The sequence below is a fragment of the Clarias gariepinus genome, chromosome 20 (assembly GCF_024256425.1).
Source record: "Clarias gariepinus isolate MV-2021 ecotype Netherlands chromosome 20, CGAR_prim_01v2, whole genome shotgun sequence".
NCBI lineage: Eukaryota > Metazoa > Chordata > Actinopteri > Siluriformes > Clariidae > Clarias > Clarias gariepinus.
In genome coordinates, this window is record NC_071119.1 from 3,202,724 (window position 1) to 3,274,812 (window position 72,089).

Below are 72,089 nucleotides of genomic sequence, written 5' to 3' on the forward strand. Positions count from 1 at the left end.
TAAAATTTTTGAGCTGGATTGAAATTGAGGTGTAGTTTCCCATTTTGGTCGATTTGACCTTGGCAGAGAAGCCAGCACAGAAGTAGGAGGCCTTGTCGTGGAAAATATTTACCAAAGTTTGTTTTTTCTTTGAGATCCTTCATGTTTTCAAAGACACTCCAGCTGTAGACACCGACACATAGTGCACACAGAGCAAGGCAAAAAAGCAGTCCTTTAGTCACCATTTTTAACCCTGGAGGAAGGAACAAATAAATGTTTAATTTTAATAATAATAATGATACTGTATTTAATTGTTTGTAACTTGACTTTACAGCACAGTGAATAGATTTTTTTTTTCTCTTATAGGAAGCTGGGGTCAGAGTGCAAAGTCAGCCCACCAGGTTGCCACTGTTAAGCCTGAGAACAAGGCCCTTAACCCTATTAATTTTTTTTAACTAAAGTAAATTGTACATTTAGATAAAAAAATAAATTGTAAATGGAGATAATCTGTTCCGGTCCCCCAAAATATTACCAATGTTATTAATTTCCAACACTATAATCATATTTCTGCAGATAAAAACAATTAAAAAAATTAGAAAATTAAGTAAAATATGAAATAAATAGACATTAAACCTCACTTAACCTTAATTTATGATTACTCTCTGCATCGGCTGGTTTGAAAACCAAACTGAAAGCGGCTCCCTTTTCTTCTTGCTACCATCCTTGATAACATTCTTAGGTCTCGTGATGCTCTCTACACTAAATCTTGCACAAAATGCAAAAAAAAAAAAAAAACACAAATAAACATTCCACGTTCAAAAACAAGTTTTGAATGGCTTACGGACGTACGTGCAACTTAACTGCTGTTTTGTTCGGCTTGGTCTTGCACAAAACTCTTTGTATGCTGAGGCAAATTTCTTGCAAAATTTCTTTTTTTTATGGTGAAAATTTGCACCATAAGTAAAATTAAAATGTTGAGTAGAATGGAAGTTATGAGCAGTTTTACTGAGATTAGTGTATCGTCGCGGGTATTGCGACAGGCAAACCCACAGACAACTACTCCACAGGTTTCCAGTCAGGCAGGCCCACGGCCACTCTCAGGTGCAGTTGCTAGGCAACGCCGCCATGATGGACCTGCCAGGGTACTACACAGGAGAGGCTTCAACCGCGAGATGTGGAAGGTAGGGTTTATCCTCATTGAGCGGGGAAGCGCAAGCCGGTATGCCACCGGATTAAATTTCCAACCACCTTCCCCAGTCTCTCCCAAACCGGTGGATCTGTCCACAGTTCCCAAAGATTACTGGGACCTTAAAGAGGTGTTCTCCAAGAGGGAGGCCCAAAAACTTCCCCCTCACAGGCCTTTTGGCTGTGCAATAAATCTGCTTCCTGGCACCACTCCGCCCAGGGGCAGACTATTCTCCCTATCTTCCCCGGAGCACTCAGCCATGGAGAAGTACATTAAGGAGGCGCTCTCATTAGGGTTTATCCGGCCTTCTACTTCTCCTGCGGGGGCGGGGTTCTTTTTTGTAAAAAAGAAAGATGGGGAGCTCCGGCCGTGTATCGATTATTGTGGCCTAAATGCTGTAACCATAAAGGATCGATATCCCCTGCCTTTAATGAACTCGGCCTTCGAATGCCTTTAAAAGGCCAAAATTTTTACAAAATTGGACCTTCGCAGTGCGTATAACTTAGTTCGCATTAAAGAAGGAGACGAATGGAAAACAGCATTCATCACACCCGCAGGCCACTATGAATATTTAGTCATGCCCTTTGGTCTAACTAATGCACCCGCGGTTTTTTAGCCGTTTATAAATGAGGCGCTCCGGGAGACGATAAACCATTTTACGTTTGTTTACCTAGACGATATCCTCGTTTTTAGTGACAGTTTAGAGGAGCATACGGTTCACGTGCGGCGGGTCCTGGAGCTTCTCCTGCAGCACAACCTGTTTGTCAAGCTGGAGAAGTCCCAATTCCACGTGACCACTACCTCCTTCTTGGGCTTTGTAGTGTCCTGTGGACACCTGCGCATGGATCCGGCTAAGATAAAAGCAGTGGCACAATGGCCACAGCCTACCTCGCTTCGTGCCGTTTAGCGCTTTCTGGGGTTCGCCAACTTTTTCCGTCAGTTCGTTAGAAACTTTAGTACTTTGGCAGCCCCACTCAGCGCCCTTACCAAGAAAGATCAGGGGAGATTTAAATGGACGACCGAAGCCCATTGCGCCTTCGATACCATCAAAGCCAAGCTAACCACTGCACCAGTCCTACAGCTGACCAACAAGGAGGCGCCATTCATAGTGGAGGTAGACGCATCCGATGTAGGCATAGGGGCGGTCTTTCCCAACGATCAGAGGCAGATCAAAAGATTCACCCCTGCGCCTACTTCTCTCACCGTCTGACGTCAGCGGAGCGAAACTATGGCATTGGAGACCGTGAACTCCTGGCCATGAAATTAGCTTTAGACGAGTGGAGGCACTGGCTGGAAGGGGCCAAACACCAGGTTCTCATCTGGACAGACCACAAGAACCTGGCGTATATCCAGTCAGCGAAGCGCCTCAACCCACAACAGGCCAGATGGTCCCTCTTTTTTACCAGGTTCGATTTTGTGTTGTCATATAGACCCAGCTCTAAGAACCTGAAGCCTGATGCCTTGTCACGGCAATGGGACCCCCCTTCTCGGGAGCCAGTCTTGGAGCCAATAATACCGGCCCCCCGGATCATAGCCCTGTGCGATGGGCAGTTGAACAGGCGATCCTTCAGGCTCAGCAACAAGAGCCAGACCCTGGAGGTGGACCCCTGGGCAAACTATACGTGCCAGCCGCCGTCCGACCTCAAGCTCTTTCTTGGGGTCACACGTCCCCTTTTGCAGCCCATCCAGGAGAAGCCAGAACCCTGGAATTTCTGCGCCGTCATCTATGGTGGCCCGGCATGGACAAAGATGTCCAAGCCTATGTGACAGCATGTCCTGTGTGTGCGCAAAATAAGGAGCCCCGCACGCGTCCTCATGGGCTGCTACACCCGTTGCCCATCCCATCCAGACCATGGTCCCATCTTTCCCTTGATTTTATAACGGGGTTGCCTCCCTCCAAGGGATACACTGTAATATTAGTCGTGGTTGATCGCTTTTCTGAAGCTTGCAAGTTTATTTCCCTCCAAAAGCTCCCATTAGCGAAGGAAACCGCGCAACTAATATTACAGCATGTGGTACGCATTCACGGTCTTCCCCTTGATTTGGTGTCAGATCGCGGACCACAGTTTGCCAGCCGATTCTGGAAGGCTTTCTGTAGTTTAATCGGGGCCACAGCCAGCCTGTCCTCAGGCTTTCACCCAGAGTCAAACGGGCAGACAGAGAGGGTTGACCAGGACTTAGAGCGCTCCCTGAGGTGTGTGGCCTCTGCCAACCCCTCCTCCTGGGCTGACCATCTGATCTGGGTGGAATATGCCCACAACACCCTGTGGCACTCTTCCCTAGGCATGTCCCCCTTTGAGTGCCAATTCGGCTACCCGCCACCAATGTTCCCGGAACAGGAACCCGAAGTGGGGGTACCCGCTGCACAACACATGGTGCAACGATGCCGCCGAATATGGCGGAAAGCGAAGTCTGCCCTCCGTGCTGCAGCATGAAAGGCAACTCTTGCAGCCAACGCGAAAAGGCAGAAAGGACCCGAACGTCGTGTGGGACAGCGAGTCTGGTTATCCACCAAGGACCTTCCGCTGAAGGTAGAGGCAAAAAAGTTGGCTCCGCGGTACATAGGCCCGTTCAAGGTGGTAAGATAAATTAATCCGGTGGCATACCGGCTTGCGCTTCCCCGCTCAATGAGGATAAACCCTACCTTCCACATCTTGCGGTTGAAGCCTCTCCTGTGTAGTACCCTGGCAAGTCCATCACCCCCCGCCCCTCCCCCGCCCCGAATTATCGATGGGGCTCCTGCATATACAGTTAGGCGAATCCTGGACACACGACGTGTCCAGGGAGCCACACAGTATCTGGTGGATTGGGAGGGGTACGGCCCAGAGGAACGCTCGTGGGTCCCAGCCCGACACATACTGGACCCCGAGCTCATCAGAGAGTTCCGCAGCAATCGGGTCATGGCCATGGGAACGTCGGGGGCCGTTCGTAGAAGGGGGGGTACTGTAACGTCGTGGGTATTGCGACAGGCAAACCCACAGACAACTACTCCACAGGTTTTCAGTCAGGCAGGCCCATGGCCACCCTCAGGTGCAGTTGCTAGGCAACGCCGCCATGATGGCAATTAGGGGAATGCATGACACCTGGATCCATGCCTATAAAGACCCCCAACACAAAGCATTAGGCGTGCGGACATTTAGGAAGCACCAGGGTGTGGAGCGTTGCTCCGGTATAGGAAAAGAAAAGAAAAAGAGAAAAGAAAACTGAAAAGAAAAGAAAAAGAGAAAAGAAAACTGAAAAGAGAAAAGAAAAGAGAAAAAGAAAAGAAAGAGAAAAGAAAACTGAAAAGAAAAGAAAAAGAGAAAAGAAAACTGAAAAGAGAAGAAAAAGAGAAAAGAAAACTGAAAAGAGAAAATAAAAGAGAAAGAGAAAAGAAAACTGAAAAGAGAAAAAGAGAAAAAGAAAAAGAAAATAAAAGAGAAAAAGAAAAGAAAGAGAAAAGAAAACTGAAAAGAAAAGAAAAAGAGAAAAGAAAAGAAAGAGAAAAGAAAACTGAAAAGAAAAGAAAAAGAGAAAAGAAAACTGAAAAGAAAAGACAAAGAGAAAAGAAAAACTGAAAAGAGAAAAGAAAGAACTAAAGGTCAATAAAAAGTAACCCTGTCTGGAGGGGACAGGGGATTCAGTTATATACTTTAGGTTTGCTCTTTGTTTTAATTAATAATCCCACGTTATCTCCGAACGGGAGAAGCCTCCTGTCAGTGTGCACAATCACTCCCCACCACTCCCCGCTCACATACACAACTTTCCCTCCGAAGCCCTGCATCAGGGCTCTATAGAAAGGAAAGCCGGGCGCGCTAGCGCAACGCGCTATCCCGCCACATCATAACAATTTTTATATATATATATATATATATATATATTTTTTTTTTTTTTTTCAATTTTCTCCCCAATATTAGTCGTACACACATCCCACATTAAGGCTACTACTACCACTTCGTTTCCTCCGAACCACGTGACGTCAGCCGACCGCATCTTTTCGAACTGCTTGCTCACGCACCGTTAGGGGCGGAGTAACACACTCGGATTAAAGCGCTAGCCGCTCCTTCCACGTGCGTGAGCTCACAGACGCCCCTGATTGGCTGTAGAGCCGTGATTAATATGGGAGCGCAAGTACCTCTCATCCCTCTCCCCTGAGAGAGCTCGGCCAATCAGCTCTCTCTGTGCCTCCGGCTGTGAGAGGAAAACAGCATCACCTGGGGTTCGAACCAGCGCTCCCCGGATGATAGGGCGAGCACTAGTTTATATTTTCACTTTGACTGAAATAACAGCGCTGAAGTGGTATAAGTGAATTTTAACATGCTGGAGTCGTTTTAAGACAAAACTTCATCTTTATCCAATGTACTTTTTCCATCTCTTTGTGTATGTTTATGTGGAATGCGCCATCTGGTGAATGTAGGAAAATATGATCTTTAGGTAGAGACAGGAAGTGTGAGAGAATGGCTGCATTCCACTCCGAAGTGCACTTCACAGGGTGCTCCCTACTTCTTGCTTTGTTTGCAGTGAATGATGGTGAAGGGAACTTCCCTCAACAAAACTTCACCTTTTGGAACACACTGCGAAGTCACTTCCCCTGTGCATTACCATGGTAACATAAGCACCTCAGATACCTGTTCCTTTTCCGGTAAAGTGAAGACCTGTTGTTCACTCGTTCCCTACACCGTTTGCAGTTTCCTTTGAACTGAATATTTTCATTCTTTCATGTTCACTTAACATGGCTAAATACCCAGTGTAGTGCACTTCGAAGGGTACTTCAGGCCGATTGGAACACACCCATGGTGGGTAGCGAAAAGTCAGACTCGCGTGATTTTTACTTCTATAACTGTGCATAAGTTAATCGCTGACCATACATCCGGCTTCGTGCATATTTTAGAACAAAACTGAATCTTGTATAGGCACCAAATCTTAGGAAAAAAAACAAAACAAAGAAAACAGCAATTAGCCGGAATACAGCCTCATACAGAGACATGTACAACATTACGTTTATATCTTGTTCACACTAGATGATAGTTACAATATTAAATTAATAATAAAAACGAACCACATGGAAACTGTTTACTGAATCAAACAACTCAAGAGAATACGTTTTTTTATTATTATTATTATTATTATTATTATTTGAAAGTAATTAGCAAAACCAATCGTTTGCATTCTCTGTTACACAGCACTAAATAATACTCAAATCTAAAAATAAAACTGATTCTTTACGAAATTTATAAAACTCACCTTTGTCCCTGCACGTGCAGAGGCTGCTGCATTAAGACCCTTTGTTTTACTTTCGGTTTAACGCTGCAGCAGTATTTAAATTTAGGGGGCGGAGCTTTGAGACTTAAAGCGAGTGTGCGAGAACTCCAACACAACTGAAGCTATTTAACTGTGTAAAGAATGATTTTTTTAAAGATTGACACAGATTGAGACCACTTACATTATATCACGTGTGTAATAATGAATGTTAAAATAAAAAGAGAAAAATAAAATAAAGTCACTACAGCAAATACTATGTGTTGTACACACCCTGACAAAAGTCTTGTCACCTATCCAAGTTGACTTCTAGTTGATCATTTGGACCCAGACGTGGCTTATATGAAAGGCAAAGGCCTCTAGAGTACGCTTATTTTACCAAAATAAAATATTATCATATTATAATATTTAAACTATTTAATTAGGACAGAAAGGTTAGACTTTGCTTAGACAAAAGTCTTGTCACATCTTTAAAGGATTCAACCAATCACAGATTAGGGCATCACCTCTAATTAACACATTTCCAGGTGTAAAGAAGAAGAACCCCCGAATACCCAACCTTCACTTCAAATGCATTCTGACCTGACAGCATGGCAAAGATTCAACCACAGACCAAAGTGCTGATCATCAGGAGCCTAAAGATCCAGTCTCCTGCTGAGGTGGCAGACATCTTTAATTTATCTAAACGTCCAGTGTACAGGATAAGAAAAAGCTTTAAAGAAACTGTTGAAGTTCATGACAGGCCCAGGTCAGGCAGACCCCGTAAGACAACTGTTCGAGATGACCATTTGTTGGTTCAACAGTCTATGGTGAGCCCTTTTTCAACGGCAGCAGAGCTACATAACAACTGGAAAATCAACAACCCGAGGTATAAGGACAATCTTGCTGACCACTACATTCCAAACCACAGGAAAGGGCAAATTCTTTAGCAGGATGGCACTTCTTCTCATACTTCAGCCTGCACATCAAAATTCCTGAAGGCAAAGAAGTTCAAGGTGCTTCAGGATTGGCCAGCCCAGTCACCAAACATAAACATTATTGTACTGTACATGTCTGGGGTAAGATGAAGGAGGAGGCATTGAAGCTTAAACCAAAGAATCTTGATGAACTCTGGGAGTCCTGCAGAATGCTTTCTTTGCCATTCCAGATTACTTTATTGATAAGTTATTTGAGTAATTGCCTAGACGTATGGATGCAGTCCTCCAAGCTCATGGGAGTCATACACAATATTATAATTTATGTTCTGTACTGTACATTATTTCTGTTAAGTGACAAGACTTTTGTCTAAGCAAAATCTGACCTTTCTGTCCTAATTAAATAATTAAAAGTCACAGCATGATGAGATTTTATTTTGGTAAAATAAGCATAATCTAGAGGCCTTTGCCTTTCATATACGCCACTTCTGAATCCAAAACCAAGTCATATTTTTTTGTCCTACAGCTTGGATAGATGACAAAACTTTTGTCTCGGTGTGTATATAAACACTGAAATAATTGAGTACAGACATAGCTAATCCTATGGACACGCCCATCTTTGGCAGCCGCTAATGAATATAAATGAGTATGCAAATGAGAATGTCACATGACAAGGTGTCAAAACAAACAAGATGTCAAAAAGTGAAGATCTTTCTTGGATTATTCCATAAAAAATGTTTTTGAGTTTTTTTGCAGGTTAACTTTGTGTCCGCCATTGATGGTTGTTTTGAAGAAACTTATAATAAGCTCTCAGATCATTTGATCTCAGCGCCATGGAAAGTACTAAAAGTACAGGCAGCATAAAACAATTCTTGAATTCCACCAAGACAATGACCGTATTACTTGTCATATTTTAAGAAGACCCTCTTAGAATAGCATTTATGTCCATACTGGACTCAGTAGGAGTAAATCAGTGTGTAGTAGGACCCACTCATAAGGCAGGTCACACTTTAGATTTAATATTCTACTTCGGATTAAGTATAAAAAATATATTCCACGTATAATCACAATTCCACGGTCTGAAGTTATCTCAGATCACTATCTTGTCTCAATTAATGTGTTCATAGTAATAACATACGCATAGCCCCGCGCTACCGCACTAAACGTACATTCACATCAACTACCACATAGAGTCTTATCAGTAGTCTCCCAGAGTTACAACTTTGATTAGATCACCGTCTGACCCCACAGAACTCGATCAGGCGACTGAATATTTAGAGTCAACATTTCGTTACACCTTAGATAATGTAGCTCCAGTTAAAAGGAAAAATATTAGACATAAGAAACTCGCTCCCTGGTATAACGATCATACACGCTCTTTAAAACAGACCGCTCGAAAATTAGAACGTAAATGGCGTCAAACTAAATTGTTAGTATTTTAAATAGGATGGAAGGAGGACCGCATACAGCTAGAAGTAATATTTTAGATCACACCGTAACTTTAGATGGCCTTTTTGTTCCATCAAGTGCAACAGTAAGAGACCTTTATGGGATTATCGACTCCAGCCTTTCATTTGAAGCTCATGTAGATAATATTACCAGGATAGCATTCTTTCACCTCAGAAATATTGCCAAGATAAGAAATATATTGTCACCAAACGATGCAGAAAAACTAGTTTATACTTTTATCACCTCTAGGTTGGACTATTGTAATGCCTTACTGTCTGGTTGTTCAACTAGGTGCATAAACAAGCTTCAGCTAGTCCAGAATGCAGCAGTGAGAGTCCTCACTAGAACCAGAAGATATGAGCACATTACCCCTATCTTATCTTCACTCCATTGGCTCCCTGAGAAATTTGCATTGATTTAAAAATATTACTTTTGACATATAAAGCATTAAATGGTCTCGCGCCGCAGTATCTGAGTGAACTGCTAGTGTCTTACGATCCGCCACGCCTACTTCGATCAAAGGATGCAGGCTGCTTATTACTGTGAACTGGTATGTTTAGATGCTGTCTTCCTCACTCTCACTGATCACTCAGGTTCGTTGACGGTGAGGTGATTGTTTGCTTAACATCTCAGGGAGCCCTCATGTCTATGTTTCCTTCTGGCTCTCCCTTTTATGTCATAGTTAGTCCTGCCTGAGTCCCTCTTTAGGTGCACTCTGCACTAAATATACATTCACATTATATATTGTTAGACTGTGACCATACCTAACATGTTATACATTATGTGACTGCGACCATACATAACTACTGTATTATCTTTCCTCCCCCCCCCTCTCTCTTCCCTCTCTAGACCTTTCTTTCCCTCTCTCTGTGTCTCTTTTGGGATGAGTCTGGTGTCTGGGGACGGTTTCACTTTACCATGGAGACGGTTCTAGCCTCGACTGATGTTGACAGTTCTTTCTCTGAGGACTTAACTTGGCTGCAGTTGCTCGATAGTTTAGGACTGGAATTTCCTACAAGTCTACCTGAGTCTCCAATAACTACCTGGACTCTATATTAACATCCATTAACATTAACTGTTATATCTGAACTAGCTGCCCCCTAACACACAGTATAAATGCAGATCATTTACTGCTCTCCGTTTCACCCAGATGAGGATGGGTTCCCTGTTGAGTCTGGTTCCTCTCAAGGTTTCTTCCTATTACCATCTCAGGGAGTTTTTCTTTGCCACTGTCGCCCTCGGCTTGCTCACCAGGGACAAACTGATCATTTTGATTCATACACATTTACATTTCATACAAACTTAAATAATTCTTTTGATTGTGTAAAACTGCTTTGCAACAATGACAATTGTTAAAAGTGCTATATAAATGAAATTCAATTCAATTATACTTAACAATCAGACTCACACAGTATGATGCAGATCAATTCCTGCTATCCGTTTTCACCCAAATGAGGATGGGTTCCCTGTTGAGCCTGGTTCCTCTCAAGGTTTCTTTCTATTGCCATCTCTGATAGGTTTTCCGTCCTCAGCAGCATAATGATCGCTTACATGAGGCCATACTGTAAGTCATTACAGCCGCCAGCCAACGGTACTGTACATGTAGTGTCCTTTTCAATAAATGCATTTCGTTTTGTTTCTACCACAATTACATTTAACATTTTTGATACTTGCTTCATAAAATGTGAATAATTAAAAAGTTTTCAGAAACAAAAGTGCTGATTACACACATTCAGAAAGAGCACTTGCTTAACAACATTGATTAAGTTGGAAGGCAGTTTTCAGGATGTGCTCTAATTGGTGGAATTCTCATGCAGAAGTTAGTGTCATGGCTGGTGGTGCTTTTAAATCAGTTTAAAACAAACAAAAATGCTTTGAACAGACAGTTGGCAGTTTGCAGTTGACAGTTTCCTTCAGTGCTGGAGCTAACTAACCGAACTAAGTGATGTCACTAAAGATGTTGTGTAAATTGAGTTAATCCCAGACAGATTAGCCAGTAGCCATCAATACACCAAGTACAATTTAGGCCCATCCTTGGGCCAAAGGCTACTTTGATGGTTTTAGGGGCTGGTGGTGTTGTTAGGGGCTTTTTAAAAATTTATTTAAATGACATTGTCAAAAAATTTTATGAGGATAATTTAATTTGATCTGACATTTTGTTCTTTTATCATCATTTAGGGTAAGAACCAAAGACGTCATGGATAGATGGAGAAAAAAATGTGATAAGATAACCTGGTCATTTAGTCCATTCAGGGTGTCAGCTGACTCTATTATATGCTAGGTTCCTGAACAACTGAAGCAACCTCAAAGGCCCCATAACACTGCCCCCGGAGGCTTGTACAGTGCTCCCAGAGGCCTGTCACTATGCATAATGGTGCATTGCTTCATGAACTTCCCTTCTTATGCTGATCAGACCTGCGTCCATCCTCACATGTGGTTGCTAGTTGACGCCACTATGGGGATGCATGACACCTGGGCATGTGCCTTCGAACAGCACCTCAAGGATCTAAAATATGTTTTTCTTTGGTTAAGATCTGCAGGCTTGCCTACTAAGCTAACCAAGTGCCAGTTTTGCCACAAAGGTTTGAAATTCTTGGGATACAGAATGTGTGCAAATGGTATTCTTCATGATCAAAAAAAAGTCAACACTGTCCTGAACTTTGCAACTCCTCGAAAGTCGAAACTATTTTAGCCCTTTCGGGGTTTTACAGAAGATTCATACAGGATTACAAATGTCATGCCAAGCTTTTGTTACCACTCATTAAAAAAGAAAACGCTTTCATCTGGGCAGTGCATGCCAAAAGTCATTTAATCTTCATTTGAGTTCAATCTTCACCATATTCAACAACTACAGACCGATATCAAATCTTCCTTTTAAAGGCAAGATTATTGAAAAGTTTGTTTTTAGTCAGCTGAACAATCACTTAAACTCAAATGGATACCTGGAGAGTTTGCAATCTGGTTTCTGTGCCCATCACAGTACAGAGACAGGGCTCATAAAGATAATAAATGATATTCGATAATATATGATTACATTATATAAAAGAGTGTGTGTAAAAAGAAAAGAGTGTGTGAAAAGAAAGGAGAAAAGAGTGTGTTGAAGAAGAAAAGACTCCTCCTTAATCTCCCATCCTAAAACAGGCAATGTGCTTCCATATATAAACACACTGAACTTGGCCAAACTTTGTGGCCACAAATAACAGAATGCAGACTTCAGGCAGGTGGGAGAGATAATAGCTGGACAGGCAGGCCTGATAGGAAAGCATGAACAGGCACTATCTGTGTTGTGTATTGAAGTGCAGGAAATCTTGTGGCAAATCATTTTAGGCACAGCTTAATTCGCAGACCACTTCCGGGTCACCGCTCCTTCCCCAGTCAACTCAACTCATGAACCGAGGTTTCACAATCCACAAATAACACCCACCTTCTTTTCAAATATGAGTTATTTTTGAGAGATTTTATATTCAAATACACATGATGAACCTTAATAACAAAATATATATTTCATCTAATTACACTGTTTCAAATCAGTATAATGCAGTGGTTCTCAAACATTTTCTGTCATTCCCCACTTAAGGGGGTGGGCGAATTTTCAAGCCCCACTTGTCAACAAAATGATAACTAAAACGCCCAAGTGTACTATTTATTGAAATATCAATTTCTAAACCAATAAGATCAAATAACACCAAGTTCAAAACAGATAAAATACACGTGCAATTGTTATAAGTGTCTTCCTACTGTGTTGGGTCTCGTGCTGTCTGCTGCCAGCGGTTTAAGACACAAAACACACACGGGTCTCTCCTCTGCCCCACCATCCCCACCATGAATCCAAGTGCAACATAGGCTTCATCATGTTTTCCTTTCGGCTGGGTTTTTGGTTGATTAGGCTGATGATGCTGAATCACCTGCTTTTTTGTGGTCCATGCAACAAATGTATCCATTGATGTTATTATGCTCACTACATACAGTACCCTACTGACCAGGTGGTGTTAGCTCTAAAATGCCCCCCGATGCCACGGATTGCCTCCCCTACATAATCTCTTTCAAATAATATATTAAAACATAAATTCATAGGTTTATGGTTTACAAATTACAAATTATAACAAATGAATTTAATTATTAAATAAGCAATATAAAAAATGTATAGGGGGCAAAATATATAAATTATATAAACATGTGTATTTTTATATTGCTTATTTTATAATAAAATCGTTTCCTGTAATTTTTCACCACAAACAATATTTATTTAGTGCAATTTGTGATAAATAATTTGTTATTTGTACATTGACAAACCCCTGCAAAATAAATCATTTTGGGGGATTTGTATTAATCGTCTCGACGGCTGTCACGTGCCTAGGGTTAATTATAATAGTAATAATATATTTAATAATACTAAACCTTTGAATGTATGTCCTAATATAATATTTGATAGAGATTATGTAGGGGGGCAATCCGTGGCAGGGGGGGATTTTAGCGAATAACACCAGTTTGTGACGGCGGTAAAGTTAGTTTGATATTCGCATCTCCGAATTCAATAGCTGCGTAAATAAACCCGTGAATAAGATACCCAGATATATTTCCTCTCTTCATTGTCTTTAAGCTACATCCGCCTTAAATTATACATGTTTAAAAGCATAAACACCATTATTCTCTACGGCACAACGAATGATTTAGGGATCATCGCAAAACGCCGCACAGGACCAAAAAGCAACTTTGTTGCCGCACTGGAAACTAGAAATGCCAGACTAGTACTGCCTGATAAAATATTTATTTTTAACAAAAATACAGAAACATCAGCATACACATAGGAATAAATTAAATGACATATATAATACCGAATGTTTTCTTATATATTGTTCCTCTGCAATTAACATGCCGACGTTAAACCGTTATTGTTGCACTATGGTTCCACTTTTTCTCTGATGTTATTTTAATTTACTTGTATTAATGATCCATTTCTTTGCGTGTGATTGTTTAGGTTTGAGTGTCTGATCTTTATTGTCAATAAAGAAAAGCATGAATTAGAATAGGTACTTTCCTATTATTTTCCACTAATTCCCTCCCGTTCATTGCGCCACACCTGTCATGTCTGGATTCCCCACTAGTGGGGCGCCACACACTTTAAGAACCACTGGTATAATGTATAATTGAAATTGAACAAACAAAATTTAAATAAATGAAAAGTGTAAAATTAAAAAAAGATACTTTTTTTTTTACATTTTTTTAAAAAATAAAATAAAAAAGCAGAAAAAAAAGATTTAAAGTTTTAACAAAATATTAGTTAAAAAAAAAAAACTCTGGAAATCTGATGAAGTGTTATTTCATTAGCCTTTAATGTATACAATAAAGTTATACAGTAAATTCACATTGTGCATGTAAAAAAAAAAGAAAAAGATGACCAAACATACAGCATGTGTAATAGCAAAGAATTTAGCTTTATGGTTACATAAACTTTTATAAAAGAAATAGCATTAGAGAAAATTTCACAGTTTTTTAAATCCATTTTAATACAATAAGATCTGCACTAACACAAACTTATAGCACAGAAAATCTTCTTTGCAGTTTAAAGGAAAAAAAATATCACAAAAATGGACAAAATTAAGATTTAATACAGTTGTATGCATTCAAGTAAATAAAGGAGAAATGTGAGGAATTCTCAATACAAGCATTCGTGTGATGATTAAAAATACTGTGTATACAGTGAATAAAAATAATTAAGGTGCACTTTATTTCTTAAAAAGTATCAGAAAACACTGATATAATCTGCGAATATTGCATTCTCACATGCCTTGAAATGAGACAAAAATAAATGCATAATCAATTTCCTCTTCAAATTTCTGAATGATATAGTGCAACATATATTCCTTCATAAAAAATCATAAGTGGAACAAATTTTTTATTTACAAAAAATAATTCATGTGAAAATTTAAGAGCAGTTAGGAAGGGTGGGTTAGCCATTAGCTACCGCACCGTAAACAACGACCCTAGTTCTATCCTTTATTTTAACCTGTATAAATTAATAAGCAATAAAATGTAACCTATACAGAGCTCTATTTAATGGCCAGGCTGTTTATAAGAGCTGAAGAAGCGTAGGTTAGATGTTTCAATACACACAGCTAAGGAAGCTTATTTTTCTGAGACAAAAAAAATCTTGTTTAGTGGTGTTTAAGTTAAAATACTGTATGACTCGTTTAGATCAAAATTTTATGGTCTGTTTATTTTTAAGAGCTGAAACAGGTATGCTAGTGTTTAGCAGAGAACCTCAAACAGCTAGCCTAGCTACATTCTGGTGTTTCCTTGTGACGGGGGGAACTTTCATGGACGTCAAGATGTCAAATCTGCTTCGGCAAAGAAGCGTGGTGGTGTGTGGCTTTTCAGTACCTCATTACATACAGCTCCAAACAAAAGTTTTCAAAACTTTTTTAAAGTTTTGCACATTTTGTTATGTTTTACACTCATCTTAAACTTAATTTTAATCCCTCTTTTTCGCATCGCTCTACGCAAAATCCTCAATGATTCCAAAGTAAAAATGTGTTTGGAGTGTTTTGTTAATTTACAGTATTAAAAAGATTAAGAGAGAAAAAAAAATCTATTTTTTATAAGTATTCAGAACCATAAAAATGTAGGACTTGGTCAAAGCAGCTTTGGCAGCAATGACAGCCTCAAGTCTTCATGTAAATGATCCTACAAGCTCGGCAAACCTTTCTTTTATAAGTTTCTTTTAATAGTCTTTCAAAGGTCAACCAGGCTGAACAAGTGGAAAACTTAAAAAGATCTGAAAACTTTTCTTCAGTGGTGTAGATGTTGAAATCAGGTGAAACAGGGTGATTTTGTGACACAAAAAACTCTTTATGTGACGACTATTGCACTAAAGGGCGGTGTATAACCTATCTTAACTTTTATTCATTTATTTTTAATAGAAAAATATGGAAGCTTGTATGCGTTTCACAGGGTTTCAACAAATTTTTGCATAGCTTTTGATATAAATTATCTAACAAATGTCTTAAATAGTAAACAAATTTTAAAACTAAATAAGAAGTAGTAGTTGGGGCTGATTTCTTTCCAGTCCAGACAGCTCATCATTAACAGTTGTGTGAGGTCATTAAGTTATTTCCTGTATAACTAGTATCTTATTATTTAGTTACTTGGTCCATGTTAAAACATGGTTTTAATTATTTTAGAGATCTTTAACCCTTAATTGAAGGAAGAGTCACATTTGGTGACCTCACCAGTGCCAGTATCAGGAACCTCATGAAAAAAAACACATATTTGTAAAAAAAAAGATGTCTGGTTTTTACACATTTTATGTTTAAATAACTTGTATTCCAAGTATTATAGTAGTAGTTGGAATTCCAAGTAGTTCTATGAGTCCCTAAGAACTAAGGAGAGTTGTATCATCACAACTTTTATCAACATGTCATAATAAGGAAACATCATTTCAGAAGCTTGGCCTGCCCTGTGACACGTCCACAAAGTGAGGTGCTGCCCTCGTCCTGTTCTGAGTCACTTCAACAAACATCTTTCTCGCTGCTCCAATTAACACGATACATATGAACACCACGCAAAGTTTCAAGACAACAGGAAGGACCACAGAGATTAACTGACATAAAGCACTAATTAGGACAAATTCATGACAAACAATGTGGAGCGGTGGGAACACACTGCTCACTATAACATAAACCAGTGAAAGCAAACTGCCGATGACAGAGTCAACCGAAGAGTTTAAAAAACTTAAAATACGATAGACGAGTGAGAATAATTCTCTAAAACCGATGTAAACCAGTGAGAACGGAGTAGTGACTATAAAGTAGATTAATGAAAGGATAATGCTAAATATTGAGTAAACCAGTGAGAATAGATTACTGAGTATAAAGAAAACCAGTGAGAATAAACTCCTGAAAGGCCAGAGGACGAGTGAGATGAAAGTAAAGAATGAGGACGGTGCTGAATGATGTATCTCGCTTTTACTGCCGTCAAACTCTGGGCTTTCATAAACAGTTTCATAAACAGTGATGGGTTTCAGGAGACGCAGCTGAAGACCAGGATTAAGATCCAAGTCAGTGTCTATTTCTCCATGCGCCCTTCCATCTATTGCGTACTCCACCAAGGGGATTTCTTCATCTTTGCTTTTGTAAACACAGATTTTTATCTTATTTCGTAGCATTTCATCTGGGATCCCATCCCACACGATCCTCACCTTGCCACTCCATGTGGATCTCAGCTTGAGTTTTATGTTGGCTGACTTGGCTTGAGAATTCAAATTTGCATGTTTGTTGGCGTTGTTGTCGGCGTTGTTGACGTTGGCAGACGTTGAATGTTTGGAACTGGTTTGAGAATTCGAGGCAGATTCGTGAATTCGAGATTGTGATCGTGTTTTTATTTTATCTCTATCCTTATCCTTGTCTTTATCTTCATCCTCTTCTTCTTGACAGTATTCATCCTCTATATTAAGACATAACTCTTTGATTTCGTTGAACAGCTTTTCGCTGATCCTGTATGTAAGCTGTTGAACATAATTACTGCCCAGGTTTCTGTCCACAGCGTGCTGGGTAATATACACTTCATCCACTAGAGTTCTGATGTTCTTCTTAACTCGAATCACGATTCGATCAATGTTGTTTTGGGGATTATTTCTTTGCTTTGTGATTCTTTTATAAAAACAAGGAGGCAAAATGTTTTTTGCATCTCTTAAATTGCCAAAAGAATAATACCCAAAATTTGTGTTTTTCAGGTCAGGAAAGGTACCCTCATAGTTTTCATATGGATGACATGTAAGATCAGTTGGATCTGCATTGAGGCGTAGTCTCCCATTTTGATCAATTTTACTGTTTCTGTAGATTGTGCACAGAAGCATGATGCCTTCTATTCTCGGAAAACCTTCAGCAGTTTGTTTTATTTTGTCCATTAGATCATTTAAGCTTTCAAGGTCCTTTATGCAGCACACACTGGCCAAAACCAGACTCAGCGTAAGGCAAAGAGTAAGTCCTCTAGTTCCCATTTTTAAATCTACAGGAAAAAAATAAACATGTTATAAATTATAACAAGTCAAATATATTATTAACAATTTACCTTTTGATGGGCAAAACCATTTTACTTTAACCCCAATACCATGATTTCCAACAAAATGCTACAGCTAACTGATGGTAATGTTTTTTAAAAGGTGTAATCAGTTATGTAACTGGAGATAATTACAATATTTGAGATAGAAACATGGATAATACTCAATGTTTTTATTTCATTAAGTTTCTTTCTCTTTATGTTTTGGCTGAAAAAGTTTTTGGGAAAAAGCAAAGAGCAAATGCACAGTTACAGATTCCGCAAAGGAGAGATGTAAAGAGTTGTGATCATGAAATTGTACATATTTTGCACAAATAAAATTTTTGCTTTCTTGCAATTTTGGGATTGCAAGAGGATGTCTTCATCTTCGTTTTTGTAAATGGCAATTTTGATAAAATTTTCCTGCATTTTAGCTGGGATTCCGTCCTACACAATCCTCATCTGGCCATTCTGTGTGGATCTCAGCTCAAGTTTCATACTCAAGCTGGCTGACTTGGACTTGGCTTCAGAATTTGACTTTGCATGTTTATTGGTGCAACTTTCGCATGCATGTCCTGGGCTCAACTCAACAGGAGGCCAGTTATTTTTTGTTGTAAGAAAAACACACCCAATGGATTTTGATCTACTCCTCCTAGGGATTTTACACGATCGTCACCAAACCGGACCGATGTGATCTAAAGACATTGAGGATGCAAAATTACGGAGGGATTTTTGATATCTCAAACAGGTCAGTCATGATAAGGTCTTAAACTTACGCTAAAAAATGGTGGCATTATATTTAATGATATTATATTCTGTGACACGTTCAGTGACATCACATTGAGTGACATCACATTATATTGCAAAACTTATTTTCCAGCATCTGCAGCCTATTGTACACACGTACACATCAACAAATGTTAACACACACACACACACGCACAAACACACTCATATAACACACACGTCACAAATGATTTACAAACACTTACACGCTCACACGCCCAAACGCAGAAACACACGCAGACATCACATACACACACCCACACCCACACTAACTAAGTCACATGTCTTACACACACATCACAGTTTCTCATGGTCTGAGAGTCCTTTAGGTGCCTTTTGGCAAACTCTAGGCGTTCTGCCATGTGCCTTTTACTAAGAAGTGGCTTCCGTCTGGCCACTCTACCATATAGGCCTGATTTGGTGGATTGCTGCAGAGATGGTTGTCCTTCTGGAAGGTTCTCCTCTTTCTCGACCTCTGGAGCTCTGACAGAGTGACCATCGGGTTCTTGAGGGACATTGACGGTCATCATTAGCCTCTTCCATTTTCTGACAATTGCTTCAACAGTTCTCACAAAGCTGCTTGGGAATTGCCCCGTAGCCCTTTGCAGCTTTATGTAGGTCTACAATTTTGTGTCTTGTGTCTTTTGACAGTTTTTGGTTTTGCTCAAGTTGTTACTTAGACATTGGCTGATTGTGGGGTGCACAGGTGTCTTTATGACAGCTAACGACCTCAAACAGGTGCTACTAATTTAGAATCATGAGCAGAGTGTAGCTGGACTATTTAAAAGCAGAATAGCTGGTCTTTGAGGGTCAGAAATCTGACTGATAAGCAAGTGATCAAATACTTATTTGACACAGTAATTCACAAATAAATTGTTTAAAAAAAAAATCATACAATGTGATTTCTGGATTTTTCTTTTTAGATTCTGTCTCTCACAGTGGAAATGCACCTACAGTATGCTGAAAATTGTAGACCCCTCCATGATTTCTAAGTAAGAGAACCCGCAAAATCACAGGGTGATCAAATACTCGAATCACAACTTGGTTGATGATCTCCTGACAAACTGATGCCCCCCAAAATGGACTCAGGCAATTGTCTTGCCTTTGTGAAATACAGAATTTTTTTTTTATTATGCAGGTAAGGGAGGGTAAGGTCATAGTTTTTATGCTCATGAAAGCCAGAAGATTTTTAATCTGGATTGAAATTGAGGTGTAGTTTGCCATTTTGGTTAATATGACCTTGGCAAAGAAGCCAGCACAGAAGCAGGAGGCCTTATCATGGAAAATGTTAACCAAAGTTAGTTAGAGATCCTTCATGTTTTCCAAGACACTCAAGCCATAGATGCTGACACAGAAAAGCGCTCCATTAGCCCCCAGTTCTTATGGCGAAAATTTGCACCATACGTGAAATAAAAATTTTGAGCAGAATGGAATTTATGAGCAAATTCCAAGTTTTGTTTTTGATTATAAACCCTACTGCCCATGTGTCAAACGTTTGGCACTTCTTAAATCGACCGCTGGACAGAATTGACTGAATCTCCTGCAGTCCTTAGATCTCTGCCTGAAGTTTAATCTGCACCATCAGTGAATCTAAATGTGGAGTAAAAGTGATGTTATGAACAGTTATGTGTGGGATTTAATAATCTACTTTAAAATAATCTACTAATGCGCTACTGTCTCAATGTAAACAAACACCTGCACCAATAGATATTAATTAGAAAAGATAAAGTGAATATTTTGACTGGGATTAGTTCATATTTTCACTTTGGCTGAAATAACAGCGCTGAAGTGGTATAAGTGAATTTTAACACGCTGGAGTGGTTTTAAGACAAAACTTCATCTTTATCCTTTTATCTACTTTTTCCATTTCTCATCTGTGATTCACTCTCCGATTACCGAACAGGGAGTGTATTTGTCTGACCACCAAAGAAGGACAACTTAGTGTAAACAAGGCGTAAGATACTCAACCTTACAGAATGGGATTTCTTTGTATTAATAAGTTAGACAGAGAGTTCTGCTGTACAGAGAGACACACAGACATGTACGTGGGCTTCAACCTCAATAATAATAATAATAATTATTATTATTATTATTATTATTATAATAATTATAATAATATCACTGATTACATTAAAGATCAGCAGATTATTTGTAACTTTGACCTTTTAATTCTTTATACAAACTCTAATGCTCTTTGTGTATGTTTATGTGAAAAGCGCCATCTGGTGGATGTATTGAGATATATTTGATATTTACAGTCCAAAAAAAAAAAAGCATTTGTCGTGGCTTATTTTGTATAGACACCAAATCATAGGAGGAAAAAATAAAACAAACAAAACATTAATAAACCGGAATACAGCCTCATACAGAGACATGTACAATGTCATGTTCATATCTTGTTTACACTACATGATAGTTAAAACGTTAAATGAGTATTAAAAACTGACCACATGGAAACTGTTCATCAAACCAATCGTTTGCATTCTCTGTTACACAGCACTCAATAATACTCAAATCTAAAAATAAAACTAATTCTTTACCAAATCTATAAAACTCACCTTTGTCCCTGCACGTGCAGAGGCTGCTGCATTAAGACCCTTCGTTTCACTTTCAGTTTAACGCTGCAGCACTTCCTGTGAGCGCGCGCTGTCTGCAGTATTTAAATTTAGGGGGCGGGGCTTTGAGACCTAAAGCGAGTGTGCGAGAACTCCAACACAACTAAAGCTATTTAACTGTGTAAAGAATGATTGTTTTAAAGACTGACACAGGTTGACACTATTTGTATCACGTGTGTAATAATGAATGTTAAAATAAAGAGAGAAAAATAAAATAAAGTCACTACAGCAAATACTATGTGTTGTATATTAACACTGAAATAATTGAACACAGTCATGGCTGAGCTTGTAGACACGCCCATCTTTGGCAGACGTTAATAAAAATAAATGAGCGCTGAAATGCATAGGTCACGTGACAAGGTTTAAAAACAAACAAGATGTCAGAAAGTAGGAGGTTTTTCTTGGCAGATTCCGTAAAAAGCTTGTCTTTTTTTTTTGCGACTTGGCTTTGTGTCCGCCATGATGTTTGTTTTGAAGAAAATTATAATGCGGTCCCAGATCACGTGATCTCAGTGCCACGGAAGGGAATTAGCATACTAAAAGTACAGGCTGCGCAAGACAATTTTCGGGAAAAAAAATTATGGATAATTTTTCAAGGCCAAGACAATGACATCATTACTTGTCATTTATCTTCTTACAGTATTTATTGTGAACTTCTATAGTCTGAATCAATCCTTAAAAAAATACATAAATCAACCAAAAACCAACAGATAATTCAGAGCATCTATGAGTATGTGTGAGGGTTGCCCACTAGGGGGCACTGTTTTGTTGGTAGACCCTGTTTCCCAGAAGGCACCTCGGTCAGGTGATGCGGGTGCTCACCTGAACGAGGTAGCTAATTACTCTTGTTATAAATAGCTGGTTGTTCTGGGAAACTGGGTCGAGCATTAATTTCAGTTCTGTTAAGTGGGTTTTGTTTTGTTCAAGTTTGTTTAAGTAGAGTTGGCATTTGGTTTCTGGAGCTCTTTAAGTTAAGTTTATATCTGTCTTGATTTAGTTTATGTCTCCTAGTAGGATTAGCCTTTTGTGTTTACCCTCATGTGTGAGTAACCTCCTTTGCATGTTTAGTTCTTAGTCTATCAATACTAATCAGTGCACTATTAGCCTGTTTAGATCATAGTCTGTTTAGGTACTAACCTGTTTAGCCACTAACCTTTAGAGTTCTTAGTCTGTTTCATACTTAGTCTGCTGTGTACCTTATCTGTTTATCCCTTGGGTCTCTGGCTACTAGCCTGTTTAGCAACTAGCTAGCTTAGCAGATGATGTGCATAACAGCTAGTAGGCCTAGCCAAGTCTGTCTTGTGTGTTTAGCCCCTTGCATGTATAGTGCCTTGTGTTTAGTCCTCTAGTCTGTTAAGTTTAGTATCCCCTATCTGTATTGTATTAGTTTGTGCAATCCCTTGTCGGTGTATTAGTTGATTATTGGTTCTGTTTATAGTATGCTCCAAGGTACAGCCATCTTCCTTTGTTCATGTTTAGTTTATTATTAAAAGACTTTGTTTGCCATCATCCCCGTCTGCGTCTATGCCTTAACACCATGCCCACAGTCCCACAGCCAACATATCATGACAGTATGCAGACTTATAAAGATATCTAAATAAAAGAAAAGGTTGTCTGTACAATACATTGGTACATCTCAATATCTTTACATTTCATACATTGGAGGACCAGAAACATTTGCTGTCTGTCTGGCTGTCCAGACACAACCACAAGGTGGCTCATTCTCTCAGGGACACATTTAATTACAGCAGAAATATTCCCTGGAGGGGGGAAAAAAGAGAAAGCAATCAAAAAGGATTGGTACTAATATTTCATCAGTCGGATTCTCTAACTAAAGACTAGAGAGTTTCTGTACGGCACCAAACTTTTAACAGTATCCATGTATGAGCAACAATTCAATAATATTTAAGCTACACTTATTTATTAAAAAAATAAACCTGTTGTGGTAGCAGGCCCTATGTTTAAGGATACAGCAAGGTAAAGAATGCCACTCCCACCACAAATGAACGCTGACCTGGAGATCCATCTCCACTGGGCAGTGGTACCTTAACTTAGCTAACCCCTGCTGTTTAAATCTGGTCACCCAGTTGTATTAATGTTTAAAAAAATTATCATTCCGCTGTGATACCTTAATCTCTCTGCTAGTGACCAAGGCCATTACAGGGTTCACCAAAAACAGTATGACACTCAAGCCGTCCCCTGTCTCTGCAGTTCTAATGCAATAGGCCTGCTAGCTAGTTAGTGCTAATGCTAATCAACTTTAGCTTAGCCAACACCAAGTTTCTTATAGCCTTTTTTCAGACATTATGGCTTAACGTCAACACAAAGTTCCTTTTTTCAGACATTATGGCTTAACGTCAACACAGAGTTACATACACATACTCCTAGACAATGCTATGCAACTGTGATTAAATAAAATCTATTTTCTGAGTTTATCAATTAAAATAAAATCGTCTCACCTAGCTGAACGTGTCAACTAGCTTAACTTAAGCTTCAAATTTAAAAGTTAGTTACTAGTAGTAGAATTATAATTTTTTGATGCTATATTGTGCTATTTCTTAAAGTTATATGCTCTGTAATGTTAACAGTGGGACAAGGGGTATTTTATCTAATCATTAAGGTATCATTAACTTCTTTATGTAATGTTAAGCTGTCTTAGCTTGCTTTTACAGTGGTAATGTGTACATATTCTCACAATGCAGCATAAATTCATATTTTTTTGGTCATCGATTGAAAAAGCAAAATAAAGAAGCTTACCTTACTTTTATTGGACCTCAAACTCCAATCCATGTGCTGATCCAAGATGGAGCGTGATTGTTCAATTAACTCTGAACAAGTACACCTGAAGTAACTTAATCTTAATTGTTCAATCACTATACTGATAAGGTCTTTGTATACATTTTATTTTCAAGGTGTTGATTAATGTTTTATCTATACTTCAGCTTAAAAACTTCAGCAGTATCTCGTGTAACACAATGTGAGATTTGACAGAAGAAAGATATTATTCCATATTTCTTGACAACTGTAACTTTTAACTTGAGGTACGGATGAGTAGGAGAAAGTCATTATAATTGTGATTCCAAACAGCAGGAAACGAAAATGTTCAGTTTAAGTATACTGCTAATGGTGTAGGGAACAAGTGAACAACTGGTCTTTACTTCACTGGAAAAGGAAATGAAATATTTTCCATGAATCATTGCATCTCGCCGGAGCTCGAAAAAGGATTTATATATTTTTTAGCATGATTATCGAGGATGACAGCATATAAAAAGGACACAAACATTTACAGTTTAACTTAAATCCTTAGTATTATATAGGCGAGTAAACTGTGATAAATAATCTCTGTATATGTTTAATCAATTATTATTATTAATTAATAGTTTATTTACGTTACACGTTTCAATAGTATGTTTTATAATGTTATCTGTTTGTGTTATAAAAAGATATTTAATGTCCGTAGTGTGAAATTTCCACTGCAGCAGCGACAGAGGTTTATGTTCATGGTAGTGCACAGAGGAAGTGACGTCTGCACTGGTGACTTTGTAGGGTGTTCCGAGTTTTGTCGAGGGAAGTTCCCTTTACCGACATTCACTGCAAACGGAGCAGGGAGTAGGGAGCATCCTGTAAAGTGCACTTCGGAATGGAACGCAGCTAATGAGTGAGTGAGTGCACATTGGATAATTTTTTGCAGAACTCCCGCATGGATTTAAACATCTCTAAAAAAGGAATGTCTTTGACCTATTGATTTGACATAAATCCAGAAAGTTTATCTCCCGTACAATAAGTGTCTAAATGGAAAAACACCAGAAACAAAGGGCAAGCATATGTGCTGTAGAAATTACACTGACCTTTCCCATTAAACTATATTTTCCTCTGACATATTTATGGAATGTGTGGGTATGAAGGGGAGCATCTATGTGTCACCTGGCGCATCATGTGACAGATACTCCCCCTATTAGGGGGCGCTATGTCCATGGAGATACCCTGGAGATATGTCCATCATTTCAACGCCTGATTGTATCTGAGCACTTGGGTTGAAGGATCTCGCTCAAAGGTTCCAACAATGGCAGCTCAGCGGTGTCGGGGATCTTCTGATCAGCAGTCCAACACTTTAACCACCGAGCTACCACTGCCTTAAAATCTATAAAAGAATATATGTTGTATATTTGCAATGTATTGTTTGAAGATTTTAATGTAATTAAAATACACTAAAGTGTTTTTTTTGCATTATGCTTCACATTTTTTATTGATTAGAAAGTTACCAGTGTTGTGCAAATGCTTTATTGTTTATATTTATAACTGAACAATATACAATGCATTATTTATTATTAATATAATTAAATTAGCTTTATTTTGTATGTATTTAATACTCTTATTATAAACTATATTATTAACAAATAATGCATTATATGGATTATTACACATACAAATATATTCGTATAAATAAATACTAATTAATACATGGATAACTTTATATGCATTCCGTGGTTAATTTTATTTAATAAGACCAGATTATTATTATTATTATTATTATTATTATGTTTTAGGTTTTGATATTATAACTTGATATTATAACTTTAGCTTTTGGTTTCCTGGATCTAACTCCTACTAACAAAAACAGTTTAAATGTATATACAGTATGTATGTACTGTAAGTGGAATTATTTTACACAGGTCACATGGTTATTTACACAAATATAACATATTTAACAGAAGGTTTTTCAGCACCAAATTAATTAACCTTTAAATAAAACAGAAATTCTGTTTGTGGCTTTCTGTGTTTGCCCAGGTCACAGGTTTTGTCATAGGCATTCCTCATGAAATGTAACAGTAGGCAGCACTTTTATGTCGTACTGTGATCATGTCACAGGAGTTGTAACAGCAGCAAAACCGGGTAAGTCAGGCTGAGTTCTGGCTACTGAAACCCCGGATCAGACTGAAGAGTGTCTACAGCAACGGTGCATATGGCAGACAGTAGTAAGCGCTCGCAGAAGATTGGAGCAGCTTGAGGAGCGACAGTGAGTTGACCGCACACTCCATTCACAGGTAGCTCGAAAAACATCAGGATCTGTATTCTGGCGGAGACAGGGGTAAGCCTCTAGTTAATTAATTAAAAAAAACAAAAATAGATGGATTAAGTCTCATGTTTACACCACTTGCAAGACAAGAAGAAAAAGTGCTTGTACATACATTGTTTATACTTTACATTGAAAGTAAGTTGACTCTCCTCATGCTGAACGCTTTTTCACATTTGTTAGTGTTCTATAGGACTGGGTTTATAACTGAATACACACAAAATGTCTAAATGTTTCTTTAAATCACAAGAAGGCTGTTGCTGTTTTTTCTCTGCTGGGTGTCAGTGTTGAGCTCCATGTAATACTGCTGAGTAGCTCTTAAACCATTTTTTGTTTTGCTGTTTTTTTTTTTAAATAAATATATATTTGGTCAGGATTGTGCAGCATAGAGTGACTGATCCTTTTCTTCACCACAACCTAGCGAAAAAGTAAATAAATAAATAAATAAATGGGTCACATAGGCAAAGATTCACATGATCACCTGTTTTTTCTGGTTGTTTTCAGTTGTTTCTAGGACCAAACAACAACAATAATAATAATAATAATAATAATAATAATAATAATAATAATATAGTTCCAAGCTTGATGACGTGTGTGTGTGTGTGTAGGATGTGTGCAGAGGTGGAAAGAATAATAAAATTTTGTACTTAAGCAAAAATACTGTTACTTTAGTGAATGTTTACTGAAGTACAAGTAAAGTTACCCTCATAAAAATCTACTTAAGCAAAAGTAAAAGGAAGCTCATTAAAAATGTACTTTTAAACTGCTTTTTTTAACAGCGGGGGTAGGATTTGGGATGAAACACCCTTGCATAATAAATCTGTTCCCTTTGTTGTGCTTGAAATCAAAGTGGTCGCTTAAATATAATCAGGGGCATTTTACTTTCAGCTGTGTCGCATCACTGACATCTGTTTGTTCTCCATCAGTCAATCAGTGCAGTGGTTTCCGGGGTGCAATTTTTTTTTACTTCCCAGTTGTATTATTTGTATTATTCTTCATTTTCAATACTTTAAACAAAACATAATTAAGTAAAAGCTAAATTACAGAATTTCTTTTTAAATCTACTTTACAGACAGAGATGTGAGTGTTAAAATTTGTGATGTGTGATTATACATGAGTATGAGTGTGTTTGTGTATATGTGTGTCTGTGTGAGTGTGAAAGTGTTAACATTATATGTATGTTTTTTTAGTGCGTGTGCGTTGTGAGAGGTGTGTGTGTGTGTGTATTTGTGCATGCATGAGATGTATGAGTGTGTGTGTGTGATGTGTTTTGCGTTTGCGTGTTAACATTTGTGATGTATACGTGTGTTCAATAGACCACAGATGCTGGAAGAAAAGCGTCACACTATGATGTTACTCAATGTGATGTCACTCAATGTGATGTCACTCAATATGATGTCACTCAATATGAGGCCACACAGAAATTTATTAATATTTTTTTCGTGTTAATTTAAGACATTATTACGGCTGACCTGTTTGAGATCTCTCAAAAATCCCTCCTCAATTTTTCATCCTCAGTGTCTTTAGATCACATCGGTCCCGCTTTGTGACGATCGTATAAATTCCCTAGGAGGAGTCTAACAAGAGGGTCTTGCGCACCCTATATTGCTTGGGTCCTAAATAACTAGAGAGGAGTGGTGCTTGCTGTGGCAAAACTCAAGGCCTAGAATGTGGCTTGACAGCTTTACAATGTTCCTGAGAGACACTCCCCTCTGATAGCATGTTGCTAGCATGATGCTAACATGATTAGCACGATGCTAACACGATGCTAACCTAATTAGCATGTCGCTAACATGATTAGCATGTTGCTAGAATGATGCTAAAATGATTAGCATGTTTCCAGCATGATGCTAACATGTTGCTTGTATGACTCCAGTGCGATTAGCATGTCGCTTGCAAAATGTTAATATGATTAGCATGTTGCTAGCATGATGCTAACATGATTAGTCTGTTGCTAGCATAATGCTAACATGATTAGCATGTTGCTCATGAGAGACTGATTGGTTGCCTGCGTTACATGAATACCCTCCAAACCCATGGCTATATGACACTGGGATCCACAGTTACTGTCAGTTTCGAGATCCTCCTGCAAGTTACTAACGAGCCCCAGGGGAACAGCTTGTACCCTGCGCGGGGAATTTACAGCACAGTCCTAAGTAAAGCACCCCATTCCCAAACGAGTCATCACAATATGGTAGCTCTTTCATGGGTCTACAACTAATGCTATGTTTAAGTTCAAGTATGCTTTATTGTCACTTCAACCATATACAGTTAGTACACAGTGAAACGAAACAGCGTTCCTCCAGGACCAAGGTGCTACATGCAACATAAACTTACAACATAAATTAACAGAGAAGCTAAACTAGCTAGCTAGGAGGCCTAGTTAGCTGGCTAGCAGAGACAAGACAGATATTCCTAACATAAATTACAACATAAATTAACAAAAACTAACTAAAGACTAACTAACTAAAAGACTATCTACAGGTTTGTTTCCAGACAACAGACAACAACATAAAGTGCACGTGCAAATGTGCAAAACAAGCAACAACAAAGTGACAGTGCGACAACAACGACATATCAGAACATAAAATATGGTGTTGAGGTAGTAAAACATAGCAGCAAGAATTGAGATTTGTGCAAAAAGTAATGAATATTGTGCAGAAGAGATAAACAGTGAGGCATTTACAGATGTGTGTAGGATAGTTTGTGTGGGTCAGTGTGTCTGCGCTTGTGTTGATTAGTCAGTCCAGTCTCAGTGTTTTGATGTATTGATGTAGTTGAGTTAAGATGAGTGATAATGTGTGTGTGTGTGTGTGTGTGTGTGTGTGTGTGTTTATCAGTCAAGTCCCTTTTTGTTGAGGAGACGGATGGCTTGTGGAAAAAAGCTGTTGCACAGTCTGGATGTGTGTGCCCGAATGCTTCTTTACCTTTTTCCAGATGGCAGAAGTGTGAAGTGTGTGTGAGAGGGGTGTGTCCGATCAGCCACAATGCTGGTGGCTTTGCGGATGCAGCGTGTGGTGTAGATGTCTTCAATGGAGGGAAGAGAGACCCCAATGATCTTCTCCGCTGTCCTCACTATCCTCTGTAGGGTTTTGCGGTCCGATATGGCACAAATCCCAAACCAGACAGTGATGCAGCCGCTCAGGATGCTCTCGATAGTCCCTCTATAGAAGGTGGTCAGGATCGGTGGTGGAAGCTGGGCCTTTCTCAGTCTTCTCAGAAAGAAAACACGCTGTTGGGCTTTCTTGTGTAGGGAGGTGGTGTTGAGGGACCAGCTGAGGTCCTTCTCCAGGTGGACACCCAGGAATTTGGTGTTTTCGACAATCTCCACAGAGGAGCCGTTGATGCTCAGCGGAGAATGGTCGCCTCGTGTCCTCCTAAAGTCAACAACCATCTCTTTTGTCTTGTCAACATTCAGAGTCAGGTTGTTGTTGTTGCACCAGTCCGTTAGCCTCTGCACTTTCTCTCTGTACGCTGACTCGTCGTTCTTGCTAATGAGACCCACCACAGTCGTGTCATCAGCGAACTTAATGATGTGATTTGAACTGTGTGTTGCTACACAGTCGTGAGTCAGCAGTGTGAACAGCAGGGGACTGAGCACACAGCCTTGTAAACTCCCCATTATAAGTCAATGGGGGAAATTTGGGCACCTCTTATACCTTTGTGACATCTTTGGTAGTAGTAAAATTGACATGTTATAAAAGTAATGATAACTTTTGTTCTACCTGACAAATCCGAAAAAACCCAAATACACAGTTTGATGTCTAAAGCCTCCCCATTAACACACACACACATAAGACTTCCATATAAGCACAGGTACAGTGTACTATTTTGATCATCATTGCCCTATGCTGTGCTGCTTGGATTTTAAGGTTTTTAAGATGGGATTTTTTCTTTTTTTTGAGAATCTAAGCAAAATGTCTTTTATCTTTAGACGATGGAACAGGCAACATGTATAGTAAAACATTTGTTCAAAAAGATTAAACAAACAAAATTACTAGAGAGCAAAGATCTCAGGAAGATGAGTAAAATATGCGTGGGATTCTTAGATACAACTGCCATTTTGTGACATCACCCCATACCTTGTACACGGTCTATTAGAGCACCATACACAGTTATATTTATTATATCAGAGGTTACATTGTGGTGACACTGACCTCTAGTGGTGAGAACTGGCCTAGTTTAAGCTCTCTCTCTCTCTCTCATGTTAGACACTTTTTGTCTGTTTGCGAGAAAAATAAATTAAATAACCATTAATTGCTTATGTTTCACAGCATCTTAGAAAGTGACTGAAAATGGCAGATATTCCTAAACCCACTGATGAAAATACACACTCTCTAAATCCATGCAGTCAAGGTAGGACACACACACACAGAGTTCAGTTTAGAAGTAAAATAGTGTGAGCACACAGTCTGAGCTTAAAACTCAGACATTCAAATGAGCTTATCATTAATCTTTTCACCATAAATCGGAACAGTACAGCTCTGTCATATGATATGATTGTGATATGCATATTTAAGAGCATAGAGTGTCGTTACTTTTCTCTAACAGCCCTAACTGAGGTTTGTACTTTAGGGACAGATGTTGTGCATCAACCTTCACAACCTGAACCTTCTGAAGAGTGGCCTGAATTTCCCGGCCCTCTCATGCAGTGAGACCCTCTTTTGTTCTGTCATACATCACACAGAAATTAAAGATAAACAGTAAAGCTAATTATATGGAGATTAATATGTGCGCACAGTATTCTACACAAAGCAGCTGTTTTAACATCTGTTGCAGCGCACAGATGAGGAAAGAGGACCTGTTTCGCTTCATCCAGTTGAAAGCACAGAAATGTCTGCAAGAAATGGATCAACGGGAGCAAGTGGAGGAATATTTATTCTGGCAGATAATGGAGTTGTTCTGCATTCGAAATGGAGTAAGTGTTATAGTTCGTCATGTGTGCTCACTGAGTGTGTACCTATTTAGCGCACATTCCTAAACGCCTGGATGACATTTCTCCTGCAGAAAGTGATGATGAGTGAAGTGGCCTGTCTTCTCTTCCAATGCTACATGTTGCTTAGAAAGAAGACGTCTAAAGTTAGTACTGTTATATCAGCATCTGTCAGTAGATTAGTACGACTGTGTCACTCACAATAATTAATCACTCAAGTGTTTTTGACATGATCAACTAACTAACGATGACTAACGTGACAATTTCTTCTACAACAGAAAGTGGACAGAACAAGGAAGCAGTGGTGTATACCTCTGGCACGACTCCTGTGCACTTCTGCACCAGATGATGAAGTCAGAGAGGCCGTGATCAAGATGGGAGATGATCTAGGTAAATATACCTTCTGCAGTAAGTCAAGTCAAGTCAAGTCGCTTATATTGTCACATCACGTACTGGTACACTGGTACCGTACACGTGAGTGAAATTCTTATGTGCAAGCTACACAAGCAATAGTGGTGTACAATTATAAGAATAAATATACATATGGATAATACAGAAGTAAAATATAGTGCAAGTGTTATTAAAAAAAAAAAAGTGAGCATAAGTATACACATCTACACATACAGAATATACACACATATACACGTCTATGTATATATATATATACACATTCATATGTATACATATATCTACACATGCACATACACACATATGCATACATGTATATACCCATACACACACGATTGTGGAAGTGTTTACTTGTGTATAATGTATAAGTAATGATCGCAATGATTGTTGTGCAAAAAGGCAATTATGTGCAGTGTGGAGTGCATAAAGTGGCTTAGTGACTGTAAAGTGACATTGTGAAAGTGACAAGTGGAGACCTATTGGTCAGTGTTTAGTAGTAAATTCATCTGTAGCACTTTCTTTACCCTTTAATAGTAGGATAGCGCCCCGAATTTGTAAACTCCCCAGGTTGTTTTAATTTAAGTAAGGATAGATTACAATCTGTTAAAAATACTCATAATAATATATATGCTTCCAATATTCAAAATAAAGACAGAAATATAACCGTCCCACTGTTGCAGGCCTGGTTGATGATCGGGAATGTGGTGGCCAAAAACCTTAAAGCCTCTTCACTTTAATGAGCAGAAAATAAAAAGCTGGAGTACTCACATACAGTACAAGCAGAGTCAGTGTTAATATCAGTGTCCAAACGCCACACCTCCACACTGTAGAGACGGTCCAGCAGCAGTCTGCAGGCTGGCTCACAACTAACAGAGGAGCTGCCAGGCTTTCTCCTGGTCATCTGGAGCGCTATCTGGGAAATCTGAAGGAGTCTTTTCTCAGCCTAGCTGGGTAGAACTAATCAAAACAATGCTTTCGACAAGGCTTTCTCAATCAACATCCGTTAAAACGACTTATTAATGTAGTAAAAATTAGTCCATTGTGCTTTAGCGTTTACAAAAACAGGAGTAACTAGCACAACTATAGCCGTAAAAACTGTACTTTTCCTTCGTAACGACTTCGTGACTTACTTTTTACCTTAGCTTGCTCTCTCCTCATCTCCCTTGCCGTGCTGTTGCTCTTCCAAGTCCCACCCCAATCACACTACAGAACCACTGTCATGACACTTCATCTTCCAATCACAACAAGGACATTAAACCACATTGGCACATACAGTAGTATATTGCAACCAAACTATAGAACACATATTATTACTAACGCAAATTATTTATGTGGATCCAAACACCAAATAAAAAAACTGAACGCATTTGTAACAACTTTACGTATTTCCCTAAACCTAACTAACAGGTGAGATTTACATGTAAGTGCATCAGGTATTAGTCTAGTGGCTACACATTTGTCTAGAATGAAAATGGTATCACATGTCATGCATGTAAACCCAACTTACTAAATGATTAATTAACCACATTTTTGGGAAAACTGAGTTAAAGTTCACTTGCCACACCAAGGCCTGATTACTGCCAGACCTGTTGAATCAAGAATCACTTAAATCTATCTTGTAAAGTGAAGTATGATAAAAGATCTAAAAACACAGCACATCATTTAAATAAATTCAATAACAGATGATAAAGTAATTGACATGTATCAGTCTGGAAAGTGGTTACCCAGCCATTATTGAGAGCCATTCTCCACAAATGGAGGATACTGTTGGCCGTCCAACCAAAATTACTCCAAGAGCACATCAACGACACATCCAGGAGCTCGTAAGAACAGATAACAACATCTAAATAACTGCAAGCCTCACTAGCCTCAGTTAAGGTCAGTGTTCATGATTTAACAGTAAGTCAGTGTTGAGAAAGAGACTGGGGGGAAAAATGTCCTCCTAGTCGAAAACCATTGCAGACCAAAAAGAATTCAAGAACTCATTTGCAAAAAAAAAAAAATCTTGATTATCCCCAAGACTTTTAGGGAAAAATATTCTGTGGACTTATAATAGAAAAGTTCAATTTCGTGGAAGTGTGTGTGTGATGTCTGGCAATAAAACTTCATACCGAGAGTCAAATATCATACCAGCAATGAAACATGACTGTTGGATAATTTGCCACAATTGATGGAACCATAAATGCTGTGCTCTACCAGAAAATAATGAAAAAAAATGTTCTGCCATCAGTTTGTGACCTCAAGCTTAAGCACAATCAGGTTATGCAGCAGGACGATGATCTGAAACACACCAGCAAGTTCACCTCTACAGTAAATGGTTTAAAAAGAAAAGTTGACTGCAGTTGTTACAGCCAAGGGTGGCACAAAGTTATTAGGTTCAGGGGCATTTACTTGTTATTACTACTTTATTAGGTTTGGTCAGCTTTTTTCCATAATAAATAAAATCATAATTAAAAACTGCATTTTCTATTTATACAGTTTATCTTTGTGTAATATTTATTGTTTGATGATCTCAATCATTTAAATGTGACTAATATGCACACAAATACAAAAACAGGAAGGGGGTAAATTACTTTTTTATGGCACTTTAACTCTGCACTGTGACTTCTGTCCTGATTCTCACATGCAGGTTTTGTCTTTTATCTGCAGCCTCTAAAGGACTGACCTACGCAGCACATATCTGTTACGTGGTGGTGAAAATGGAGCTGGGGTCACGTAAGCAGTTCGACCTGATCGGGTGTGACAGGTACTGTATTGCATGTGTGTGTGTGTGTGTTCTCTATCCAGACCTGCCACTAACATATTTTATTTGATCTTATTGACATGTGACAGAAAATTAACAATTCTATTTGCAACAGACTTCCATTTGGCCTGGTAGTCCTGAGTGAAGCCATTGTGAGAACTGAGACGTATGAATACACACTGTCGTTGACCTCAGGGCTCGCCCAACCAAGCTTCCAGGTTGGAATATACTGTATCTTCGTTTCTTTCTCATAAGCACTGATCAGTCAAATATAACCCATGTACTGAGAACTCATTTCTTTTGTCTCTCTTAGATCTTCAAGTTGTTTCAGGCCAGCAGGCTGGCCCATTTTGAGCTGAGTGAAATAGATTTTTCTGATGTGGTCTGTGAATACTGTGAGACCATCGCTAGGGCAGCCATGACTTTCCCTGACAAAATCTTAAGGAGCTTTATTGAACGGCTCATTTTGGTAAATAACATTATTAATTAGTATGAAATAGGTTCAAATGCAAATAATTTTATTTTCATCAAATTTTTCATCTCTATTGCAGCTGTCTTCAAAAGTGCATAAAAAGGGCACAAAAGAACCTGAATGGTTTCTAGACCTCCAGCATCTGCACAAAACTAAACTAGCAAATGCTGATGCGAACAGTGACCCAGGACGGGCCACAGCATGTACCAGCCATGAGGAGGTTTCTGAGAGTCAGGACCCTTTCCAGTCTTATGATCTGGAGCGGCATACTGACCCAGAGGGTTTGTTACTGTACACCTCACCACATGGACAAAATCTAATCTGAACATTGTACAAAGTTTAATATTTTGCAGCAGTTTAATATATTATTATATATACCTGTATATACACACTTGTATAACAATTTAAACAACAAAATAGCTCGATATGCACACATGAAAGTTCTTAAAAAAATTTTTTTACTTAAAGACAGGACTATGAACATCATGCTATTTATAATTTTTTTAAATTAATTTTAATCCAAACCCAAATTATTTTATATTTAACAGCTGTGTTTAATGCGCGGTACCTCCTAGGAGAGCGGCTTGGCGAGGGAGGCTATGGCTCTGTCTACTCAGGAATCCGTACTGAAGATCGAAAACAGGTAAATGCACCTTAGAATTTAACCAGAATACAGAACAAGTATTAGGAATAAATATATTTACTTCTTGTTCTGAAATAGGTAACCCAGAAACATAGGGTCTAAGTCATTCCTGGTGTATGCTTGGCTGAGAATTTTAGCAGTGCTCTTTGAGAAATTAGGTTTACATTGGGGCAGGTTATTGTTTTTTGTGACAGTTAAGAGTTACACACTAGAATTTATGTATGGATATTAAATTTTGTTTAATAAAAAAACATAAAGAAATGTACCTGGAGAATAATTTTAGACTTTTGACGACAGTATAAACAGAGCTCGATTTGAGGGGAGATGCGGGGGATGGCATCCCCCGTTTAAAAAAAAAAAAAAAAAAGACAAAAACCCTCCCCTCTGTAAAACCCCTTGCCATCCCATTTACATTAATGATGCTGTGTATTATGTAATATTTGTCATTAAAATAAAATATTAAAACTCTATATATACTGTACGATCACTTACGAACTATAAATAATAGCAATTAGCCAATCAGAATATTGTAATGCGCTGCTCACCAGCTCATGCAAGTTTGCATCATTTTTCCTGCTGTTCGCATTTTCGCAGTGGCCACGAGGACAGTTCAAGCACAGCTTTTGACATATTTCAATAAGAATAGAACTGAAAGTTTGATGAGTATGAGTTTAATGCGGGAATTTTCAAAGTGACTGAAGTTTAATGATAGTTTTGACAATTGCATGTTTAAATGCACGCGTTGTGTTTTGATGGATCCAAATACTGTAGATTTAATTAGGCTTAACTTTTGTTAATAAAACTGTTAATAAAAAAAATTGTAGGTTGTTGTCGCCACCTCTACCACAAAATAAATAAATAAATAAATAAATAAACAGCACCATACCCTAGAATTTTTTTTTTTTTACAATTCAACCACTGAGTATAACTGATGTGGTTATTTACTAATCACACTAATTAGAAAACAGTTATGTCATTTAGAATGTTCTAATTACATTTTATATTTGTGAACAGGTTGCCATCAAAGCTGTTGACAAAACGGATTCTGTTAAAACCATAACCTTTGTAAGTAAACTTATTTTATTACTAAAAGAAGGAAATAGGAAACATACTGTATTATTGACCAATGGGGTCTGTTGCATTGGGCAAAGTTTGTTAAGACAATCAAACATTCATTTTGTTTTCACACTGACAGTAAAGTAGGGTTTTACATGAACTGATCATACCGTGACCAATATAGTAACAACCTGGAGACTTTTCTCCAAAGGTCTAAATTCAATCTTTTTCTTCTTTGAACACTAGCTGGTGGCTGGTGGAGGGGGCTTACCCCATTGTCAGGACACTGCTGTGGGTGCCACTGGATTCCGGACAATATGCAGGGTATGCTTCCATTTCTGGCGGTTGATAGCTAAGATTCTGGTGTTGTTTATGTTGAGACAGCAGTTGTCAGGTCTTCCTTTATATTCTTAAGCCAGGTTATTCTTTGGGGCTGCTCGCTGAATCTTTCACTGGATTGGTCAGTGTCACCAGAGGAGTTGGTATGGTAGTTGAGTGGTGTTTTTCCGACAGTCATGACCAAGTCACTGAAGGTGCAGTTTTTGAACACGCTCTTCTAATTCATAGTCAAACCCATGTCTCAGATCTAGAAAGGAGAATGAGCGTCCAAAGAGGTTAAATTTAGTCTTGCGGGTGATGATGTGCTTTTTCCACCACTTGAGCAAGGTGAATGCTGCTGCTGCCTGTCCAATTCTTTTGTGGATATCCGCAGATATCTTTTTTAAAAAACTTTTTTCTTCACTTGATCCAGCGACCCAAGGAATTCTGAGTCTCGTTTTATTTAAACTCCTGACAGGTAGACATTGACCTGTGACCCCATCAGTTGCCATTACTTTCTCCATGTTAATTTTGAGGCCAAAGGATCATCAGCAAACATGAGATTAGTTACAAATTGATACTCATTAAACTGAACTCCTCGCCACCCCATAAATGCCATTTATTGCTGACATTGAAGAGCAACAAGATCGTTAGATCGTTCTGGATTCACACACAACTGCTTGAGCTGTTATAGGTCGCCTGAAGGAGCCTAATGACTTTTTGGGTAGGTGCTTAATCTTCAATAATTTCCAGGGCGGGCCAATGATCACAATCAAATACTGAAACAGTATTTTTTCAGTAAAAAAACAACGAAAGTTTATTTTCCACAGTGTATTCGCTCTTTCATCAGCTCCCGAAGAGTGCCGATCTAATTGGATCAACAGTTTTGTTAAAATCCCAGCTGGTTCGTTTGGCGATGTTTCTGCAGCCTTGACTGGATACCTTTAATGAATGCCTTGCCAATGTAAAAATCATGCTAATATCATGGTGGTGGTTACAATTGCTGCTGTCGCCTTTTTTTAATGAATTGGCATGATTATAACATGTTTCCAGGGGCCTGGGATTTATTTGGACCACCAGATTTGGACTAAAATTGCATGAAGTCGATGGAGCAGGACTTCACCTCAGCCTTTGTAGCTTCTGCTATAACTTGGTTAATGGTTGTACAGTTCATTGAAGAATTCTTTCCACTGCTGAACATGTTTCTCAGTTGACCTCCAATGTTCCATCCACTTTTATAACATTGTCATTGTCATTTGTCAGTAGCTACAGGCATTCATTGGATGTTCAAGGCAGCGGTTTGGCACATTCCAGGATGGTATTTAAAATCTGCCTTTGTTGTTCATCCAAAGCTTCAATTTCAGTTGAAAGTGCAATGCATGTCAGCACATGGGACCAATCTACCCTAGCTGGTGGATGTGATTGGAATTTTTCCCTGTTGTGATTAAAGCTGGACCAGGGCTCATACACGATACTGATCTAAACCACATTCCACATTCAAGACACCCTTGAAGAAGTACTGAAAAAAAACAAGTTTACAAGTATGTAATCAATCAAGCTTTTCCCTAAAGGTTTCCGCCATGACAGTTGGTGTCCTCAAAGGTGTTGAAGAAGACTGTTACTAACTACCAAGTTGTTGAAGGTGGCAAAAGATAGCAGACATAATCCCTTGTCATTGATTTTGCCGATGCCATAATTCCCCAGTGTCCTCCCAGCCTGATCTGTCACCATCAAGATGCGCCTTGAAATCATTGGCAAGTATGATGAGGTCTTATTTTGCAATCGAATCCAGCGTTGCTTTAAGCTTGGTAAAGTCATTATTGACAAGTTCAGAGCTTGGTTTAGGTGGTGCATAAACGATCAATACATGTGCGTTGATTGTGCTAATGATGGTAAGAACTGCCAAATGACTGGATATTGCCTGAAAGGCAACCATGCTGTGAATGACTTGACAGTTTACCATGAATACAACGCCCTATTCATTCTTATTGCAGCCAAAGTAGTACCATCTCATCATTTTATCGTTTAAGTAGCTTGAATCCCTTGGGTCCCCAGTGCTGGCGCATCGGCTGCCCCGGATATGTTAGTATGAACGAGCAAGTATGATCCCCTTATCCATGGGATACATGCCTGGGTTTTAAGACACCTTAGCAGGGTGCTAAGTACGGTACAGTACACCGTGCTGTTTTTTTTTTTTTTTTTTGCATATTTGTAAATGTGGCAAGTGTAATTTAACTCAGCTTTCCAAAAATCACAGTTCATTCCTAATTTACCAAGGGGGTAATTACTTTTTCACATAAGGCCAAGTAGGTTTGGACAGCTTTTTTCCCCATTAAATATGAAATCATCATTTAAAAACTGCATTTTGTTTCAGTCGGGTTATCTGCACAACAACTTCCTAAGCATTACGCATGATACATTGGAACCATAGGGTAATGACTGCCACCAGCCACAGACAGTTAATTTGGGAAATTATAGATAACCTAAAAAGAATTGTAAGAAAAAGTAAAAAGAAGTAGCTGTGAAGATACAACAGCAAACCCATTAAAACATTGGAAAATTGAAGCCTTTTTACCTTAGCATTCTCTAAATACTGTTACCATTATTTAAAAACCAAACCTTTATTTAACACTCTATTATTCACCCCAAACCCATGTCTGTTCTAATTTCAGCCTGGAGAGATGCAGGCACTGCCTCTAGAGGTGGTGCTAATGAAGATGGTGTCCAAGCCACCTAGTTGTAGCAGTGTGGTGGACCTCCTGGACTGGTTTGACTTGCCTAATATGTACATGATGGTCCTGGAATGGCCCAGACCCTGTATGGACCTTTGGGATTTCATCGTGCTCAAGAAAGGCTATCTGACTGAAGCACAGATTCGAAACATCATGCTGCAGGTGGTTCAGGCGGCTCGTCACTGCTGTGACCGTGGAGTGTTTCACCGTGACATAAAGGTCAATAACCTGATTATCAACCCCAGTACAATGGAAGTCAAATTGATTGATTTTGGCTGTGGTGAAATGCTGAAGGACACCCCCTACCAAAACTATTCAGGTAATTCCATGGAATAGAATAAAAGTAAATGGATTAAAGACTTTTTTATGTTGCTGATGGTGCTATTTATTTATTTTACACTCAGGCACCAAAGGCTATTACCCTCCTGAGTGGCTGATAAATAGAGAATACATGGGCATCCCTGCTACCATTTGGAGTCTAGGCATAGTCCTGTATATCTTGGTCTATGGAAATTACCCCATTAAATCGATGGACGACTTTTTTAGTGGCCATGTTGAATTGCGTCCTGACATATCTCGAGGTGAGTGGATGCAGAAACCTCACATATCACAACCCAGTTTAAATTTAACAATTGATTAAATTAGTTTAAACCCACAGAAAGCTTTGACTTGATGATGTGGTGCCTGGATCTCAACCCTGAAATGCGTCCGGGTTTCGACGACTTGCTCAGACATGAGTGGTTTACGGAAGCAGTTCGGGACAAACTCCAGGTTAGACAGACCTAATTAATATTACAGTACATAAGGCATGCTGTAGTAGTATAGATTGTGTGAACTGTACTGGACCACTGAGTTCTTTAACAGAGATTGGTGCAATTATGTAATGGTATTACAAACAGATATTTACATAACGATAAAAGTGTAGAATAAGAAGAACCTTAAATGTTTTCTATACTATATAAATTTAATATATGTGTTGTTTCATTTTACAGATTCCCCCTGAAACCAGAGGTGCTGGACCATCCTGATGTGTTAATGTTATGAGTGTGTAAGTGTGTGTACTGTGTTTGCGTGCCCTGGAACCTGTCCTCACACCCTACAGTAAGTCTCCTGGGATAGGCACCAAGCCCTCTACGACCCTGAATACAGAATAAAGCGGTACAGACGACGACTACAGACTAAAAGGGTACCAAGCCAGGTGGTCTGCAAACCTCATTGCTAAGTATGTCCTGCACGGTTCAGTGGTTCATGATGTGTTAAATGCAAAAGATTAAAAAAATAATAATAAAAAAAAAAATAATAATAATAATAATAATAATAATGTTTTACTTATTTAAGGCACATTAATTAATTTTATATACATTTCAAACCAATTTTATACTTTTTAAAAGTACTATTTTAAATGCCTGGAACAATATGTACATGTTTTATGGTTTCAGGATTTTTAAACATTTAACTTCATCAGTACATTTATTAATTAATATATTTAAAAAAATAATAATAATTAAAAGTAATTTTATCCCAGGGAATAATTAACCAGAAGTTGGATTTTTATTTATTTATTTATTTATTTATTTATTTATTTATAGCGTTAACATATTTTTCCTGAGAAGTCATAGATGACTTTTTATTTTGCACTGTGGCATTTATGTAAGGTTTTATAATTACAATAATTAATTTTTATAGTTACATGGCTGGCTGGACTTGCATTATTATTATTATTTACACAGCACTAATAAACACTTAAAACTTGGCTGGTTAGTGGTTGAGAATTTACTATAACTAAGATAAAATTTTAACTTTAATCTTACTTTTTGCTAGAGAATGTGGACATCCATCTCTGGGAGAATGTAATCTGTGTTCTCTGCATTTTTAGGTATTAGAAATTTAACAGGTTTTAATTGCCAGTTATTATATTATATTATATTATATTATATTATATTATATTATATTATATTATATTATATTTTGTCATTAAGCAAAGTGGCATAAAAAATTATACCCTTCCTATTTTTTATTTTTATTTTTTGCATATTTGTCACACTTAAATGATTCAGATCATCAAAAAAAATGTATTACTCAAAGATAACCTGAGTTCATACAAAAAAAAAAAAAAAAAAGCTGTCCAAACCTTCCTGGCCTTTTTTTGTGAAAAAGTAATTGCCCCTTAACCTAATAACTGGTTGTGCCGCCCTTGGCTGCAACAACTGCAATCAAGAGTTTGTGATGACTGGCAATCCACTCACGGATGATGGAGGCCACTGTGCTTAGTGGGACCTTCAAAGCAGCAGAAATTTTTCTGTAACCTTCCCCAGATTTGTGCCTTGAGACAATCCTGTCTCGGAGGTCTACCGACAATTCCTTTGACTTCATGCTTGGTTTGTGCTCTGACATGAACTGTCACTGTGGGACCTTATATAGACAGGTGTGTGTCTTTCCAAATCATGTCCAATCAACTGAATTTACAACAGGTGGACTCCAATTAAGCTGCAGAAACATCTCAAGGATGATCAGGGGAAACAGGATGTTCCGGGGAAACAGGATGCGCCTGAGCTCAATTTTGAGCTTCATGGCAAATGGTGTGAATACTTATGTACATGTGCTTTCTCAATTTATTATTATTATTTTTTTTTATGAATTAGCAAACATCCCAAGTAAACCTTTTTTATGTTGTCATTATGGGGTGTTGTGTGTAGAATTCCAAGGAAAAAAATTTATTGAATCCATTTCAGAATAAGGCTGTGACATAACAAAATGTGGAAAAAGTGATGCACTGTGAATACTTTCCGGATGCGCTGTAAGTGGACCTAATCTCCTCCATTTCTATTTAAATGATTTATATCTTTTAGTCTGTTTTGTGTCTGGTTAAACTTGCGTATGTCTTATAAACGCAAGCATTTCGTAATCCCATACCAACACCAGGTCAGGATGACGTTTCAGGATTGGCTGAGTGGGAAACGCCTCCTGTTTTGATAATGAATAAAAAAAAGAGATATTATTATTCGTCATTTGCGAATAATAATACATGATGTGTAAAATGTATAATTTAATCTCTTACTTTCGACAACACAGGACACCGTTTGGACTGCGGTCTTATTTACACAGCTCTGGTAAACATCTGAAATCTCGCCAGTGGTCGTGGATTTGGGTAACTCCTTTATAAAATGTTTTAGTGTAAAATAATAGAACTTTTCTCATTTATTTTGACATTATTTTACTGTATATTAGATTGCACATAGCACATTTAATATCTGGTTAATAAAAAATGCAAGAGTTCAAACATTGCAGGGTATATTACAACATTTTGAAAAAAAAAATTTTGGCAGTATTTTACAATGTTCTTCCTGCTTTCTTTTTCTTCTTAACCTTTTCCCTCCAGAAAAATAACAAGATGTGGAAAATAGGACAAAAACTTTCCTTGCTCTTGATGTTCAACATTATTTTTGGCTGGACTCAGGGAATGAGAAACATTACAAAGCACTACAGCTCCTACTACGGGCTTCTATGTGAAGAGCCCTGTGCCACACATGGGAAAGACTACCTCTGGTGCAACACTAAAAATGGCTGGGACTATTGCTCAACAGAAGAGAATATTGATTCCTATGGCCAGCCGTGTCGAGAAGACCATCCCTGTAGTAAGTATGGCAAACGTTACCATTGGTGTTATACAGAGGCTGGCAGCTGGGGTTACTGTGGAGCAGTGCGTACAGCAGAACCAAAGGCACTGTTATATAGGGGTTCAAATTACATGACTCCATGCTGGGATGACTGTTTGTATGATGAGAAAAAGAAGTACTTTTCGTGTCACACGGAGGATGGGTTGGACGTCTGCTCCCCACTACCCCATGTCACGTACAAGAACGAGCTGTGCCGCTTGAACCACTTTTGTGGCACCCATGGCTCCAGTAACACCTGGTGCTACACAGACTCAGATGATGATGACAAGTGTGGACTCATCAGCCCTGGAGAATGTCAGCACATCATCCCTGATCCTATGAAAGAAGACTCGAAGACTGTGATGTACTGTACATGGAAGGATGGAAAGAATGAAAAGGTGATCAGGTTCAATGCCAAGCAAGACCTCACAATATCTTCTCACGCTTTCAACTGGAAGAATGAAATAATCAATTTCATTGCAGAATGGAAAAATTCCAACCTAAACCCAGAGACCATGTATAAACCGATCACCTCAGAGAACCTCAGGTTTGAGCAGAGGTTGATAGATGAAGGAGGTCATCAATGCTATAACCTCCAAATCATGGTGAATGTACACTCACATTTTGGGAGGAGCACCAGACTGGCCCACGTGATAATACCCAAAGATAAAGAAGTTCCAGATAGATTTGTTCGACTGGGCTTCAAGGAGAGCTTCCGCAATCGTGCCAAGATATCTGTGGAAATGAAATAATTTACATAAGATATATACTTTTTTAATGTATGAGGGGTGGTCAAGTCAAAGTGGGACTTTTGATTGTGTGAACACAGTTCTGAGGGTAAAAAAACCCTTCCTTTAATTCTTTATATAATCCCCTGCTACACTAATGCACTTATTTCGCTAGTGTTTGGATACCACCAAGGTCGAAAGTTCTCTCAGTATCAGACTGTCACCTTGGTATTTTACTTTGGTAAAGTAAAAGAAAAAAAATGTCTTTATGTGTATAAGAGGAATTTAACAACTGGCTTATAATAAAAATTGTATATAAAATACATTATTATTCTTCAAATCACTAGTGTTTATTATACATTTCTTTTAGAAATGTCTAAAAGATTAATTATTTCTATGTAAAAGATGCTGCAGGTGAACTTGACTGAACCATTTTACAGCTGTTGAGAATGCGTAATGATGTTTTACCCCAAATTTTAATGCAATACATTATCTCACTTAATTCATGTGACTTTAAATAAAAAACCCACCTATTTTGAAAATTTATTTAAAATAAATAATAAAATTGTACCAATAAATTATTTTTAGCCAGTGGCACAAAATGTACAAGTCTACTGAAGATCACATGACCCTAAGAAGTACATATCAGGATAATAATAATGTGGCGGCATGGTGATATAGTGGTTAGCACTGTCGCCTTGCACCTCCAGGGTTTGGGTTCGATTCCCATCTTTGGGTCTGTGTGAGTGGAGTTTGCATGTTCTTCCTGTGCTTGGTGGGTTTCCTCCAGGTGCAGATTAGGCTAACTGGCATTCCCAAATTGCCTGTAGTGTGTGAATGTACATGTAAATGTTGACTGGAGGTCCTACCACGGTCATAAAAAAATGTGAATAATGCAATGTTCACCACTGGCCTCCACAGTCTCTAGTTGGACTACAGAGGTTCCTACAGTAGATAGATGGATAACGTAATATGAAAAAAAAAGCTTAATACACATTGAAAAGCACACTATATATAGTATATATAAATATATATAAATTTATATACATTTCTTTAGTAGTGGCTGCCAAACTTAATCTCCATTATGAAAAAACAAGAAATTAAACATAAATTGTATTTTCAGCTGTTGGCAACCAATAAATACATCACAGTGCATAGGGTGACATCATGACTCATGGTGGCATCCAACAATGAGTTGGAACATCATAACTGCAGTTCTTCTTCTTCCTTATTGTTTAACACCAGTTGGAATCCAGTAGGTTACATTACTTTCCTTCCCTGATCACTGACTCCTTAAAGACTCCTAACATTGCCTCCTACTCTAGTTCTTAAAACTGCGACATCCGTATCTAACTTGTCCTGTAAATGTTTCCTGCATGAGAGCAGTACACGCTCGACAGACTCACATTCCAGGCATTCCTCTTAGAGTCCTGTTGAGTGTTCACCTGCTGGAAATAGAATGCTATTCATTTTGCTTTGTCCAGTTTGTAGTCTGCTAATTAATACTTCCTCTTTACGATATTTCCCCCTTTTCTATCATATTTACTTTGTCCTGTATTGAATGCAAATGTCTCACCTTTGTTTTATTATTCCACTTCTGTTGCCATTGTTGTTTTGCTTTTCTCCAACTGACTTTGATAGTTTTTCATTGATCTCACTTAACCTGAATGGGCCCAGACCAACAGGAAGAGGCATTTTCCCCCTGTCTAATTATTCTAACAAGATTTTATATGCAAGATGCTGATGGCTTCTGGCTGCACTTGTACCAATGATTTGTAGTGACTTAGTAACAGCACTTACAATCACTACATTTCAGAGACTAACTTTCTCAGACCATTCTAATGCCATTAGTAAGACATACAGCTCCTCAGTGCATACACTCAGACAATTAGAAGTACAGTACTCTTGCTACTCTCTACCTGGCAACCAAGCATAGTAACTGCAGCTCTGGTGCCATCTGCTGGTAAAAATACACAATGACACTGAATATTTAAAAAAAAAAAAAAAAATAATAATAATAATAATAATAATAATAATAATAAAATTCAGACAAATGGTGTGTTTTTAGCCAGTGACACAAAGTCTATAAGTGTACTAAAGAAGATCACATGACCATATTAATTATATTTTAGGAAGTTGTAATGTAATATGAAGGAGTGCTAAATGAGTGAACACATAGAAAAGAGCACTGAACTGTATTCATTTCTTGAGTAGTGGTTGCTGAACTCAACAAAACCCCTTTATGAAAAAAAAGATGTGTGCATTATGTACCAACCCCACAAAAAAAAAAAAAAATGAAAAACGTCACAAATACAGTTATAATGAGCACAAATACTTTGAACTTGAATTTGAACTTACAGAATGTTTGGATGGCTTTTGCACTACATTTAGATGAACAGCAGGGGGCAGTGTGACATAGTGAATAATACAGCGTTCTACCTTTTTATCGTGAACATATCATTGTGGGATATTAAAATGTAGGATTTGCGTTATTTATTTATTTATTTATTTATTTGTTTAGCCAAAAAAAAAAAAAAAAAGGGAGACCATTCTATAGAAATATTAAGAAAAATTCTACAGGGTTGTATAGAAAGCTGCTGCATGCACTGCGCATGCGCTGTCTAGACAGCCGCCAACACGGATATTTTAATTCGTCTAGAAAATACAAACACATAATAATTATATTAATAAATTAATAAAACCATGACGTTTTAATATTAATATTTGTACACCTTGAGAAATATCTCAGAATCGGAAAGAGAAATGTGTTTTAAATGATGTTTGTGTGTGTGTGTTTTCATCGTTTTTCATACTTCCGCGTTGTTAACCTCGCGAGATTTCGTCGCGAAGTCTCGCGGAGTGTAAAGCGCGCGCGCGATGACGTCATCCAAGCGTTAGATTTGCTAACGATTCTGTGACGTAAGCGATGATGTATGAATAGAAAAGTGTCCCAGCACTCCAGGTGGATTGATTTTTCTCCCTTCTCATGCAACACAAAGACAGATTAATTCGACAGACAATGAAGAAGGTTTATAGAAGTTTGCCGTCTCTTTTTAGGAGGTCACAACCCAAGCTGAACATAGATGAAGAGAAAGAAGTTCTGTTTGTTGGAACCGAGCAGGAAGATGGTGAGAAGGATATAGAAACACGTCTGAAAGGGCAAAGTCTCGCTAAGCAGCTCTTCGAGGAGAAGGAGTCCCGACGTCCGGAGGTCCTCCGAGAGCTGAGCGAGAATCTGGAATTAGCCGAGGAGATGTTGAAAGTGTACGTGACGCACTTTAATTTCGAGTCTCTCTCCATGAGCAGCGCTCTTCACGCGTTCCTCGAGGTGCTATGGCCAGAGGATGAACTTGAGCTCCAGCATCTGTTCATAGCTCACTTCTCCGAACAGTTCCTCAAGGCTAATAAAATGTCACCCGACTTCCAGACTCCAGCGTACTACCTGAGCTGGGCCATAATCATACTGAATGCTGATCTTCATGGCGGGAACAAAGGGAGGAAAATGACTTGTAAAGAATTCATAGGCAACTTGATTGACGTGAGTCGAACATGCCGCTGTCAGTATCCTCGGAAGGACTTGGAGTTTATCTATAGAAAGATCAAAGCGGTGCCACTAAACGCGTTCGCAGTAAGGACTCGAAGCCAAAACGAAGCTGAGTGTGATTCCACATTAAAGGCTGAAGATGACACTACCAGGAGGGTCCACAAAAGAGGAGATCTCATCTGCAAAAAAGTCATGGATAAGAATGGCATAAAAACCAGAACACCCCAAAGAGCATGGAAACCTTACACGGCAGTTCTGAAAGGCATGGTGCTGCATTTAGAAAACGATTTGTATGAGCCGGACAGCAAGATCATCATCGGGCTCCATCATGCCGTGGCATACCCTCTGAATTACAAAAAGAGGCCCCATGTGCTGTGCCTCAGGACCGCAGACTCCAGCGTATTTTACCTCCAGACTGGGAGTGAAGCAGAGCAGGCTTCGTGGGTCACGACTATAAACCGCATCGCCGCTCGTTACTCTGCTCCACACCTCTATGCTGTTTCGCAGGATACGAAGCAGCATCACCCTTGGGTTCTACCTTCGTTCCCCACCAAATTGTCTCTACAGCAGCAGCTGGAGTACTACAAGCACTGGTTACAGAAGGTTTTAGAACTTATGGATTTCAGTTGTACACTGTCTGGAAAGAATGATATTATATGGGACCGTATGGTGCAAGAGCTGACGCGCTACCAAACATATGTTAGCACGTTACAGGAGCTTGTTGCAGCAGATGATCATCATGAGGATGATGATGCTGGAGAAGGCTGTAGCTACTCAAATTTGCCTCAGTGACTTCCACGATCTAAAATATCAAAATGTCTTTTTATGCTTCATTGATTCTAATGAAGCATTCAACAAAATGTTTTAAACACTCGCACATGTAGAGGAGTTCCTTTTTATTTGTCTTGGGCATACTTAGGACGTTTGAGCCACCTACCTTTGGTAAGGTCTAGAGTAGAAGTTACTCTCGCTTGTCCAAAAAGCTTGATTAGCTCATCTGTTCTTGAAAAATGGAATAACTCGGGAATGTTGCTAGAACAACAGAGGTTACACATGCAACACACCTGTTGGGCTTGGGCACCACCATTATGGTGCTTAATATGCGTCTGGCGGACTCCTCTGTGGCTTAGGTATCTTCGGGTGTCTCAGGGCATCCTCCTGCAGTGCTTGACACACTTGGGTAGAACTAAAGGGCGAGGTAAGGACAGAGCGCCGCTCTTGCATGCGCAGAAGAGAGTGAGAGAGTCAGAGCGTTCGCACATGCAAGAGAGAGAGAGAGAGAGAGAGCTTGTACGCACAGAAGAGTGCTTTGACCTTCTGGGCCACTGTCGTTCTTATACCCAAGGCAAGAAGTCTTCCAACAGAATAACTACTGTCTGCTGAAACACGTAATATTACTGTGGTTTAACCCTTAGAGCTCAGAGATTTTTTTTGCATTACTATGTTTTAATGATTATATCAAGGCTTAGAGATTGTCTAGTATAGAGGCAATATGAAGAAATTTATTTTATTCAACTTTAACCAACTATATAAATATAACTGAGCGAAAACTATCAAAAAATTAGATAGATTTTTTTTAAATGTCAAAGACACAGTGATTAAACCTTATTGAATGATTAAAAAAAATATGTATAAACAATAACAAAACACAAATAAAAAACTATTGTCTAGGCAAATATTTACAAAGGATTTTTTAAAACAAATGATTGTAAAACATACTGAATTTTATTTACAGATTACTATTATAAACATATTCTTAAACATAAAAAATATACAAACAATTATAACAAAAATAATTTCATTAAAAAAATACATATATTGTCCAGGCAGATTTGGCCTTTTTAAATAAATTGTTGTCAAACACACTATTAAACCTTACTTACCTTAATCTTTATTTATGCTGAAACAAAGAAGTAAATTCTAATTAAAAGCACATTTCAAAACAATCTTTTGCAGGATTTCTTAGCCTATGTGACCCAGGCATACCTCATGCCCCTTCCAATTTAGGCACCTCGGTCACGTAAGCTAAGAATTACCACAGGTTTTTATGGTTGCTTCTATTACCAAATATTGGTTGTTGCTAGTCTTTCAGCTGCTCTTGTCGAGTGGTCGCTACAAAGGACCAACCGATTGGCACAACAACTTGGCACAGGGTTTTACACAGGATGTTCTTCCTGACGCAACCCTGGCATTTTATCCGGGCTTGGGACCAGCACTGCATCCAGTGGCTGGAAATCGAACCTAGGCTTTCTGCATGGTAGGCGAAAAACCTACCATCTGGACACGAGTGCCCAAATAAATAGTAATAATAATTGACAAAGTAGTAACATCCAGTCAGTAGCACTGGGTTTTCTAAGATATTTGCAATGTTGCATGATTGTGCAATAGCTTCTCTGTTCTATGCACCACTTTCTGACTCACATAGGCAAAGAAATCCCATAGGCACATACAATCCTACCTTTTATGGTTGTTTCCATGTTTTTGTTTTTATGACTATAAAATAATAAAAAGTTGTAAGTTGTAAGATGTTTTTACATGTTTTACAAATATTGACAATTTTGGTTCTACATGACATATCTGGAACACTAAACACAGTTCTATGCGTGAGGTTTTTTTTTTTTTAAGTCATTAAACAATTTTTTAACCGGGTTGATTCCATGCTGCTCGAGTTCTAGGGGTTAATAAATAAGTTTATTTAAATGAATACTTGATGGCCTTTGATTTGCATAATCCAAACAAATAAACATGCTAAAATGTGAACTTATTTAACAAATTAAAATGTATACTGTAATCCTGTTTATTTAACATTTATGGAAGGAGTCTCCAGTGTTATCACAGTCAGTGAGTTTTAAACCTTGGAGGAAGTACTCGATAACACAGTTTGATTATAATAGTTTACTAAACTATCTGTTCAGTGTTAATGGTGTTGTAACTAGAAAATAAACAGATTTAATATGTGTACTGTAACCAAAAAATGTAAATAAAAAATCACCAATTTAGCAAATAGTTAAGAGCCTTCCACTGAATAATTACTGCAGTGATTAATATCATTCAGCTGCGCGTGTGTATACAGTATATATATATATATATATATATATATATATACATACAGGTCCTTCTCAAAAAATTTGCATATTGTGATAAAGTTCATTATTTTCTGTAATGTACTGATAAACATTAGACTTTCATATATTTCAGATTCATTACACACAACTGAAGTAGGTCAAGCCTTTTAATTGTTTTAATATTGATGATTTTGGCATACAGCTCATGAAAACCCAAAATTCCTATCTCAAAAAATTAGCATATTTCATCCGACCAATAAAAGAAAAGTGTTTTTAATACAAAAAAAGTCAACCTTCAAATAAATATGTTCAGTTATGCACTCAATACTTGGTCAGAAATCCTTTTGCAGAAATGACTGCTTCAATGCGGCGTGGCATGGAGGCAATCAGCCTGTGGCACTGCTGAGGTGTTATGGAGGCCCAGGATGCTTCGATAGCGGCCTTAAGCTCATCCAGAGTGTTGGGTCTTGCGTCTCTCAACTTTCTCTTCACAATATCCCACAGATTCTCTATGGGGTTCAGGTCAGAAGAGTTGGCAGGCCAATTGAGCACAGTAATACCATGGTCAGTAAACCATTTACCAGTGGTTTTGGCACTGTGAGCAGGTGCCAGGTCGTGCAGAAAAAAGAAATCTTCATCTCCATAAAGCTTTTCAGCAGATGGAAGCATGAAGTGCTCCAAAATCTCCTGATAGCTAGCTGCATTGACCCTGCCCTTGATAAAACACAGTGGACCAACACCAGCAGCTGACATGGCACCCAGACCATCACTGACTGTGGGTACCTGACACTGGACTTCAGGCATTTTGGCATTTCCCTCTCCCCAGTCTTCCTCCAGACTCTGGCAGCTTGATTTCAGAATGACATGCAAAATTTGCTTTCATCCGAAAAAAGTACTTTGGACCACTGAGCAACAGTCCAGTGCTGCTTCTCTGTAGCCCAGGTCAGGCGCTTCTGCCGCTGTTTCTGGCTCAAAAGTGGCTTGACCTGGGGAATGCGGCACCTGTAGCCCATTTCCTGCACACGCCTGTACACAGTGGCTCAGGATGTTTCTACTCCAGACTCAGTCCACTGCTTCCGCAGGTCCCCCAAGGTCTGGAATCGGTCCTTCTCCACAATCTTCCTCAGGGTCAGGTCACCTCTTCTCGTTGTGCAGCGTTTTCTGCCGCACTTTTTCCTTCCCACAGACTTCCCACTGAGGTGCCTTGATAAAGCACTCTGGGAACAGCCTATTCGTTCAGAAATTTCTTTCTGTGTCCTACCCTCTTGCTTGAGTGTGTCAATGATGGCCTTCTGGACAGCAGTCAGGTCGGCAGTCTTACCCATGATTGCGGTTTTGAGTAATAAACCAGGCTGGGAGTTTTTAAAAGCCTCAGGAATCTTTTGCAGGTGTTTAGAGTTAATTAGTTGATTCAGATGATTAGGTTAATAGCTCGTTTAGAGAACCTTTTTATGATATGCTAATTTTTTGAGATAGGAATTTTGGGTTTTTATGAGCTGTATGCCAAAATCATCAATATTAAAATAATTAAAAGGCTTGAACTACTTCAGTTGTGTGTAATGAATCTAAAATATATAAAAGTCTAATGTTTATCAGTACATTACAGAAAATAATGAACTTTATCACAATATGCAAATTTTTTGAGAAGGACCTGTATATATATATATAAATCTAAGTAAAAATGTACTCAATTTCACAAATGTAGTGGGGTGTACTCATTTATGCTGAGCACTGTATATATAAAGGAGAAATAGTAAGAATAAAGTATATAAATTGTGAGAATATAAAAAAGTAAGGACTGTATAAATAAACTATATAAAATATGTGTAATGTGCAGACAGCTGCAGTACAGGGTGGTCATGGAATGGGAAATTATGTAAATGATGAGAAGCGGTGATGTTGTCCATCTTTAAAGTGCAGTAGTGCAATAGTAGTCCTTTTTTAGAAGTAAACGTAACCAGAAATGCAACATGTATATGTACAGTGGTTAATCAATCGGAATGTAGGTCCTACCGTCGCGGCGCTCGGCGGTACCGTTTGGCTTTGTGCGATTGCTGGCTTTTACCATTGAGTGGCGCTATATAACTACAGGCTGACGCCTCATGCCTTAGTTCATTCTCTGCTGGATTAATGAGACACAGAGTTTTAGAACTGCACGTAGTAGCGGATAAAATCAAGTAAAACATTGTAGTTAAACAAATTTATAATCACAGAACTAAAATGACGATACAAATGTAGAATTTAAATTAAATTAAATCTTATTAGGATCAAATTTAAACAAAATAAATGTTAACACAGTGAGCCTTTAAATTTTATCACGTGTAATTAGAAAAGACGCGTGTAGGGTTTTGTGTCGTCTTATATCTTGTGTTCTTTAAATTTATAGTAGATTTATTAACTAAAATAAATGACCATAAAAATTATAACATTGTCAGGACGTTCTACTGCGTCAGCTGATGTTGGTCATTCAGCCCCGCTTGTGTTTGTGCGTTATTATAAGAATGAAATGCAGTAGACTGTTATGATCTGTAACGGATTCGACCCATGTTGCACGGGCGGCACCATAAAGCACGGACACGAGGCGAGGTCTTACAGGAAAAGGGTAATTTATTTAGGTAAAATGGGGAAGGAAAGTGTTGAAGGAGGGAGAATGGAAAGAAAGGGATAAAGGTTGTGCATGTGCAGTTCCGGGGGCCGTGCCACACTGGCATGCGGGCACACAGCTGACGATAAGTGTTGGTGCGAGTGGCAGAACTGAGCACGCGGAGGCAGCGCTCCTGCACGCTCCCTCGTGACGGTGCTTCTCCCGCTGTCGATGGCTGGCGCGAGTTCTCGCTGACACAAAAACATAACCACACTTTTCCTCTTCGGCAGCGGGGCTGCGAGGGCGGGCACGGTGCGGGAGTGAAGGTGCCGCGGGAGCTCGCGCAGCTCTTTCTCGCGCTGTCCTCAGCGCGGAGATCGAAGGGCGGAATTCTAGTGTCCTTGTTTAAAGTCCCTCGGGCGCATCACATCTCCCCACTGACATGCTTTTTTTTATATTCTCCATTACATCACGTACTTCCCAGACCTCAGAGATCATATTAACGTTAATTATCGCCAGCCGGCACAAATAGGCGGCTCCCGTCCCTTTGCTGCCTATTCAGGGAGCCTACGGAGTGAGGGAGTAGTTATAGTAGATTTGGGCGTACACCCATCACACGCGCACGCCGTGGCAGATCATCATAATTGTCCTAAACTTGTATTTCATAAGGTTTTCCGAGCGGTGGTACAGCGCAACGGGGGTCATTATTTACTATTAAACATTAAACGAATTTACAAAACTTTATACGTGCGATTAAGCGCTGATTCTACGTAGGAAAGTAAAGAAGAGGATCCTGATGCTCAACATTCCGGAGACCAAACCCCATTTAAATTAAATTAACAAATATTGCATGTAAATAACAATAGCCCACGTTTAAAAAAGCATTTTTATTTAGATTATAAAAAAATAATCCTGCATCTGTTTTAGGTGTTCCAGCTGCCACTGTTCTAAAATTCAAATTAAATCAAATCTTATTAGGATCAAATTTAAGCACAATAAATGTTAACACAGTGAGCCTTTTGATTTTATCACTTGTAATTAGAAAAAAAGAGTGTATGAATTTGTATCTTATTTCTTGTGTTCTTTAAATTTATAGTAGATTTATTAACTGAAATAAATGACCATAAAATTAAAACAGTGTTAGGACGTTCTACTGCGGCAGTAGATGTCGGTCTTTCAGCCCCGCTTGTGTTTTTGCGTTATTATAAGAATGAAATGCAGTAGACTGTTATGATTTGTAACGGGTTCGACCCATGTTACTCAAACAACTCAGTTCAGGTGTAAGTAAATGGATAGAAAGTAAATGTCTGTGCTGTTTGGGGGAGGGACGTGCTAATGATTTGGTCGGCTCTGTGTGTGTGTGTGTGTGTGTGTGAGAGAGAGAGAGGGGTGTCGCGGTCGTTTTCAGTGAAACAAAGGCTCAGCTGAAAAATGTTAGGCACATCAGTCACTTAACCACCAATAAAAGGTATTTGAGTGTTATGATAGTTGTAATATAACAGATGCGCACTGAATACTAAACCTACACCAGGCACGGAGATTAATGAACCAAGATAGCCCCCATACCCGTTTAAAAAAAATAAATAAATAAAAATACCAAAGAATATTATTGTGTATAGACTGATTAAAAACAATGCAATTTATGCTATCATAAGGAAAATAAGTTCTTCCATTCCAATGATTAAAAAAGGTAACAATGTCAACTTTAGAATCTAGAATCGAGGAGATTAAAATTACACAAATTGAAATCAATGAAAGTCTCCAGAAGAGCCTCAGATTCAAGAGGTTTTTAAAGTGGGGAGAGGTCCATTACAGTTCCTCTGAATGTATAGGTGAGAACAGCCGATTCACACCTGGGGAGGGTGAATAATTTGCATTTGAATGTTGTCTGGCATTGTAAAGCACTATAGTGACACTAAAAGAACAACCCAGGATTAATAGGAATTCTTATACTGCATAAACATTATTTAGCACAAAAAAATTCCTCGCGCTCGGGAAAACTATGCGTGCGGTTGAGCGCTTTTTAGACTATAGGAAATTAAATCTGAGGGTTTTTATTTAGACTATTAAAAAAATAACCTGCGTCTATTTTTAGGCGTGCCAGCTGCCACTTTTTAGTTAGAAGTTTTCAATACAAAGCTTATAATGCCCACATGACATGACGGAATAAGGCACGGCTGGTGATGATTGGGATGATTGGGAGGAGTGGATTTTACTACGCGGTGTGAGTGCAATGGCCATCCGTCTGCTCGCGCTGACTCTGCTCTCCGCGGATGGCCGTACCGCCCCCTCCCACCTCTCGCTCCTATGAAGTTCCTGGGGCGCGTTCCATTTGCCCTGCTTGCATGCCGCACTTCCGCGTTGTTGCACGCGCGCTGCATACACAGCGCGTATTAAAATCCACTGTAGCCCAACAAACCCCGAGTATTTTATAGCGCAGGGTGCAAGCCCGGGCAACGATAGCAACGATAGCTCACCAGTCATGTGTAATTCTGCGGTCCCGCTGCTTCGCATGTCTGAAGGGGAGGCCGCCTAACTAGTGAGCGAGGAGCGATATTGATTTGGGCGCACGCCGTGACAGGCTGAAAAAACTGTGTCAGATTAATGTGCAAAAACTATATAATAAAACTATATAAGACTACATGCCTTTATAAGACTGAACTTTTATTTAAGCGCACTCACAATAACGAAAAAACGTTGTGATTTTGTAAGTGTTGTGATTTTGTAAGTGTTGTAAGCTGCGCTGCTCTGTATTGTTTTTGGTGAACTTGAGCGCGTCAGAAAATGAACGCAAACGTTTTTTTAAATGGTCAGAGTCAGTCTGCTTGCTGTTTTCCCGACGCGTTCATAATCATTAGTCTACTCCTGCCGGTGCGCTCTGGAAAACTCCATGCATGCGGCTGAGCGCTGATTAAAACTATGGAGTAAATTAAAGAGGAGAATCACGATGCCGAGTCGAAGTCCTGAGCCCAAACCTCATTTAAATTAAATTAACAAATATTATAAGTAAAAAAACAATAGCCCATGTTTAGAAACCGTTTATAAATTCTTTCCGACATGAGTTGGTCCGGTGTTATGCGCAGAGCGCCGGGAGATTTCCTGAAGCTCAGAAATCACTGGGCATGTTTTCTAAATAGCCGCTATCTTTAATAACTGATGGAGGTTTTGAGCTGTATACACACGCATTCCTGCCTAAACAACTCTTAAAACTACACCTGTAACACAATAAACAGTAATATTTCAAACATTCTGCAGGCTGATATTTGGAGAAAGGAAAGGATAATGAATAAACCAGTTGTTGGGTCAAAATAACCCAACCAGGTGTTCATTTGTAAACTACATCTCATATGAGCCAACATGAGCAACCCAACAATGTGTTTAAAGTACCTGAAATAATCCAGAACTTAAATAACAATAAACCGATACAGAGATACGCTGTATAACGGTCACTGTTGTATTTACGGCAACGAGCGAAAATGTCACTTTGCGCCACCTGGCGGCCATTTTACGAATGACTTTGAAATGCAACTGATTTATTTTGGCCGCTGACGTTTTTACGCGGCGGTGAGCGCGACGGTAATAACCATTCCAATTGATCAACTACTGTATGTTTTGTGTACTTTAGTTTTGTGCAAATGTTTAGTGAGGTTGATTTTGCTGTGTACCAACACGTGTGAAGGAAACATAGCAAGTCCAAACAGTTAAGTCCTTTGTGGAGTTCTGGTTGAGAGTTTGTGTAGCCTGCGGGAAGAAGCTTCCCCTCAAGTCTTTCTTTGTTGGCCTCAGGGAGCAGGAACGTTTTCTGACTTCAACAGAAAGAACAGTCTATTGTTGGAGTGATTGAGGTCCTTTACAATCTTCCTGGCATCGCTCCAGTACAACTTGTGGTGGGTTGAATGCAGGTCAGGGAGCTTGGTATGGATGATAAGCTCAGCTGATTGCACCACCCTCTGAAGAGCTCGTTTCCTTTTCCCAAATCAGGTTGCAATGTTTCCCATCAGGATGCTAGGCAGGAGTAAACGTTTCTTAACACCCTGGAGGGTCATCTGATGTCTCTCAAGCGCTGCGTTTTTCACCACGCTGTTGATGTGACAGGATGAGCATGAGCAGTTCCTGCAAAATGTGAACACCAACTTAACTGAAGCTGTCCACTTTCTCCACTGGGCTCTCGTTGATCATAGGGGTCTCGTTGTTTCCCTCCTGCTTTGTACTAAAGTCCACTATCAGCTCCTTTTTCTTACTGATATTTAGAAGGAGGTTGTTCCTCTGCCACCAGTTTTCCAGATTCCTAACCTCCTCCATGTAGGCCGTCTCGTCGTTGTCAGAGATCAGGCCCACAACAATGGTGCCATCAGCAAACTTGATGGTGGTGGTGGAGTTGGTAGTAGCCACGGAGTCATAGGTAAACAATGGTTACAACAGGGGGCAAAGAAAATAACCATGTGGGGCTTCAGTGCTAAGGGTGAGGAATGCTGAAACATGTAAGCCCATTCTTAATGTTTGTAGTCTGCCAGTTAGAAAATTGGAGGTGGGCTAGGGTTAGTCCCAGGTGCTCCAGCTTGGTGGTTAGTGTGGAGGGAATTATAGAATTATAGTGTTAAACGCTGAGCTTTAGTCGACAAAGAGCATTTAAACATAATTCCCCTTTTTAATGTCCAGGTGAGTGTGATGTACAGTATAAAGGAGGTGAGAAATGGCATCATCTGTTGAGCTGTTTGGACGGTATGCAAACTGTAGTTGATCTAGTGTGTTGGGTAGTGAAGAGATTATTGAGTGACCAACCGATCCGTTCAAAGAACTTTGAAATCAGGGCTACAGGGCGGTAGTCACTGAGGGAAGCAGGATAGGGTTTCTTTGGTTTCTGTGACACAGGTGCTAGCTGGTCTGCACAGGCTCTGAGGACTTGAGCTAAGATTCCGTCTGGTCCTGCTGCTTTCCTAGTGTTCACTCTTCTGAAGGCTCTCCTCACATTATGCTTGGAGATGAATACATTCCCAGTGTTGGTATTCTCTTTCTGTCTGCTGCCATTAGTATTAGCATCAATTCATTAAAACTTTATTTACATAGTCACTATGTTAAATCTGTGACTTTAGTTTCCTCCGATAGCACTGCTTTGCCTCTTTCACCACTTTACAAACGTTGTATGACGCAGCCTTGAGTCCATTTCACCCGACGCAAGTCCCACATTATAGGCAGCGGGGTGAGATCTCAGAGCGTTACAGATGGTCTTATTTAACCATGGCTTCTGATTGGGAAAAGTTCAGATGGTCGTTTTCGGCACAGTATCATCCACTAGTTTCCCGATGAATCCCACAATGGCTTCTGTAAACACATTGATGTCCCAATTCGCGTCCTTACAGTGTGTCCTGTAGAGCAGGCACCGATTGGTCCATCCAGCGCATGAAATCCCTCTGAGATGGAACTTCCTGTTTGAGCCTTTTTTATGTTTTGGCATGAGGAAGATGGTGGCTTTGATTGTTGTGTAACAATGGTTCTTTCACCCAAGGTACAAATGATGACATTTGATAGTTAGTAGGTCCAGATTGGGTCTGCGGGAGCATGTAAAAGCGTGTGGTGCTGTTGTATACCATTAAACACACCGCCTCCCCTTGACTTACCCGATTCCAGCCATGGAAGATTGCGCTGAATGTCTCTCTGGAACTTTCATCTATCCATTATGTATTAAATATCTAATGCTATACATAAGTTTGGTTTAAATCTCTTATTTTCATTATCAAAAGACAGTTGGGATGGGTGCTGTTATGGATCATGCTAATGTTTTGAAAGTATACGCTGTAAAAATATAAACCACATAAAACACAGTCCAGAATGTTTCTGTATTTGTACAATTTACTGTAGAATGCTGGCAGCACATGGGCCAACAATCTACTGTAGTGTTACAGGACACATACTAATTTACTTTACAGTTTACTACTATACACATAAAACAGTATATTTCTACATATTTTCCAAATTACAGTAAAATACTGGCAGGAGAGACAACAATATACTGTAAATTTTAAATACCTGTATTTATTTTACAGCAATTTTCTGTAATAAAAAACGTTCAGTAATAACAGTACAAGTCATAACAAAACAGTACACTACAAGTAACATTTTGGTGTTTACTTTCTACGGGTCCTGTGAGGGGACACATGTACAGTACAGTACTTTTTAAGGCAGGTCAAAGCATAGCTTTCTAAATTCAAGTCTGTCTTTAAACTCTGTTATCACTTCTTGTCTCATTGTTTCACTCCAGGTTTATTCCAAAGTACTGTACTACTGCAAATAAAATAAAATAAAAACAGTAGGCAGTAATTTAGACACTTTCTCTAGACACTAAAATCGTCAGGCAACAATAACAACTCAGATAGTAAGGTGATATTCACACAGCATTGACTAACTAAAACATGTCTCAACTCAACACATTTATAACATTAACAAATTTTGCTTAACACCTTTTAACAACAAGTTAAGCCCAAAAGGGAAACCAAGCATAATAATAATAATAATAAAAACTATATGATTAACTCCGTAGTACCCGATCAGCAGAAATAATTATAATAAATAACTTTTAACATGCCATATTTTATCAATTCTAAGAAAAGTTACATACAAGGCCATAATAACTTCTAGGATTTTGGAATTCACATACTGAATTTTTCAAAAATTATAAATAATGTTTTAAAAGCTTTTGTTCTGTTTGCCACAGTTATTTTATTAATGAACCTTTATTTATTTATTTATATGTTAAATAATTCTTTAACTGTGTAAACATTGCATTCAAAATAATGATAAAGTGTCTCAACTAATAGGAAGTTTCTTGTGGTTTAATGTGGCAACATCAGTCTGTATATTCTGTAATTATTTTGGCAGACTGATGTTGCCACATTAAACCACAAGAAACTTTCCATTAGTTGAGACACTTCATTCTAAAATAGAAATAGTTGAAGACTAAATGGATAAAGATTAGGAAGGAACACCTTATAATCTTAAAGGGGTAGTTTTGGGTTTTGTAACATTACTAGACCTCAGGTAGCATAGTACCTGAATATACATTATACAATAGTACAGTGTATCATCTGTTGTCTTCCGAGATTGATTAAAAACTTTGAAAGCAAAACTAGATGAATAATATGGGCCTTACACAGGTATCGACACAATAGGACATCAAGGAAGTCTTACCACCGAATGAATTCCAGAGTATCGGTTGCTTTGTCTTGATACTGAAGTTTTAGGATATAATACTGGATATTGCAAACACAGCAGCAAGCTCCATTAAAAAGGTTGGTATGATGTCTTCAGATAGGACACAGCGCTTAAGAGTGATCATCCAGTTCCCAATAGAGATTTGCCCTGTTCCATCTGAAACTTTAGGTAAAAGCAACATGCATCTCACATTGCATAATGTATTTGTAATCCCTAAGGAAAGTAGCAATATAATATTGTACCAAGTCGTATCAGATGTGGACTTGCAGGTATAGTTAGAGCTGCCTCAACATCAGCAGCAGTGGCACAAACCTGTAGAGAACACACATATTAAAGGGTGTTTTTGATGAACAAAATTAATAAACTGGCAATGAATCCAGAAAACTTGCTACGAATAAATAGACATGGCACTCAAAATTTAAAATAAAGGACAAAAAGAGAAGTATAACCTCAGCAAAAAAGGACTAGCCCTGATAGGTTCGCTCCAAAGTGCGCCATGAGCAGCTGAACACGAAGTGCCATCTCATTAGCTTCACTTTTAGAGAGGACATCCTTGACATCTTTATTGGTAGGTTTTGTCGTGAACTACTGTGTGATGGCCCATCCACATTCCTCCATGCTGAGCTCTGGGGTGTGAGGCACTTTGATGTCTGTAAGCAACTCAACGTGAGCATATATGAACTTTTAAGTGAAAATTTGCTTCTCAAATCTTCAACGTCAGATGGTGGAAATGCATTAATATAATAGCGTTGTAGACAAAATGCCTCAGATTTTTGATCACTGCTCTTTAAGCTCCAGCTGCTCCCAACTGGTTGTAAATTTCCAACTCTGACCACAAACAGCAAAAAAACATTATAATAATCATCATCATGCTTTTTTTGCTGTTTGTTTCCAGCATTAAATAATTATTTGAGCACGTATGGCTGTAATGTGGTTCTAAATTTATGACTGAAATAAAGCTGCTCATATCGGCCTGCGATTTTGAAAAGTGTAAAGTAAAAGTGTGCACCAAAGAGAGCAGCTTTATTTCATTCATAAAATACTCAGATTACAAACAACAACATGGCACAATGCATGCTGTCTGTGAATGGCTGAAATGTGTTGCTAAATAAGCCTTTTAGTGAATGTACACAATGTTTGCGTAAACCTGCGGCGCTCTTTCACTGTGCGAAGTTTTGATTAAAAGGCAGATGAATGCTTGTGCCGATCTGAGAGATTTATAACTTTATATAAATTAAAACAATCTACCAGGTTTGTTTGTTCTCCTTTTTCTTTACTTTTCTGCTAGAGTTTAAAATTTTATTGTTTTGTGTGTGCAATTTGACATACGTTTACATCAGCCACATTATGAAAGCCGACTTTGTGCCCTACATAAACCAAGGAAAATGTATTTAGCTACTATATTGGTAAAGATTTGAAATTTACACTAATTTAAGAACAGCACTGAATTACTGCAGTTCTTCAGAAGAGGCCTGCCCTAAGGACGACATGGCATGAGAACCCTCTATGATAAACATCCAAAAAGTGTGCCATGGCTCTCCAGCGCCGATCTCATACAGTCAAAATCTACTGGATTAATATCGAAGGCTGCATTATTCTGTCACTGGGTGGAGCAAAACGAGGTGAATCCAAGCACAAATGGATGACAGAAATGTTAGACTGGAGCGTGGTCGGAAGGTGGAAGTGAGCATCAAAACCAGGGAAACAATCAGAAAAGCGAGAGCCATAGTCAAAAGGGGAAGCGTAGGTCACAAATTATGACATGCTCATTGTTTACAACCATAAAGGGTAATAAGTGGCCTTGTGCTGGAAGGGAAGTTGTAAGAACATGAGTCTCAGAACCACGATATATAAGGTGTTCTGATGCACTTAGATTTTGTTCCTAATTGGGTTTCACAGGTCCTTGTACTCATATTTTGTATCCCTTTAAACCATTTTTGCTGCCTATCATTTATTCTTGCCTATCTTATAACCTGAATTCCAGAAATTATTTTTATTGAAATTAAAACTAAAAGACTTTTAAATCACATGAGCCAATATAGATAGATAACATAAATGGTTAAACTGGGAAATTTTACAATCTTATTTACAAAATGAGCTCATTTCAAATTTGATGCCTGCTTCCCAGAAAAGTTGTGATGGGATCGTGTTTACCATGGGGTACATTCATAGTGCCTTCTATGCCTGTACCGTATGCACTTGTGTAAAGCAACTGTTTTTTTTTTTTGAAGATCGGGAGGGACACATTACACATTATTAGTGGCCCCTGGAATGTAATATTATTAGTCCTTTGTTGATAGACACATGAAGAGTTGAAGTAAGCTACCACCCCAGTTTACCGGTTGGTAATAGGTAGGTAGTAAATTTCCAGTTGGTAGCTGAGTTTGCCTTTCGTGTTATAGATCATGCTTATGTTACGAGTTGTCATATGTCCTAGCTAACCATAGGCGGAATAATGTCCCAAACTAAATGTGCTGCTGTAACATGGAGGCAAGAAAGTTTGCAGCTTGTCAGGAAAGGAAACGTCTCAAAAGGTTTCGCAAGCCCCTGCAACAGCTTGTAATGGCTGCAACCGCTGTAGACAGAGAAGTTGCTGGTCATGCGGAAACTGAGGCAGAGGCAGTTGGTTACATGGTCAAAACTCTAAATATGCTGTGAGGGATCAGGACTGGGGTTACTGGCACCTCTATAAAAGATGTTAAACTGCTCATTGTACCATAAAGGGTTACAACAGACCTTGTGATGGAAGGGAAGTTGTAAGAACATGAGTCACATAACCAGGGTATATAAGGTGTTCTAAGCACTTAGATTTTGATCTTAGGACACAGGTCCTTTTAACAATTATTTCTCATAATGAAATTCCGGAAAAGTTTTTTCTTTTTTTAATAAAATGAAAACTACTTTGCAATAGAACAATGTTAAATGAATGTGAAACAATTAAATACATGTTTAAAGTGAGAAATTGGACAATTTTACCCACAAAATGAGGTCATTCTAAAGTTGATGCCTGCTTCTCAAAAAAGGTTGGACAGATGCATGTTTAATATCTACGTATATACTTTTCAGCATTCCAAAACATGCAAGCTGCCCATGCCATATGCACTTATGAAGCCCATACCATTGGAGATGGTGGCTTTGGAACTGAACACTGATAACACGCTGGAAGGTCTCTCTCCTCTGTAGCTCAGAAAACACAGCGTCCGTGATTTTTAACAAAAAGGTCAAAATTGGACTTGCTGACCATAGAACACTTTTCCACCTAGAAACAGCCTCGGCTCAAAGTACATGATGACACTTCTGGACCATGCTCACATGACTTCCTTGTTGCATAATAGAGCTTTAGTTGGCATCTGCAGATGGAATTGAGGATTGTGTTTACCGAAAGTGGTTTCTGGAAGTATTCCTGGGCCCATTTAATAATGTCAATGACACAATCAAAAAAATAAGTGATGCAGTGTCATCAGAGGGCATCCAACAAAGATCTTCAGCCTTGTCTCTTACACACAGTGATTTCTCCAGTTTCTCTGAATCTGTTAATGATGTTTTGCTCTGCAGAGAATCAGCTGGTTCACAAATTTACTACTTATTAGGTCAACTGGCAACATGATTGGGTTTAAAAAAGAGCCTCTCAGAGTGGCAGTGTCTCTCAGAAGTCAAGATGGGCAGAGGATCACCAATTCCCCAATGCTGTGGCGAAAAATATTGCCGCAATATCAGAAAGGAGTTTCTTAGGGAAAAATTGCAAAGAGTTTAAAGTTATCATCATTTACAGTGCATAATATCAACCAAAGATTCAGAGAATCTGGAACAATCCCCGGACGTTTGCAGGCTGATATAAAAAGAAGAGGGGATTCCACACAGGGGTAAACATGGCCTTGTCCCAACCTTTTTTGACATGTGTTGATGCCATGAAATTTAAAATCAACTTATTTTTCTGTTAAAATGATTTTTTTCAGTTTAAACATTTGACATGTCATCTATGTTGTATTCTGAATAAAATATTGAAAGTTGAAACTTCCACATAATTGCATTCTGTATTTATTCACAATTTGTACAGTGTCCCAAATTTTTTGCAATCTGGTTTGTATTCCACAATATTTTTATGCACTCTTTCATAGATTGGAGAGCCGCTGTCCATCTTTCCTTCTGAGAGACTTTGCCTCTCTAAGACATCCCTTTTATAGTTAATCATGTAACAGACCTGATGTCAATTAACTTGGCTGAATATTTTCAAAATTACTTTTTCAGCCCTTTGTTAGAAAACATTTTCTGCTGCTTTGAAGATCCCTAAGTGGAAGAAGTTTGAATCAACCAGGACTATTCCCAGAGTTGGCCGGCCATCTAAACTGAGCGATGGGGGTAGAAGGGTCTTTGTCAGGGAGGTGACCAAGAATCCGATGGTCACTCTATCAAAGCTCCAGAGGTCCTCTGTGGAGAGAGGAGAACCTTTCAGAAAGACAACCATCTCTGCAGCCATCCACCAATTAGGCCTATACAGTATGGTAGAGTGGCCAGAAAGTCTTGAGAATTTTGTTTTTCATGGTCTGAGAGTCCTTTAGGTGACTTTTGGCAAACTCCAGGCGGGCTGCCATGTGCCTTTTACTTTTACATATAGGAGGTTCTTGGTCACCTCCCTGACTAAGGCCCTTCCCCTCGAATGCTCAGTTTAGATGGCCAGCCCGCTCTAGGAAGAGCCCTGGTGGTTTTGAACTTCTTACACTTATGGATGATGGAGGCTACTGTGCTCATTGGGACCTTCAAAGCAGCAGAAATGTTTCTGTAACCTTCTTCAGATTTGTCCCTCGAGACAATCCTGTCTCGGAGGTCCACAGACAATTCCTTTGACTTCATGCTTGGTTTGTGCTCTGACATGAACTGTCAACTGTGGGACCTTATATAGACAGGTATGTGCCTTTCCAAATCATGTCTAATCAACTGAATTTACACAAGTGGACTCCAATTAAGCTACAGAAACATCTCAAGGATGATTAGGGGAAACAGGATGATCAGGGGAAACAGGATGCGTCTGAGTTCAATTTTGAGCTTTATGGCAAAGGCTGTGAATACTTATGTACATGTGCTTTCTCAATTTTTTTATTTTTACTTAATTTGCAAAAATCTCAAGTAAACTTTTTTTATGTTGTTATTATGAAGTGTTGTGTGTAGAATTCTAAGGGAAAATAATAAATTTAATCAATTTTAGAATAAGTCTGTGACATAATTACAGAGGAGTCGTGAGTAAGCAGTAAACAGTCTGACCTATAGTTTAGTATAACAGTATAACAACACACATCCGGGTTTTCTTTTTAACCCACAATGCACCAAAGATCATTTAAAGGAACACAGAGAGGAATTGATTCTCATTTCACAAATACATAACAACAATGACTTCATTATATATGTAAGCAATTGAAGGTTAAGGGCCTTGCTCAAGTGGCAACTTGGTGGTCATAACCTGGGATCTTCTGAACCATAATTCAATGGTTTAACCACTGTGCTTCCCCTGACTTACCCCATTTTATACCCCTGAATAATATGTATAATAACGCCATCCATCTAGGAATGACTGTGAGCCAAAAAAGAAAGTCGGTCCATATGACAAGAGGGGGTGTTCTGGATCATGCTAATGTTATGAGATGTCATATGTCCTAGGCAACATAATGTCCCAAGCTGAATATACTGCAGACGTGGAGGCAAGAAATTTTGCGACTCATCAGGGGAGGAAATGTCTCAAGAGGTTTCGCAAGGCGCTCGCAAGAGGAACTTCAGGGTAGCCTCTGCAACAGCTTGTAATGGCTGCAACCGCTGTGATGACAAAAGTGGCCGGTCATGTGGAAACTGAGGCAAAGGCAGTTGGTTACATGGTCAAAACCCTAAATGTACTGTGAGTGTTCAGGATCACAAAGCCAGTGCGTTCCCTATCCGATCATTTTTTTTCGTGAACACGGCGTCGTCTCAAGAAATATCTGCGTACACACGAAACCAGTGAAAACGGTGTAGTATATATGCCAGACCAGTATGGGGCGCTGTAATTCTGCCATAGAGATACACTATATACGGAGAAGAAGACTTTGAGCATGCGCATAACCTTGCACGCTGTATACGAACCAAGATTGTGTTGTCCATTATCGCTTGTTGCTCATAACAGTTGCATAGAAGCAATAGATTTTGCTGTAATAAAGCTAGTAGGCTTTGTAGCAACACGAACACAATCATGTAGTCCGCCATTATTGTTGTTGCTGTTACGTGTGACGCAGCCGACACGTGATGTGATGACATCATCGTTTCACAAAATATACGGATTGGCCGAAGACGCAAGGGTGACGTTTTCAGATTTATCCACTTTGGGACCCGGTTTCAAAAAATAGCGGTTTCAGTCTCCTAAAACGCCGGATCCGTTTGGACGAAACGCCAATACGATAAAAAATGTATACGTATACAGCGAAACGCGTCTCCGTGTGGACAGGCCCTAAGACTATAAAGATTAACAACCGACCTTGTGCTGGAAGGGAAGTTGCAAGACCATGAGTCACATAACCAGGGTATATAAGGGTATACATAGGTCCTTGTTTCCCTTTTAATCATTTTTGCTTAGTTATCCTCGCCTATCTTATAACCTGAATTCCCGAAAAGTTGCATTTTTTTATTTTAATAAAATTAAAACTAAAAGACTTTTAAATCACATCAGACTTTATTTACAATAGAACATACCTGTAGATAACATAAATGTTTAAGCTGAGAAATTTTGCAATCTTCTTCACAAAATAAGCTCATTTTAAATTTGATGGCTGCTTCTCAGAAAAGTCAGGACGGGGTCATGTTTACCATGTGGTAGCATATTCTCTTCTTTTCAAAACAGTTTAAAGACGTCTGGGCAGACGTTAAAGACGTCTGGGCAGACGTTAAAGACGTTATGATTTTCTGAAGTTTTGATGTTGGAATTTGGTCCCATTCTTGCCTGATGTAAATTTTCAGCTTTGACATTTTTTCATTTAATTATGCGCCAAATGTTCTCCCTAGGTAAAAGATCTGGACTGCAGGCAGGCCAAATCATCACCTGGGCTCTTCTACTATGAAGCGAAGCTGTTGTAATAGCTGCAGTATGTGGTTTTGCATTGTCCTGCTGAAAAACACAAGGCCATGTCTGGAGCATGAGTTAATCTAAAACCTTTATATACCTTTCAGCATTCCTACTGCCTTCCAAAACAAGCAAGCTGCTTATACAGTATACTGTACGCGGGCAGTAAAACATTATTAGCAGACACTGGAATGTACGTAGTTAATATCGTTTGACCTTTGTTGATAGACACTTAGGATACAAAGTAAATTATCATCCCATTTTACAGGTTGGTTTTCATATGAGGTTTCAGGTGTGTTCTATGCGGGCACAGAACAGAGAGAATTTGGGAGATTAGACTAAGAAACAAAGAACTAAAAGACCTAATATAGGGAGAAGAAAGCTCCTGGTGGGTAGCAAATACACTTAGGGTGCCTTTGGAGAGGCGTTGCCCTGTGTATTGCAGATAGAATGGCTGAGCACGCAAAACAAACTGGATAGGAGTCATCCATGGCTTTCAATCACCACATACAATACCTAAGCGCATGCACGGCCTATGTGTCATGGGTGAAGGTGAAACACAGCCCATTGGGCTCTTTAAGGCTAAATTATATTAGGAGTATGATTCTGATACCAATACAAGATATGCTGACAGAGCGAGTAACTGGAATTAATATGTATTATCACGACATACATCAAGGAATGGCTGTGTGCTAAAAAAGAAAGTCACTCCATATACCAACAGGGGGGTGTTATGGATCATGCTAATGTTGCAAGTTGTCATATGTCCTGGTTAACTATAGGCGAAATAATGTCCCGCGGTGAATGTGCTGCTGACATGAAGGCAAGAAAGTTTGCAGCTCGTCAGGAGAGAAAATGTTTAAGAGGTTTCGCAAGGCCCCCGCAAGAGGAACTTTAAAAGGCAGCCCCTGCAACAGCTTGTAATGGCTGCAACCACTGTGGAGAGATAAGTGGCTAGTTATGCGGAAACTGAGGCAGTGGCAGTTGGTTACACGGTCAAAACCCTGAATGTACTGTGAGGGGTCAGGACTGGGGTTACCCGCACCTCTGGAGAATATGGTAAACTGTTTATTGTTTACGACCATAAAGGGGCATAAAGGATAACAACCAACCTTGTGCTGAGTCACAAAAAAATAAAAATTGTGTTCTGATGCACTTAGATTTTGTTTTAAGATTTTGCTCCTAATGAGGGTACACTGGTACTCATATTTTGTTTCCCTTTGAATAATTTTTGCTTATTCTCGCCTACTGTATCTTATAACCTGAATTCTGGAAATGTTGGGACTTATTTTTTATTTTGCACAATACCTAATTTAAAATAGAACATGGATAACATAAATGTTTAAACTGAGAAATTCTACAATCTTATCCACAGAATAAACTCATTTCAAATTCAGTGCCTGCTTCTCAGAAAAGTTGGGATGGGGGTATATTTAACATAGTGTAGCATCTCCTTTTCTTATCAAAGCAGTTTAAAAATATCTTGACATTGAGGTTATTGTTATTGAGGTCCTATTCTTGCCTGATATATGTTTCCAACTGTTAAGGAGTTTGTAATCATCTTTGACATTTTGCGTCTAATGATGCGCCAAATGTTCTCTTTAGATGAAAGATTTGGACTGCAGAAATTTAACACCCTGACTTTTCTACTACAAAGCCATGCTGTTGTAACAGCTGCAGTATGAGGATCTACAGTGGGCTCCTAAAAAACACAAGGCCTTCCCAAAAATAGACATCTAAAACCTTTATGTACCTTTCAACATTCATAGTACTGTACCTTCCAAAACATGCAAGCTGCCCATACTGTATGCACTTATGCATCCCTATACTATCAGAGATGTTGGCTTTTTAACTTGAAGCTGATAAAACACTGTAAGGTTGCCCTCCTCTTTAGCCCGGAGAACTCAGCAGCCGTGATTTCCAACAAGAATGTTAAATTCGAACTCGTCTTACCATAGAACTCTTTTCCACTTTGATACAGTCCATTTTAAATGAGCCTTGGCCCACAGAACACAAACACTTTTCTGGGCCATGCTTACATTTGGCTTTCTTTTTGCATGATAGAGCTTTAGTTGGCATCTGCAGATGGAATGGCGGATTGTGGTTACAGTGGGTTCTGGAAGTATTCCTGGGTCCATTTAGTAATGTCAATAACACAATCATGCCAATGAGTGACGCAGTATGGTGCAGAGGGCATTCAACAAGTCTTCAGCCTGTTCCCTCACGCACAGAGAGTTCTCCAGTTGCTGTGAGTCTTTTGATGATCTTATGCTCTGTTTGTTATGCTCTGAGATTTGCAAATCCTTTGCAATTTGACATTGATGAACGTTGTTTTTTAAATAGGGAATATTTACAACAACCCTCATACAGCACCAATAAACACCTAAAACTTGGCTAGTGGACATGGACTGTAACTGAGGTTAATTTTTGCCATTAAATCTGAGCCTTTCAGATACTCAAGTAATTAAAATTTCTCTCTTTGTGGTTTGCACTTTTCACTCTTCTCTCTCTCAAAATGTTTTTACTTTAAACTTCTTACATCAACATCTTTGTCTGCCTTCCACTTTGTGAGTACTGAGCCCAGCTAACTAGGCTTCTTGGTTAGCTAGTTTAGTGTCTCTGTTAATTTATGTTGTAAATATATGTTGCATGTAGCACCTTGGTCCTGGAGGAACGTTGTCTACTTGAACTTGGGGTACAGTACATTATGCTGTTTGACTTCCTGATGATTTACATTCAAGGTAAAAGTATACTGGGGAATTAGCTTGTATACCTTATCTGCTCGTTCACTCAGCCAGTGTGTTAAATACAAGAGCTAAACCCTCAGCTAAACTTATTCAACTTTGTTAAGTTATGAATAATTGGGATAACAGTTATAAAGAAAATAAACATTTAAGTGTTATTATGAGAGAAAAGACGAAGACTTGTTTTTGAACAGAATTTTCAACATTTATTTTATGGAATTATTACAAACATTATTGTGTCATAATCTGAAACTGATGAAAAAAACAACAACAAAACACAGCACAGGACGTGGTTTCAGGATTGGCTGAGTAAGAAACACCTCCTCTTCTGATCTTGACATAAAAATGAGCTTTTGTTCTGTTTTTAGGAAAGAACATTAAACTTTGCGATTCTTCATAAAGCAGCAGAAGGTGAGTATCACTGGGCAGAACTTACAAATCTATTTGTATCTTTGCAGTTTAGCAGTAGATAAAAATACAGTGATTCATGAGTTAACATCACCACTCTGCAAAGATTTTGGTGCAAATAAACCCTTTTAAGCATTCGATTAGATTTACAGTACATTGCAGTTACGTAAGTTTCACGACTTCATAACTATCCCAATTATATTACTGTATTTTTTCCTGGATTAACTTTTAAAACAAATTGTTTAAACATAATTTTAATTTTATACTTTAGGTTAATTCAAAATCTTAAATTGTTTAAATTAATTAAATGTAATTAAGTAAATTAAAATGTACCCCATGACATTATTTTTCCCTCACTTAGAAAACAATACAAACTAAATTCAAATACAAAAGTTTAACAATTTAATTAAAGAAAAGCAATTTTTTTACTGAGCATTACAAATTTTTGTTATGTAATCCACCATGATAATGATTATTTCAAAACAAAATTAGCAAATTCACTTCTACAACACCAGATGCCGATGTGAGATTACCTTACCACAATAGTTTAGGCAAGCAACATTTCGTAACTGAATCAATTTTCCTCTTCTCCAATAGATTTAGTTAGTTAATTTTAGTTAGTTAGTTAATGAAATAAGAGCGCCTCAGAGAGCAGTGCAGCTGCAAAGCACTGGTTTATATCACTTGCTCATCATATCGTTTCAACAGCAATGACTCAATCAGAGCTGGTAATTCATGTATTTGTTGATGTGGTGAGAAAAAAACTGTACTTATTACTTTATGTTGGAAAAAAACATCACGCATAGCTAACTTTCACAAGAACTGTTTCTTTTTCTCTGCCCTTCTTTTCCTGTCCTTTGCAGTTAATCACCAACATGGGAGAAAGACTAATAATCATCCTAGTCCTTACGTCAACCATTCTCCTCAATCACGTCTGCTGGACACGTAAACATTACACGGCCACATACGAGAAGCTGTGTTATGACGAATGCAGCCCTGATGACCACGACTACTTTTGGTGCAACACGGAAAAAGGCTGGGATTACTGCTCCATGGATAAGAACATAGATTATAAAGGCATTGAATGTAAAGATGACCATCCCTGTGAGAAACATGGCAAAAAATATAACTGGTGCTACAACAAAGCTGGCGGTTGGGGTTACTGTGGAAAAGTGGAGGGACATCCGTACCCATGCTAGATTTATAATGCTAAGTCCCTAAAATTACACAAGCATCTAGCATGTTACTTGTTTTAAATGTATTTGATTTACTGTTGACTTGTAGTACATGGCAGATGTAATCGCATCACAAGATGGAGTTACACATTTAACTAAACAGAGGAACAGTGCTAACCTGCTTCAAGAAACAGAAATGTAACTCAATCTCTATTAAATAAATAAATTAAAAAAGTTGGTGTTGGCTTTGTACAAAATTATGTTTAAAATGTACACATTATGAATTCCCGATCATATTATTATTGAATAGAATTAA

At 38.7% G+C, this 72,089-nt stretch overlaps 4 protein-coding genes across 9 annotated transcripts; 3 read left to right on the forward strand and 1 right to left on the reverse strand.

Annotated features, from left to right (window-relative positions):
- Positions 1-14,920: 14,920 nt before the first annotated feature.
- LOC128508276 (uncharacterized) lies at positions 14,921-17,768 on the reverse strand. Its single transcript, XM_053479509.1, has one exon. It carries the CDS (start codon positions 17,762-17,764, stop codon positions 16,205-16,207), a length of 1,560 nt encoding a protein of 519 aa, XP_053335484.1. The 5' UTR covers positions 17,765-17,768; the 3' UTR covers positions 14,921-16,204.
- An 8,319-nt stretch (positions 17,769-26,087) lies between these two features.
- On the forward strand, positions 26,088-42,541 carry LOC128508713 (uncharacterized). 6 transcript variants are annotated; one of them, XM_053480166.1, is made up of 18 exons: positions 26,088-26,292; positions 30,552-30,633; positions 30,829-30,928; positions 31,057-31,195; positions 31,285-31,356; positions 31,489-31,600; positions 34,268-34,364; positions 34,477-34,579; positions 34,675-34,830; positions 34,913-35,114; positions 35,382-35,476; positions 36,491-36,541; positions 36,779-36,856; positions 39,523-39,901; positions 39,987-40,163; positions 40,241-40,353; positions 40,575-40,804; positions 42,279-42,541. In XM_053480166.1, the coding sequence occupies exons 2-17, from the start codon at positions 30,573-30,575 to the stop codon at positions 40,608-40,610; spliced, it is 1,971 nt and encodes a 656-aa protein (XP_053336141.1). In that variant the 5' UTR covers positions 26,088-26,292; positions 30,552-30,572; the 3' UTR covers positions 40,611-40,804; positions 42,279-42,541. The 6 variants fall into 6 exon arrangements, with proteins under 6 accessions (XP_053336141.1, XP_053336140.1, XP_053336145.1 ...); XM_053480165.1 differs by lacking the exon at positions 42,279-42,541 and adding an exon at positions 41,404-41,459; XM_053480170.1 differs by lacking the exon at positions 42,279-42,541 and adding an exon at positions 41,404-41,459 and having other exon boundaries at positions 35,409-35,476.
- Positions 42,542-42,632: 91 nt separating this feature from the next.
- Positions 42,633-44,257, forward strand: LOC128508714 (uncharacterized). Its single transcript, XM_053480172.1, has 2 exons — positions 42,633-42,730; positions 42,962-44,257. Exon 2 carries the CDS (start codon positions 42,974-42,976, stop codon positions 43,988-43,990), a length of 1,017 nt encoding a protein of 338 aa, XP_053336147.1. The 5' UTR covers positions 42,633-42,730; positions 42,962-42,973; the 3' UTR covers positions 43,991-44,257.
- A 2,710-nt stretch (positions 44,258-46,967) lies between these two features.
- On the forward strand, positions 46,968-48,559 carry LOC128508850 (PH and SEC7 domain-containing protein 1-like). The gene has a single exon (XM_053480336.1). It carries the CDS (start codon positions 46,986-46,988, stop codon positions 48,300-48,302), a length of 1,317 nt encoding a protein of 438 aa, XP_053336311.1. The 5' UTR covers positions 46,968-46,985; the 3' UTR covers positions 48,303-48,559.
- Positions 48,560-72,089: the final 23,530 nt, after the last annotated feature.

Excerpts from the sequence above, each read along its gene's own strand:
- LOC128508276 (XM_053479509.1), bottom strand. The coding sequence starts at position 17,764 with ATGGGAACTAGAGGACTTACTCTTTGCCTTACGCTGAGTCTGGTTTTG.
- LOC128508713 (XM_053480166.1), top strand. The coding sequence starts at position 30,573 with ATGGCAGATATTCCTAAACCCACTGATGAAAATACACACTCTCTAAAT. Across the intron at positions 31,601-34,267 it reads CAAGATGGGAGATGATCTAG|CCTCTAAAGGACTGACCTAC; the intron begins GTAAATATACCT and ends TTTTATCTGCAG. Across the intron at positions 34,831-34,912 it reads TTATTGAACGGCTCATTTTG|CTGTCTTCAAAAGTGCATAA; the intron begins GTAAATAACATT and ends TCTCTATTGCAG.
- LOC128508714 (XM_053480172.1), top strand. The coding sequence starts at position 42,974 with ATGTGGAAAATAGGACAAAAACTTTCCTTGCTCTTGATGTTCAACATT.
- LOC128508850 (XM_053480336.1), top strand. The coding sequence starts at position 46,986 with ATGAAGAAGGTTTATAGAAGTTTGCCGTCTCTTTTTAGGAGGTCACAA.